General features: G+C 37.1%; 4 protein-coding genes and 1 long non-coding RNA gene across 5 annotated transcripts; 2 read left to right on the top strand and 3 right to left on the bottom strand.

The window, feature by feature from the left end:
- The first annotated feature begins 27,146 nt into the window (after positions 1-27,146).
- LOC140809148 (pathogenesis-related homeodomain protein-like) lies at positions 27,147-43,664 on the top strand. The gene is given in 11 exon segments (XM_073166641.1): positions 27,147-27,319; positions 27,698-28,618; positions 39,999-40,164; positions 40,352-40,475; positions 40,576-40,688; positions 40,771-40,802; positions 40,804-41,288; positions 41,342-41,349; positions 42,227-42,433; positions 42,773-42,862; positions 42,973-43,664. Coding segments are annotated over 10 exon segments (2,328 nt in total). The 5' UTR covers positions 27,147-27,319; positions 27,698-27,860; the 3' UTR covers positions 43,318-43,664.
- LOC140810857 (uncharacterized) lies at positions 34,173-35,679 on the bottom strand. Its single transcript, XM_073168757.1, has one exon. It carries the CDS (start codon positions 35,608-35,610, stop codon positions 34,297-34,299), a length of 1,314 nt encoding a protein of 437 aa, XP_073024858.1. The 5' UTR covers positions 35,611-35,679; the 3' UTR covers positions 34,173-34,296.
- A 1,246-nt stretch (positions 43,665-44,910) lies between the features above and the next one.
- Positions 44,911-46,936, top strand: LOC140808817 (uncharacterized). Its single transcript, XR_012113016.1, has 2 exons — positions 44,911-45,050; positions 46,559-46,936. It is a non-coding gene; the product is annotated as an uncharacterized lncRNA (long non-coding RNA).
- A 438-nt stretch (positions 46,937-47,374) lies between these two features.
- LOC140808815 (zinc finger protein 4-like) lies at positions 47,375-48,105 on the bottom strand. Its single transcript, XM_073166099.1, has one exon. The coding sequence runs from the start codon at positions 47,980-47,982 to the stop codon at positions 47,464-47,466; it is 519 nt and encodes a 172-aa protein (XP_073022200.1). The 5' UTR covers positions 47,983-48,105; the 3' UTR covers positions 47,375-47,463.
- Positions 48,106-62,219: 14,114 nt separating this feature from the next.
- LOC140808816 (uncharacterized) lies at positions 62,220-65,578 on the bottom strand. Its single transcript, XM_073166100.1, has 3 exons — positions 65,349-65,578; positions 64,949-65,109; positions 62,220-62,515 (listed from the first exon to the last, which is right to left on the bottom strand). Exons 1-2 carry the CDS (start codon positions 65,489-65,491, stop codon positions 64,959-64,961), a joined length of 294 nt encoding a protein of 97 aa, XP_073022201.1. The 5' UTR covers positions 65,492-65,578; the 3' UTR covers positions 62,220-62,515; positions 64,949-64,958.
- Positions 65,579-68,526: the final 2,948 nt, after the last annotated feature.

Genomic DNA, 68,526 nt, shown 5'->3' with positions numbered 1-68,526 from the left:
GTCGCTATAATTAGCGACTAATGATACAAAACCGTCGCAAATGTGAACGTAGCGACGGTTATATAAAACCGTCGCTATATTTAGCAACGATTTTTTGATAATCTGTCGCTAAATTTGGCAACGTTTTCCAAAACCATTGTTATTTGTCTAAAAACCACGCTAATCAACAACGGTTTCTTAAAATCGTTGTCGATTCTCCCAAAAAACGCGCTAATAGACAACGGTTCACAGAACCGTTGTCATTGACCCGAAAACCGTTGTCTTTGACCTTAAAAAGACAACGGTTTTTTAAAACCGTTGTCTTTGGCCCCCCAAAAAATCGTTGTCTTTGACTCCCAAAAGACAACGGTTGTTTATAAAACCGTTGTGAAAAACTCTACGACAACGGTTTTTCACAAAAACCGTTGTCGTATGTGTGTTGTTGTATGGCGTTTTTCTTGTAGTGCACTTATATTTGATGTTTGAAAATTTTAATTACAACTATAAAATCTCTCATCCCTTCTGAAATTTCAAAATACAAGTAATACATTACACTCGTACATTGTTATATCATAAATAAAAAAATCTTGTCCATTAACTTGTTTTTCGTTTCGATCCATTAAGTTTTTAAATTTTGATTTTGATACATTAACTTTTAAATCTTAGGTATTTTCGTTCAATTGTTTATGTGATATCTAAAAATACTGACGTGTTCAATGTCATTGATGTGATCCGGGTAAAATGGATGAGCAGGGTCGGGTGCTCTACCGGGTCAAATCAAGAATTTATGGTGTTGTTTAGGAAAATGAGCAAGGTAGATGGCTTCGATCGTGACCTGCAAACAATGAAAGGAACTCGTGAATGGGCGCCGGAAGGGTGTCCGGCGTGACCACTCCGATGCTTAAGTCAGCAGGGTTGTCGAGAGGGAACTTAAAGCAATATGTATGGATGCTTGAGAGTGAAGAAATTTTTTAGACCTGTAGAATGTCAACGATACCTGCTATTTGAAGAGAAGCTAGGGTTACCTTGATGCGCGTGCTCACCTACTACCTGTACCCTCGGACGTTGACGGCCTTTCGGGTCCCTTTCTATCCGATAGCTTCGTGGGTACTCCAAGAATAAGGGACGTTGACTGCATGTCCAGTCCCTTTCTTCTCCATATTTTCGGGGTTACGTTCAGGTGGAAGACGTTGACTTCCCGCCCAGTCGCTTTCTGCCTTACAATCTGTAAGATTCTCTAAGTAAGTTACTCGAGTATTGAGCCCTCGGCTTCAGCATGAAAGCCCGGTCCCTAGTTGCTCGGGAGGTAAGTAAATACCCGGTCATGCATGAAGCGCCCAGTCGCGTGGGTAACAATCGCCCTCCCGGTTTCTATAGGGGCTACTCAATGACATTTCCCGGGTCCTCCAGGACCCGAGCCCTTATAGGGGTATCACCACCCATCCCTAAAATAGTCGGGCTAGAGTCTCACTCGCTGTCCCGATTGGTGTGAAATAATTCACGGTGTATAATAGCATCGGAGCCTTTAAATATCCCGTAGAAGAGATGTCACGCCTGGATGATTTGTCTCCTAGACCCTAATGAATTGTTATCTAGCCCCTCTGGATGTTGCATTCGTTATAATGAGATGCACCCACAATTAATTCCTACTAGAAAACGCTCCACATCTCGAGAAATGGATAAGTCTGACACCTCGACAATTGTGCACGTCTTTCCCCCTCCCGGCACAATTTCCAAAACTTATCTCAACCGTTCAGGCATCTTGAAGATCCGCGGTCATCATTAATTTGTTCTTATTATAAATAGGGCCTTACCGATCCGTCATCATACCAGCAAAGTGTTGTTAGGAAGATACAATGGCAGGTGCTAGCAATCCCAGCGTCCCTGATCTGGCAGAAGAGTTCATGAATGCATCCTCAGAGAGGCATAAGACGGAAATAGAGGAGGAGGTCTTTCACAAAATTCTCGCCTTCTGGGAGGCACTGCAGGAGTTGCAGCTTCTCTACTACTGCGGTGAGGCTAATACTCCTCGGCTTCTAGCGAAATTGGAGAAGTATCGGGAGTATCTAAATATTTCCGAGTTGGGGGATCCTTTTGAAGAGGACCGCATGTACGAACTGATGCTTCGAAAAGAGAGGAACACTCTCAACGATATCACTGACGCCAAGGGCTATGAAGGAAGGGCTACACGAGAAGTGAGACGTTGGATGTTCCTGTGGAAAGCCTTCGTAGAGGAGGCATATTTCGATGTAATTCGAAGTAATTTCGTTAAATAAAATTATCATTCGAGTTTACTGTCTTTTACTATTTTATCTGATGCATATCTCACGGACTGTCTAACTCGACTGACAAGATTAACTACTAATAAGTAACGAACGGAGACGTGAGGATTTCGTACTAATAAAACAAAAAGGGCGCCCGAGCTCCGCATTTCTCGGGTTTACAACAATATGCTGGGACCTCGAATCTCCCGGTCTTAAGATAAAATGTCGAGGCCTTAAACCTCCCGGACTTAGAATAATATGCCGGGGCCTCAAACCTCCCGGACTTAGAATGATATGATATGCCGGGACCTCAAACCTCCCGGACTTAGAATGATATGCCGGGGCCTCAAACCTCCCGGACTTAGAATAATATGCCGGGGCCTCAAACCTCCCGGACTTAGAATAATATGCCGGGGCCTCAAACCTCCCGGACTTAGAATAATATATCGGGGCCTCAAACCTCCCGGACTTAGAATGATATGCCGGGGCCTCAAACCTCCCGGACTTAGAATAATATGTCGGGGCCTCGAACCTCCCGGACTTAGAATAATATGCCGGGGCCTCAAACCTCCCGGACTATTCACGTGGTATCCGGATGATATACAGCTCATCATTAAAACTCTCACCGAATGAGAACGTTCCGTATTCCCAGATGTATCAGTCGGGCGCCTTGGTAACCGTCAATGCCCCTTCACCTTCCTAGCACAATTTTCAAGGAATATCCTGACCGCCCACGTGTTTAGATTCGATGGCTTCGATTAACTTTTTCCTTTGACCCATAGAGGGGACGATTCCGCTGGCTGGGACCCTTGTATTTCCTCCACATTTAAAAACGTTCACCTATAAATAAGGGGGGATAGATGTAAAGTGACTCTCAATTCAAAATGTCGAATTCAAGCGGTTCCAGTGCCTGCAGCAGTACACATGTCCTAGTGACCCCGGAGATGCGTCCTCATGTGGAGGAACTGAAGAGGGAAATCGAGGAACATATATGGGCGAAGGTCATGGCCGTGCGGGACAAGGTTCATGACTTGGATTATACCTATCGCAATCGCTTGGCCACTACTCGAGCGCAAAGAGCCAGAGCGAGGAAGTATATCCGAGAATTTGTAGTAGACCGGGTGACCGATCTAGTTGACGATGAAGTTCTGCTGCACATGATGCTTTGGAAAGAGTGGCATGCCCTGGACAAGATAATGAAGAATGAATTCTTCATTGACCTCCGCATTCACGAATTAACTAATTGGATAACGGAGTGGCAGGATTCTGTATCTAACATAATGGATCCCATAACTTTTCGCCGCTATTTTATGTAATGGAAATTTTATCGACTTCTATCGCTTTACTCTTCTGCAAATAAATCTTGTGCGAATTTATGCGGACCGAATCAATAGACTTACAGTTATTTGCAATAACCTGATCCCTCCGAACTTAAAATATAATCCCGGGCTATCGAACCTTTTGACTATAACAAGATGCCGGGGTCTCGGATTATTCGGACTTAGAAATCTCCGTCCTGGGTCTCTAGGTTCCCGAGCTATGAAACGAACTTGCCGAGTTCTCCTAAACCTCCCGGCCTATCCACACGTTACTACAACGACACGTGTTCATCTATCCCGACGGCTAGTAATGTTTCGTATTCCGAGGAGATAAAACATCATGATATCTCGATCTGTGTAACTGTCTTTTCGTTCTGCCCGTCGCAACTTTCGAGGCGCATCGAAACCGCACACGCGTTCACTCAATCGACGGTTCCGATCATTCCCCATCTCCTATATATAGCGACCCTAGGTTTTCCCAAAAATCACTTTCAAATCAGCATTCTCGGCGAAGCCCTTGCAAATTCTCTTCTCGCAGTTCCGGCATTCAAAGTTTCCTTGCTCCGACGATCTTCCACCGCATTTGTAAGTTTTTTTTTCCCTTATGTCTAATTCTACTTCTTCTACTTCCGGGGCCAATGCTCGAGGTTCGTCAGGGTATGAATCCGCAGCCCTTCGTTCTGATTCGTCTCCTTCTCCTACTTCTCGTCGCCCTTCTACCCAGACTGTCCAAAAACCTATAATCTTAAAAGCCCAATCTTCCTCGAGACCTTCTAAACCTTCTTCTTCGGGCATATCCCGGATCCCAAAAAAGGATAAGGGTAAGGGTAAAGCCCGGGCTTCCGACCACCCTTTAACCGAGGCCCCCGAGATTCCATGGTTCTCTTCTCTGAAAAGCTCCCTGCGACCCGGAGCAGAAAAAGAACTTCGAACCCTAGGGGTCATTCCTTCTTCTTATCCTATTCTTATACCCGGACCTTCTGACCGGGCGGATCAACCCCCCTCGGGTTATATTACCTTTTTTCGAGACCAACTCCGCAACGGTCTTCGATTTCCCATTGCTCCGTTCTACGTCGAGGTTGCCAAATTTTTTGGTGTACCTATCAATCAATTTCATCCCAACTCTTTCTGGATCATGGCTTCGGTTTTTGTTCTCTTCCGTACGCATGATCTGGTAATAAATTCCAAAGTTCTGCATTATTTCTTTATTTGTAGATTAGGAGATAATGCCTTTTCCCTTTCTGCTCGGCTTAATGCCCGCTTTCTTGATGACATCCCTTCCTCTCAAAAGGGGTGGAAAGGAAGATATTTTTTCATTCGTCTCCCGGGTTCTCTTGATTGTTCAACCGAGTTCCTCCCTTCTCTTCCTCAACAGCCAGAACTTCCTCAGGCGTACAAATCTGAAGAATTTTACATCCGAAGCCTCGCCCTGGTAGAGGGTAGAAAGTTTTCTTCCTCCGTCCTTATTGCCCAAGAACAACTGGTTGCTTATCATTTAAGTGCCCGGGTTGAGGACCCGATTGACCAAGTGATTGATGAAGTTGCTGGCTCGGGCCATCAACCTGGTAACTTTCCTTTACATGTTGTGCGATTGCTCCCTGACTTTGTATTTGCATTTGGATTTTACCCTTGCCTGCTCCTTATGCAGATTTAAGGGAAGAGGCTTTTGCCAAAAGATGGGCAGCCGAGAAGGCGGCCAAGGAGAAGAAAAGGGCAGCCCGAAAGGCCGCTGCTGAAAAGAGAGCGGAGGATGTGGTTGCCCGGGCGAAGGAGACGGCCCGGGTGCAATTTGAACTTAAGAGAACGGCGCCTGAATCCAGGGAAGATGATGAGGACCTCCTCCCCCTTAGCCAAAGGCCAAGAAGAGTTACGACCATCCCGGTGGTGACTCTCAGCGAGGATGATCAAGCGGGAGGCCAGGCTTCCTTTCAAGCGATTCAGTCAGACACGCCTCCCCTTATGCGCGATGACCAAGCACCCCTCCAAAAACCTTCGCAGGAACCTCTCCAAGGGCCTCTCCCAGAATCCTTCCAGGGGCCTCTCCCAGAATTTTTCCAGGGGCCCTTCCTCCCTTCGCAGCCCAGCGGGTCTGTCTTCTCCACCGAGGGAGCCTCCCGGGTTGGGGCAGACTTCCTCAAGCGAATGCTCCTTCCTACTGACCAGGCCTTCCTGAAGAGCATGCCGCCAACCCCTCGATGCCTGGGTGGCTTGAACAAACTTCTGGCTGTAAGCTTCTTTCTTCCCCTATCTTCTCTCCCTTTTTTTTTTTTTTTTTTTTTTTTATATGACCTTGCCAACCCTGCCTTCTCTCTGAAAAATAGGGTGCACATATGTTAATGTCAGCCTATGAAGAGGTGTCCTCCTTAGCCAACCACCAGGCTCCCCAACTCCGGGTCTTCCAAGAGACGAACGAGCTTATTCAAGCGGAGCTTGCTCAATTGAAGGGATTCCATTCGGAGACAGTGGCAACCCTTCAAGGCTCTGTGGAGTCTGCTCAGGCGGAGCTGGCCAAAGCCAGGGAGGAATTAAATGAAAGTCACATCAGGGAGGAAACTCTTCAAAGGCATCAATCGATTCTTGATCGCAAGAACGCCTCCCTGATAGATGCCATAGAAGAACAAATGTCCCGGGCTGAAACAGCCGAGAAGGCTCTAGCCGAGTCTGAGCGCCAAAAAGAGCAACTGCGGACTTCCTTCCTGGAATCCTCAGAATTCAAGGCGGCCGTTGAGGATCGAGCTTATCCTTTCTTTAAGACTGGCTTCAAAAGATGCCTTCAACAATTCCAGGAAGCCGAGCTTATCCCCAAGGATAGAGCCAACTTTCCAGACTTCGGGCTAGCCATTGCATCTCTTGCAGGAGCCGGGGTGGGAGGCAACGAGGGTACATCCGAAGAGGAGGACGGAGAGGAACCGGTAGAGGAGGAGAAACAGGAGGAGTCCGTAGAGGGGGAGGAAGAAGAAAAACCTGGAGAGGGAGAAGCAGGGCAAATAGAGAAGCCGACAGAGGAGGCGAAAGAGCCAGAAAACAGCCCTCTGCTGATATAGAATAGGCTTGTCCTCTTTTCATCTTTAAGTTCACTCCCTGCCTTCGGGCTTTGTAGTAATGGAATATTTTCTTTCCTTTTATCCTTCTTCGCAATATTTACAAAAATTCAGTACTCGTTCCTTATATGATCAGGACATTCTCGTTCTAACAAATCTAACAATTTTCTAAGTGTTGAGAACTAACTAAGATACCAAATCGTGTGAACGGGTATTAGCCTTCCGCACTTTAAATGGATATCTGTGATGTGAATGCCTGGAACGAACGGACACTTAACAGGATGTAGTGCTCTGGGTTTATGAGGAGCCAAGGTGCGGAACTTTAAGCCGGGGAACAGGTCCCGGGGCTTTGGAATGGTCGAGGTACGGAGCCCCGAGCCAGGGAGTAGAACCCTGGGCTTATGTAGAACTAAGGTACGGAACCTTAGACCGGGGAACAGGTCCCGGGATTTTGGAATGGTCGAGGTACGGAGCCCCGAGCCAGGGAGTAGAACCCTGGGCTTATGTAGAACTAAGGTACGGAACCTTAGGCCGGGGAACAGGTCCCGGGACTTTGGAATGGTCGAGGTACGGAGCCCCGAGCCAGGGAGTAGAACCCTGGGCTTATGTAGAACTAAGGTACGGAACCTTAGGCCGGGGAACAGGTCCCGGGACTTTGGAATGGTCGAGGTACGGAGCCCCGAGCCAGGGAGTAGAACCCTGGGCTTATGTAGAACTAAGGTACGGAACCTTAGGCCGGGGAACAGGTCCCGGGACTTTGGAATGGTCGAGGTACGGAGCCCCGAGCCAGGGAGTAGAACCCTGGGCTTATGTAGAACTAAGGTACGGAACCTTAGGCCGGGAACAGGTCCCGGGACTTTGGAATGGTCGAGGTACGGAGCCCCGAGCCAGGGAGTAGAACCCTGGGCTTATGTCTCCTCAGTTTTACACAATATCACTTATAGTAGGCAAAAGAATGAGGAAAACGATCCTTTATTATTTCTTCAAAGTGAAAATTACAGCTGTACATTGGCTAAGCGTAATATTTCTTCAAATGAAGTACATTCCAAGGTCTCTTAAGAAGTTTACCCTGAGCATCTTCTAGGTAAAAGGATCCTGAACTGACTCTCTTAATGATTTTGTAAGGCCCCTCCCATCGAGCTTCGAGCTTGCCCACGTCCCCAGCTGGATTAACCTTCTTCATCACCAAGTCCCCTATCTGCAAGTCTCGAACTCGGACCTTTTTGTTGTAGGATTTCATGACCCGGTTTCGATATGCCTCCATCCGGATCATGGCTTGGTCCCTCTTTTCTTCTAATAGATCCAGTTCCAATGCACGGCTACCCTCATTGTTGCTCGGGTAAGATTCTACCCGGGCAGATGTTTGACCGATCTCAACAGGAAGGATGGCCTCAGATCCATATACCAAGCTGAATGGAGTTTCTTGGGTAGGTGCCCGAGGAGTAGTCCTGTATGCCCATAGTACGCTGGGTAATTCTTCTACCCAGTCCTTCCCTTTGCTTTGCAGTCTGGTCTTTAAAGCCTGCACAATGATTCTGTTTACAACTTCTGTCTGCCCATTGGCCTGAGGGTACGCAACGGAAGTGAAGGACTGGGTGATCTTCATTTCCTGGCACCAAGACGTTATTTCTTTTCCTTGAAACTGTCTCCCATTATCCGAGATCAATCGCCGGGGTATGCCGAAGCGACATACTATATTCTTCCATAAGAATTTCAAAACCTCTTGCTCGGTGATTTTAGCCAAGGGCTCGGCTTCCACCCATTTGGAGAAGTAATCCACAGCCACCAACAGGAATTTTTTCTGGGCCCGAGCAACTGGCAATGGGCCGACTATATCCATACCCCACTGATCAAAAGGACAAGACGCCCAAATAGGCTTCATAGGAGTGGCTGGGCTGTGCTGAAAGTTGGAATGATGTTGACAGCTTTCACAAGTCCGGACCACTCGAGCTGAATCATGGTGAAGAGTCGGCCACCAGAACCCGGCTAGCATCGCTTTCCGAGCTAAAGATGTCCCCCCCAAATGCTCACCACAGCATCCTTCATGAATCTCTTGAAGAACATAAATCTCTTCCTTCCCGCTCAAACACTTCAACAATGGTCCCTGGAATGATCTCCTGTATAAGATATTATTTAAGAGAACAAACCTGGGGGCTTGTCTTTTTATTTTCTGTGCTCGAGCTCTCTCCTCGGGCAATTCATTGTCCCGAATGAATTTGATCAGAGGGGTCATCCAAGAATCCTCGGGTATTGTCAACATTTCTTCTTCTTCAATAGTTAAAACTGCTCGGGAAACAAATAAAACCTCCCGGGTGCTGTCTTCCGACAAAGAAGCAGCCATTTTTGCTAGGGCATCAGCCTCTCCATTTTCTTCTCGGGGTATCTGTTCGATGCTCCAATCCACAAACACTACTGCCTGGGCTTTGATGAGATGCAAATATTTGAGCATTTTGTCGTCCTTGACCTCATACGTGCCCTTGATCTGCTGAGTAATCAACTGTGAATCGGAATACAATATAATCCTAGCCGCTCCAATTTCTCGGGCAGCCCGGACGCCGGCTAGAACAGCCTCATATTCTGCTTCATTATTTGTTACCCTGGAACCAATTTTGACTGCCAATTTAATATTCTCTCCCGATGGGGAGATTATCACGACTCCTACTCCACATCCAACCAGGCAAGAAGCCCCGTCTACAAACACCCTCCATCTTTCTTCCTCAGCAGGTTGAATCATCTCAGATAGGAAATCGGATAAAGCCTGCGCTTTTATGGCCAACCGGGGCTTATACTCAATATCGTATTCCCCCAATTCCACATTCCATTTGATCATCCGCCCGGATACTTCAGAATGTGTCATAATTCTTCCAAGCGGGCTGTTAGTAAGAACGATAATAGGATGCGATAGAAAATAAGGCCGCAATTTCCGGGCAGTCACAACTAAAGCCAAGGCCATCTTCTCCACTTCACTATACCGCAGCTCGGGACCTCTTAGGGCGTGACTGACATAATAGACAGGCTTTTGATCCGAGCCTTCTTCCTTTATTACGACAGAGCTGACAGCATATTCAGTAGTGGATAAATAGACAAACAATTTATCCCCGGGCTCAGGCTTTACCAGAACTGGAAGCTCAGCTAGATGCTTTTTAAGATCTTGGAAAGCCTGCTCGCACTTGTCATCCCATCCGAATTTTTGGGCTTTTCTGAGAACCTGAAAGAAAGGATAACTTCTGTGGGCTGAGCGAGATATAAACCGAGATAGGGAGGCAATCCTCCCGGTCAGCTTCTGCACTTCTTTGACAGATCGGGGAGAAGGCATACATAAGACGGACTTCACTTTTTCTTGGTTGACCTCGATCCCCCGCTCTGTCACTATAAAGCCCAAGAACTTACCACTCTTGACTCCGAAAATACATTTAGCGGGATTGAGCTTGATCCCATAAGATGTCAGAGTGGTAAAGGTTTCTTCCAAATCATCGATAAAATTCATCACCTCTTTTGACTTTCCCAAAATATCGTCCACATAAACCTCCAGATTCCTTCCCAGCTGCTTCTCAAAGACTTTATCCATTAAACGCTGATATGTGGCCCCTGCATTTTTCAACCCGAAAGGCATCACAACATAACAAAATGTACCTCCCGAGGTGATGAAACTGGCCTTATCTTGATCATTTTTTGCTAAGGGGATTTGATGATATCCCTGATAGGCGTCCATGAAACTGAGCAGCTCGAAGCCCGAGGTGGAATCCACCAACTGGTCAATCCGGGGCAATGGGTAATGATCCTTGGGACAAGCCTTATTGAGGTCCCGAAAATCAACACACATCCTCCATTTCCCGGCAGCTTTGGGTACCAGCACCACATTCGAGAGCCATGTAGGAAATTGTACCTCCCGGATGTGGCCGGCTTGCAGCAACTCTTTCACCTGCTCCTCAATAACTTTGTCTTTCTCGGGACCAAAGTGTCTCTTCTTCTGTTTGATCGGGTGAGCTCCTGGGAGAATGTTTAATTGATGCTCAGATATCAGGGGTGAAATCCCTGTTAGTTCCTGTTGGGACCAGGCAAACACATGAATATTAGTCTTTAAACAGTTAAGTAAACTGACCCGGGTGGATATATCGAGGTCTCGGGCCACCCGGATTTGTCGGCCTGGTCTTATCTCCACAGCTTCCTGTTCTTCCTCTGCCACAAAGTGGACTTCTCCTTTCTCCACTCCACCCTTCCAAACTTCCTCCACCCTGGGTTTCTTCCCCTCCTTTTTTGATTTGCCCTGATCTGCCCGGACACCTTCCACATAACATTTTCGGGAAGAGGGTTGATCTCCACGAACTTCTCCCACCTGGTTCCCCACTGGAAATTTGATCTTTTGATGATAAGTAGATGCTACTGCCCTCAACTCATTCATGGCCGGCCTCCCCAGAATGATATTGTAAGATGATGGGGAGTCCACCACTGTGAAGGTGGTCATGACCGTTTTCTTGATGTCCCGGGAGCCTAGAGTGAGTGGCAGAACAATTTCTCCCTCCGGATAAACTGCATGTCCCGCAAAACCAAAAAGGGCAGTCTCCACAGCTTCCAACTTAAACCCTTGCAAATCCATCTGCACTAAGGCATCTTTGAAAATCACATTGACTGAACTGCCGGAATCCACGAAGACTCTCAGGTTGTCGTAATTGGCCACCCGGGCTTGGATAACCAAAGCGTCATTGTGGGGCATGTTTATTCCCTTCATGTCCTCCGGGCCAAAACTGATCACGGCCTCGTTCCTCCTATATCCCTCCACCTCCAGACACTCCCGCCTACTTCTTGATTTCCTGGCCCGATTTGAATCTCCATCGGTGGATCCTCCCGATATCATCTTAATCACTCCAGCAACAGGGGACGAAGGGCTCCTCTTCTCAGGTTCCGGCTCCCTCCTCCTACCCATATGGTTTCCCGGGTTGTTTCTTGAGTCTACTCGAGCATGAGATACTGGCGGCCGGGGGGTCCAAGGTTTCGACCTTTTGGTGTACTGGTCATACCCCTGGTTGGTGGGTGGGACATAACTTCTTTTCAAAGCCTTACAATTCTCGGTGTTATGCTGACACACACCATGCCTGGTGCAAAATCCACTTTTTCCGGGTTGGGACAGCTGATGACTGGGAATCGGATCCCTACTGCATTCCTGCACTTCTCTTTCTCGGATAATTTTCAAAGGCACATGCGGGGAAAAGTGCCCTGGATTACCCCGCCGTGGTCCCCTCTCCTCGGGCTTAGGTGCCCGGTCCCCTCTTTCCTTCCTGATGGCTTCCCTCTTTTGTTTCTGGGCTTCTTCCATATTGATATACTTCTCTGCCCTAGACAGCAAATCCTCAAAATCTTCAGGCACTTTTTTCGTTAATGACTTGAAGAACTCACTCTCTTTTAGGCCTTGAGTGAAGGCAGTAGTTTTTGTCTCTGCAGCACAAGTTGGCACATCCAAGGCCACTTTGTTAAACCTCTTGATATACATCCTCAAACTTTCCTCCGGTCCCTGTCTCACTTCGAACAAACTGAAAGCAGTTTTCTTATACTTCTTACTGCTGCTGAAATGGTGTAAGAAGGCTTTCTGAAAATCCTCAAATGATTTAATACTCAATGGAGCCAATCCATCAAACCATCTCTGAGCTGAGTCCACCAGCGTGGTTAAAAACACTTTACACTTGATCCTATCAGTGTAACAGTGCAGCATAGCCATATTCTCGAACCTGGCCAGGTGTTCTTCCGGGTCCTCGTTTCCATCATACGCCCTTACTTTAGCAGATTTAAAGTTTCCAGGAAGAGGTTCCCGGATGATAGCCTCAGCAAACGGGCGTCCTTTGACAGACGTCCGAGAAGAACCACGATTTTCCAGCTGTCCTTCCAGGACTTTCATTTTCTGTTTTAACTCCAGCATTTCCTCGACCATCGTTGGTGACTTAGAACCAGCAGAGGATTCCTCCACTTCTCCCCTCTTCTCCTCCTCCCTCAATTCTTGCTGCTGCTCCTGCTCTTTTTCTGCTTCTTTCTCGAGTGGTATATCATGGTGGGAAGCTTCCCGCCTGGCCATAGCTCTCTCTATGGCTTCGTTAATGCGTCTATCAAACTCCGCTGGAGTCATAGTGATAAGATCGGGAGGGGCGTCCTCTTGTCTTGAATGATTCGCGTCAACTCCCTGGACCCGGGAAGTGTTCTGGTTAGTTTTCCTCGTGTGAGCCATATCAACGCCTTAGTTTCAATTTCCCACAGACGGCGCCAATGATGTGATCCGGGTAAAATGGATGAGCAGGGTCGGGTCAAATCAAGAATTTATGGTGTTGTTTAGGAAAATGAGCAAGGTAGATGGCTTCGATCGTGACCTGCAAACAATGAAAGGAACTCGTGAATGGGCGTCGGAAGGGTGTCCGGCGTGACCACTCCGATGCTTAAGTCAGCAGGGTTGTCGAGAGGGAACTTAAAGCAATATGTATGGATTCTTGAGAGTGAAGAAATTTTTTAGACCTGTAGAATGTCAACGATACCTGCTATTTGAAGAGAAGCTAGGGTTACCTTGATGCGCGTACTCACCTACTACCTGTACCCTCGGACGTTGACGGCCTGTCGGGTCCCTTTCTATCCGATAGCTTCGTGGGTACTCCAAGAATAAGGGACGTTGACTGCATGTCCAGTCCCTTTCTTCTCCATATTTTCGGGGATACGTTCAGGCGGAAGACGTTGACTTCCCGCCCAGTCGCTTTCTGCCTTACAATCTGTAAGATTCTCTAAGTAAGTTACTCGAGTATTGAGCCCTCGGCTTCAGCATGAAAGCCCGGTCCCTAGTTGCTCGGGAGGTAAGTAAATACCCGGTCATGCATGAAGCGCCCAGTCGCGTGGGTAACAATCGCCCTCCCAGTTTCTATAGGGGCTACTCAATGACATTTCCCGGGTCCTCCAGGACCCGAGCCCTTATAGGGGTATCAGTCATGTTAACAATTTGACCAAAATACTAACATATACAGATTGCATAGGTTATGAATTTTTTTTTTTTTTTTTGAGAATATACGTTAGGAATTGTGTACATCGTAAAGATATTTTCTCTATTTCATTCCTTGTAAAAAAAAAACGAATTGGTTTCTAGCCGAGGTTGAGCAGTAAATACATCCGTTGTCTCAATTTTTCGAGGTGGAATCAAACATGAAGACCACGTATTTAAGTTAATTTATGATAATTGGATTCTGCAGTACATGTCATACCCGCATTGTGATATCTCATTAACCAGTAATTGTTGTAGGACCATTTAAAAGATTATCATTAATAAATTTTATGGATCAGGTTAGAGTTTAGAAGAGGTGAATAAACTCTATAATTTTTTTTGAAAGCGAGAAGTTTTAATAGTTTTCAGGCTGTAAAAACAATTATTATTGAACAACTAGTTCACTGGACCATTGAAAAGTGAAGAATGTGAAAATGGTCCAGCATATTCATATATCGTGCTATACCTGACATAGTTTATTATTTTAGACTTGTCATTTGTTATACACGGTTGAGTTTTTACATAAGAAATACTACACTCATTATTGTCAATCCCTAGCCTAGATGATTTTTTCATTCACGCATCTTTTTTATGGAAGTAGAAGAGTTGCTCCAAGAGTTGACTAGGAGTTTCGACCGTTTGTTTTCATTTGACGTTTCTTGAAACACTCTCCGTATATCATCATTCTCAGCTGCTAATAGATTAAGTTTTATTTTCAAACCGTCAACCTTCTTTCGCAGCAAACAACTATAATTGGTTAACTTATCTTTCAAACTTTTGCTTCTTGACTTGGCTTTACGTAAAAAAAAATATCATGTTTTTTTGTAAATATAGATCGAGTCAACTCATATCATAAACATAAATCTATGAGATTGTCTCACATATATAAGACTGAAATATTATTAAGATGTATATAAATTCCGACAACACGAGTAAATTTAAATTTGAAACTTTAAAATATACAATTTTTATAAAAACATATATAGAATTAAAAAAAAAATGAATATCGAACCGACAAGTAGGTTCGATTATATAGTAAAAAAAAAAGATTTATTCTATATCGAACCGACAAGTAGGTTCAATGATATATAGTCATACAGACACATACACGAGTCTTTGCCTCTATATGACAGATGTATGGGACAAAAACGTGTTACCCATTCCAAAGGGGTCCTCCAGTTTGAAAAGAAAGCGCACTTTTATTCTTACCGATTTGTTCCATCAGAAATGGTCCCCCATTTAATTTGATTGCGAAACGATATTCGTACAGTACTGTAAACTTAGTCAAACGTGGAGGTACAATTACAATACTTTGCACGTGAAATATTTTTGCGCAGCCACAAAATTCTATCCAGTTAATTCCCTACAGTAGATAACTCGTTATTACAAGCAATCGACTACGTGTGATTTGTGTGTATTAAGAATCACACTTAGTAAGCAATAGTTGAGACCCTTTAAACGGATGTGTTTGGTCTGTAATACTCTTTGAAAATTTTGAGTTTTGATTTGCAGCATCACCGGCGATAATAATTTTTGATAAAATGATAAAAATTTGATTATATATAATTAGTAACAGAATCAAGATCGCGCGTTCAGTTATAATGAGTTGCAGATCAATGCAACTATTATAAGTAGGATTGTTGTGGATCGATACTTCCTGTTGGTAGAAAGATTATTGAAACGTGGACGTTTAAATTTTTGTATGCTTAAAAAGAATCGAGTTGCGGTTTTGGATGCTTTTAGTTTTGTAAAAATATAACGTCTTTCTGGGGTCTTAGCTGGTGATCCGGGTTGCTTCCCTATCGCGTTGAAGCTTATCCCTCATCGTCTCACTAGTGGCCTTGACCCTTACTATTTTGAGATCATATCTAGCATTCAGAGTTTGCCTCGATTTGATATCGCTCTCGTTGCCTGCACTGAAACATTGCTTTATCTCTAGATATTTAATTCAACTGATTTGCTGGTTTCCACACAAATTCACTCGATTGACCTTCAAAATATAGTTATTACAACTAATCACACACACTAGCCTTTTCTAATCAAGATTTGATTAGTGAATGGATATCACATTAGTCGTCCCATGCTTGAAATGTTTTGGATACGAGTCAAATTTCAAAAGTTGAACACCTCAAGTAAATAAGGTCTTAACGAGATTTATTCAAAACTAATATATGGAGTATTAGCATAAATATAAAGATAATAAATACATAATATTCAGAACATTTATAATGTAATCAAATAATTAAAATAAATAGTCTAAAAATCACTTAAATATAATACTTGTATTGCTATTTTGTCAATAAAAATATCAAGTAACTTTGCGTAAATCAACAAATAACATAACCAATTTATTTAATATTGATTTGAAACCAGTTGCATCTAATATCATATCTAGGTATTATATAATAATTTTTTTGACCCCCTTCAGAATTAGGCTAAAGGCAAGCGACTTTTGGGTCTCAAAACAATTGTCGTTATCCATTCATTGGATCCAAATTGATGTCCGATATTCTTTTGTTACATCACATGCATTGCATTGATTATTCTTTATTTCATTTATATATGACGAAATTTATTCGATCTTCATATTGGAGTTTAACCCATGTCCTTCGGACCTTCTGTTGCCTGTTATGCGATTTCATAACAGGTTATACAGGTGGTCCTAACGCAGCTGACAGAACATCTTTCAATGGAGTCTTGTGAGTTGAATTTGTAGTCCCCAAATATTTATACTATATATCGAGTTTTTAGTAAGGGAGAAGTCAGATACATGTATTTGTATGTTAGTATTTTGTTTGATATATTAGACTCTATTTTCGAGTCTAAACTGGTTATTGTGTTGTTTTGATTTTTCGGTATGTACTATTTACAGAGAAGTCGATGTTGAAATTTTCGTAGATACAAAATTAGATTTTTTTAATTAATTTTTGCTATTTACACTAATAAAAAATTTATATATTCTTCATAGAATAAATCGTCAAATTCATTTGTCATTTACCTAACGAGAAAATATTATTATTTAGAATTATACAAGGCAAGGCGCACGCATTATTTTTTCCACCCAATCTTTTTTGGTCAAAAAGACAAAAAAACATGGCTAGCGATGAGGAAACATTTTACACTCGAATGTCTCCTCTTTTTTCTTAATCTCCAAATGTGCTCTCTTTTCCTTTTGTGAACTTCACAATTATTATCATCTTTACTCGGTTATTTCTCTGCATTTTCTCTTTTCTTCGTCTTCGGTCCACTTTTTATGCGTCGGTCTAAAGACGACCAGCTTGCAACACTAATTACCTTCCCGGAAAAAAATATAGCAAAAATAATGTAACGTAGTTTGTTGAAATTAATTGTTCGAGTTTTTAACTGAAAATTGACAAAAGAGACGGTCCCATGGGTCGTATTTTGTGAGACAAATATCTTATTTGGGTCATCCATGAAAAAATATTACTTTTTATTATGAATATCGGTAAGGTTGACTCGTCTCACAGATAAAGATTCGTGAGACCGTACCACAAAAGATCTATATACGAAGGTCATATAAATTAGTGGTTTGTTGTGTCACCATTGTCATCAAAAGAGACAATTCCAAAATACTTTTATTCTAAACTAAGCATAATAAATTCAATCGATTACTTTCTTAACAAAAAAATATTTATCCAAAATGTTAAACGGAAAATGAAAAAATATATCTTTTATCTATTATAATTACATACATAACAAAAATCAACATATAATCCAAATCAGTATTAAATAATTATTATAATTTAAAATTCATTTCATTTTACTCCGACATTATTAGAATTGATTTTGTATCAAAATTTGAGTAATTTTATACCAAATATGTCATTAAAAGAATAACCTATTATGTAATATAAGTCGAATTGATTCAATAATGAATTACTAATCTTAGGGAGTGTTTGCAATCACTAAAAAATGATTATTTACTTTTTACTTAAAAAAAATTAATATTGTTTAATTCTTAAACCCAAATTTGGTGTAAGCTTCTGCATAGATTAATTTAAATTTAGAAGCCGAAATATAGTGAGATGTTTCTGTTACGCCCCGAGCCCGGGCCCGCGGCTGCGTGACTGCACAACAGACCTCTATAGCAACTACTTCGTCTTTGTCATCGTTTTACGAAAATGATTAACTCAATTTGCTATAGAAGTTCATTGTAGCTCATTATAAACTCATTTTAAATCTTTAATTTTTAAGATGTGTGACAATGGTATCACAATCACCCCTCATTCAGAACGCGACGTTCTCGTCGCGGCCTGATCACTCAATCCACCAACGTCGACGGCCTGACCACTTAATCCACCAGCGCTGAGAATCTAGATGTGGCTAATACAGGTTCAAGAGGTGGCTCCCAATCATGTAACATTTTGTCCCGCATAACACTTATTTCTCGGTATTCCATGTCGGTGACCGACTCTGATACCATTCTGTCACGCCCCGAGCCCGGGCCCGCGGCTGTGTGACTGCACAATGGGCCCTTATAGCAACTACTTCGTATTGATAATCGCTTTACGAAAATGATTAGCCCAAATTGTTATAGAAGTCTATTATAGCCTATTATAAACTCATTTTAAATTTTTAATTTTTAAGATGTGGGACAAAAATATCACAATTTCACCTTCTACAAAAGTAATTCTAATAACAAGTTACTATTTAAACCAATTATTTATCAAATGCTGATTCACTTCTATTTTTCACTTTTTCACTTTTGTAGATTTCAAAGGCGACACATTTCTTCACAATCTATAAATTAATTATTTCCTTAGAAGCATAGTTATTTTCTTACAAAGATTCGCTTAATCACCTTTTTAAAAGTAGAAGTTGTTGCAAAAGTTTGGTTGTAAAAATAAAAATGTTATTTTTAAGAACATGCGATCTTTCATTACAGATCGGGTCTTCTTTCAGGCAACTTAATGAGGAGATGCCCAGAAAAACAAGGCCCTGTAAATATTGTCAATCGGGACACTGTGGGCTGGTTTTGGAACCTTAATGAAAATATGAAAATGGCCCAAATCTATTCAATCCGATAATTTCAAACCACAATGGCGAGAATATATCTTAGAAAGAATAACAGTAGATTTCTACAGTTGATTAATCCATGTTATTCCAAACTTCAACATGTATATAAAAATACACCAGCTTTCTGATACATGGTTCAAATATACAAAAGTACGAAATCCACAAACTATCAAAAGCAACCTCAATATGGTAATAAACCCGATTAATCGAGAAGTTGTTCCACATTCGCTCAGTGTTGTCTACTATAATATGATAATATCAGTTGAACTCGTTGATGTGATGAACAACATTTCAAAGAGGATGAGTTCCGTAATCGAAAATCTGACTCACTTCGTTTTGACATTATTGAACTTCTGCGTAACATCAGATAGTATGCTATATGGACAAAAAAAACCTAAAGTGCAAAGTTTTTATGAAAGAACAAAGAGAATGCTCTACATGATATGAATGTAACACAGTCATGGCGGCGAATTACATGATAAATTGATATCTTATAATTGTGAGACAATAATAAATGAGTAAATGGAACAAACTGTGGTATTTGTGAAAAGTATGTTTCTAATAATTTACCCATGACACACACAATTAAGCTAAAAAATTAATTAATTCATGTATAAGAAATTGACTTTTAAAAATATTCATATATAATAAATCAATAAAATTTAAATTCACTCGTCCAAACTAAAATTTTACTCAGTTCGAAATTCGTAAAACAATCATGTATAAGAAATCAATAAAGCCTACAATAATCTTCATCAGTGTTATGTAAACCCATCTAAGCACCACACCCTTAAGCATACCTAAACTTGTCCGACACAGAAATGAAGAAACATATGCATAATACTCGACTTCTTTGATTAAAACTAGTTGAATGGAAAACAATAAGTAAAAAGAGATTTTTGAAACCAACACTGCGGTTTTTTTTGGTTGGCGGAAGCACATGACACGATGTCTTTGTTGTTGTATCATTTTCTCGAACCCAAAGCACAATGAAAGTTTGAAATTTTGTGTTCTGACCTATCAAAAACAGAAGTTCGTGATCTATGTGAGTGTTCTGAACTTGATGAAACGATATTGGATACAACATAAGACTACAAAGCACTGTTGGGAAATTATACTAAAGCGATGCCGATCACGATGATAATAGTACCCAAAAATTGGAATAAATAATCAACAATAACACAAAGATTTACGTGGTTAACCCAATATAGGCTACGTCCACGGAGCACTGCAACTTTTATAACCAGAAGAAATATTACAACAAGTGTATACACCAATACACTCAATATTCCTCACTCCCAAACCCGAGTATACCGAGAAAATAATTTCTCCAACTCACAAAAGAGAATTATCGCACTCAAGAAAAAATATTCTTTTTTTCTATGCACTCTCTTTTTATCAAAGAAGAAAATCTTTTGATTTTGGGATACAATAACTGAAGAAATTGAGCTCTATTTATAACTAATTCTTTCATTCAGTTTTGTAATGTTTTCGATGTGGGATACGTTTTAATTATTAAATTATTTAATGTGTGGGCCCCACCCCATTAAATAAACTCACCTAACAATTCTCCCACTTGAAGACTTAATTTCAATCATGTCTTCACACCATCAGTGCAACAGCTCATACCTCCTTTGTTAGTCCAAGAGACCAACTGAAGTCAAACACAACTTCAGTTTTTCAATGATAACAGCCTTCGTGAGCATATCAGCTGGATTCTTGCTTCCAGGAATCTTCTCAAGCTTCAAGACTCCATTCGCCCGATCTCTAAGGATCCTAATTCCAAGGATTTGTTTTGCAGCACCCAAATCCTTCAAAGCAAATTTCTTTGATAACTCTTTCTCGAGTTTATCAATCTCCTCCAGACAAGCTCATGCTATCAACATATCATCTACATATATCAGTAGTATGATATAATAACCATCAAGCTTCGCATAACAACAACGATCAGCCTGATACCTCAGAAAAACCATCATTATTCATTACACCATCAAACTTCTTGTACCACTGTCTTGAAGCTTGTTTGAGACCATACAAGCTCTTCTGAAGTTTGCACACCATTTTCTCTTTCCCTCGTACTTCAAATCCATGTGATTGATCTATTTCTTCATCTAGCTCACCATGAAGAAACGTCGTCTTTACATCTAACTCTTCTAGATGTAAAGCTTCTTTTACCATCAATCCAAGTACAGTCCTGATAGTAGTTAACTTTACCACCAGAGAGAAAATAGCAATGTAACCAATGACTTTCTTTTCACCTTTTACAACAAGTATTTCTTTGTACCGCTTCCTACCGTCATGTTTTAACCGGTACTCCCACTTGCTATGTAAAATTTTTTTACCTTCAGGAAGTCCTGACAACTCCCACATGTGATTGGATGACAGTGAATCCATCACATCTTCCATGGCTAACTCTCACTGTTTAAAGGTCTCATAAACATCCGATTTACTTTTCACAAAATAATCCCAAAATTTCCTGCTCGAATCGTCAACAGTAGTGCCATAATATCCTGGGTGATCTCCAAGGGATGTCACATGAGATAGTCTACATACATCAGTATGTACCAACTCCAAATCCACCGACTTCGGTTCTCTAATCTCTTTTGAAAAGCTCACATTTTCCTGCTTTCCCAAAAATACAGCTTAACACAGCTTGTGTTTAACGATATTTAATTCCGGTAGCTTTCCATTTGAAACAAGCATTTTCATTACCTTCTCACTCGTATCCACAATTCTACTATGCCATAGACTTGAATTAGCTCCAACATCCACAGCCGCTAATTTATTTCTCAAACTGGAAGTCATATAAAGTGTTCCAGTTTTCTTTCCTCGAGAAACAATCATGGCTCCCTTTTTCACTTTCCAGGAACCATCACCAAAGGTCACCTTATGACCTTCGTCGTCAAGCTGTCCCACTGAAATCAGATTGTGTGTCAACTTTGGTACATGTCTTACTTTGTTGATTTTCCAAACAAATCCATTTGTCATCTTCATCCGGATATCACCCATACCAATTATTTCCAAAGGTTTTCCATCAGCCAGGAAAACTTTTCCGTAATCTCCCGAAATGTAATTATCGAATACATTACGATTACTAGTGGTATGAAACGAAGCTCTCGAGTCCATAGCCCAAGAATCAACCGGGCTTTCCATGGATAATAATAGAGCATCATGTACCTCCTCAGTAACAACATTAGCGTTATTCTTTGTTGATTTGCAATTCTTTTTCAAGTGACCAATCTCACCACAGCTCCAGAACTTCACATTCTTTTCAAATGTGTTATTGACTTTTCTATTTCTTGACTTGGATCTACCATGCCATTGGTTAAAACTTTTTTCGCCACTCCTGCCTCTTCCTCTGTTCTCGAGATTTAGAGCAGATCTCAATGATGTTCCTTCACCCGAATCCATCCTGCGAACTTCTTCAGCAAGAATTTGATCTCTGACATCATTAAATTGTAGCTTTCTTTTTCCAACAGAGTTGCTAACCGCTGCCCGCATAGGTTCCCAATTGTCTGGTAAAGACGCCAAAAGAATAAGTGCCCGAATCTCATCATCAAATTTAATTTCAACTGATGTTAGCTGTGAAACAATCGTGTTGAATTCATTGATGTGTTTAGCCACCGATGCATCTTCTCTCATCTTCAAGTTAAATAACTTATTCATGAGATGTACTTTATTATTTGCCGATGGTTTTTCGTACATGTCCGACAAAATGGACATCATCTCCTCCATTGTTTTTGCCTTCGCAACGTTATGTGCCACGTTCTTCGTTAGGGTCAACCGTATTACATCTAACACTTGTCGGTCAAGAAGCTTCCAGTCATCATCCTCCATCTTTTCCGGCTTCTTTCCTGATAGAGGTTGATGCAACTTCTTGCTATACAGATAATCTCTAATCTGTAACCGCCAGAACGAAAAATCTGTTCCGTCGAACTTGCTGATTCCCGGTCCCGATCCATCAACTTCGGGCATCACTTCTCAAGCCTTAACAGAAAATCAAAAAAATCTTTTCTGATGTGGAAGATCAGACAAAGCTGTAACCACAGAGCATACTCAAAATTCTTAAGAATTTTCATAACAAGGCTCTGATACCAGTTGTTGGGGATATTATACTGAAGCGATGTCGATCACGATGATAATAGTACCCAAAAAATTGGAATAAATAATCAACAAGAACACAAAGATTTACGTGGTTCATCCAATATAGGCTACGTCCACGGAGCACTGCAACTTTTATAACCGGAAGAAATATTACAACAAGTGTATACACCAATACACTCAATATTCCTCACTCCCAAACCCGAGTATACCGAGAAAATAATTTCTCTAACTCACAAAAGAGAATTTCCGTACTCAAGAAAAAAATACTATTTTTTTCTATGCACTTTCTTTTTATCAAAGCTGAAAAACTTTTGATTTTGGGATACAATAACTGAAGGAATTGAGCTCTATTTATAACTAATTCTTTCATTCAGTTTTGTAATGTTTTCGATGTGGGATACGTTTTAATTATTAAATTATTTAATGTGTGGGTCCCACCCCATTAAATAAACTTATCTAACAAGCACAATGGCAAAAAAATCAATTATTAAATCATGTGATTCCGATCCAGATTCCAAATGACAAGGTTTAAATTTTGAATCAAAGAAATATATGAATAAAAGAGAATTTTTGAAGCCAACCGAGCAAGTAAAATTGATGAAATTCTCGACCAACACATCAAGGAACATAGAAAAATAGTATATCCTTATTGATTTGAAACGGTAAGACTAAATATGATCGAATTTCCAAATCACTTATTGCTGTGAAATTTTTCGAACGTGAATATGTGAAGCTGGAAATTTTCCGAAATTCTTTCTTGCTGTGAAATTCTGTAGGCGTGATGTGAAGCTGAAATTATAAACTCAGGAGAACAAAGTTGTTCCCACTTCCTCCGTTTATGGAGTATATTGGTTCTAGATTTTTAATGATTTTTATAGATTTTAAAAATTTAGAAATGTTCAAACTAGACTTTTATATGCTCTATAAAAAATTAGTGGTATTCAGTGTAAACTTTTGTAGAATTTTAAAACGTCATGTGTTATTTAAACTTGACTTTTAAAAACTCTATCGGTATTCAAAATGTCATTATACTTTTAATGACTCCATGAAATTCTATTAAGTACAATAATTATAGCCTAAGGTACAACAATAAAATGTCAAAAAAAAATTTTGATTCAGTTTAAAGGTTTAGATGTACATTTAATCGCGAAATCTCCCAAACTCACATACTCAATACAAACACTAATTTTCATTCTTTTCTCATCAATAAAAATCCATCAACTCCACAAAAGTTCATCATTTTAAAAAATTCATTAAAAGTCTTTAAAAATGTAGAATGAATACATCCCCTTTGTTTCTAGGAAGTTGTGTGAGAGGCGGAAAGAAAACGTTTAGTTTGTGGAGATGGAGAGAGAAAACTGTCTTATTTACCGATAAACAAATAAGAAGTAATTTTAGGAAATCTTGAGGTTTTATTTGGAATTTAATAAATGAAATATCAAGAAGTAATTCAGTTAGTATATGACTACTTCATATATACTAGAGCATCGACTTACACATTGCATCCTTGTGCAATATTTTTTTTATAATTCAGTTGGTTTATATTTAAACGAGGATCAAAATGTTTGTTGGAATATTATAAGTTTTAGAGTTTGACAAATTAATCCGTAAAAGAACTGAAGAATCTAACTGATTGAATAATTAAATAATCGTAACTGAAGATTTCGTTTGAGCTGAACTGGAAAAACCTTATCAAACTGAAGAATTCGCAACTGATAGGAGATCCGTTAGAACTGATATTGTCCAGCTGAACTGATCAGCTGATTAGTTAACTTCTAATCTGTTGGCCACATCATCAGTTGAAGTATCATCAGACAAACTGACAGGTCGTACCGAAGCTGAACAAATGAATCATAATAGAATAGTTTGTATACCTCGTACTACTATCAGATAAAGTAATTAGACGACGATCCAACGGATATTTGTCATTTAATGCATACAATATCGTTGAGGTCGAAGACTATATATAGCTTATTGAATCCGTTGAAGAAGGTTACTAGAAGTGAGTGAACACACACAAAACATTCAATCTACATTCTTCAATCAGTTGCGATATTTTTCATGAGTATTTCCTCAATTTACAGATCACACACTCAAGCTCTACATTCATTGTATTTATCTGTAGCATTTAGGCTACTAATTAAGAGCATTTCAGTTTGTTATTGTAAAAGAGTCGTTAGACTAAGAGTTTCAGTTTGACAGTGTGTAAGACCAGCTGAAGTGAATTATTACAATATGTTGTAATATATATATATGTCAAAGTATTTTAGTGAAATCATATCTTCGTGATATAAAGAGCGACGTAGGAGCATTTGAAGTCTCCGAATATCTATAAAAGTATGTGTGTTCGTTTCAGCTACCATTTCAATTTTACATGATATTAACCCTAAGTATTCAATCTATATTTCAGTCTCGTTCCGCACTATTATCAGTTGATCATTTATATCAACAAATAAGATTCTAAGATCAAATCCTCAAAAAATTGATTCACACATTTGAAAAGAGTACAAAAATCCTAAGTGTTTATTCGACCTCTATTCTAAACACTTCAACTACCTTAACCGATCCTATCAATGTAATTATAAGAAATAGTACTATACTACACAATAATTTTGATATATGAATTTAAAAAATAAATAGAAAATAGGAAAAAATTCAAAGTATGAATTGAACTTCCAACTCGATGGTTAGGAAACAAATAGTTCCTCTAAGGGTATTAAACTTAATAACATAATGTATACACACACACACACACACACATATATATATATTTGATATATTGTCCACCTACCGTATCAACTGGTTGTGTGGCTTGTTAAGAAGAAACGGTTCGAAAAGTAAGTGCACGCGAAAATTAAAGACGCGTAATTTTTATGGATGTTCGGAGACAAAAACTCTTACGTCACCTATTATTCCTCTTTAGGAAGGATTCCACTAAAAGACTTTGGCTTTAGAAACTTTTTGCAAAAGTTCACTCCAATTAGGACTTATCACACTACATGTTTTGAAACACTTAATGATCACTTTACAATTCTGGATTTTAAGAACCCTCGGTTCACCAGACAACACAATAAACCAAATAACCAAACATTTTATGTTTTGAATAGCACGAAATTAATCTTTGAATAATCAGATATCTTTATATTGAGTACATGTTTGATGATCGATGAAGTATATGAACTTTATGTTTGCTCAGATATTTGAGTATGCAAGCTTTTATAGTGTGTCAATCGCGTGGTTGAAAAGCTTAAATTGAGCGAATTTCATATCAGCATGATTCAGAGCTTCTTTTATAAGCTATCATCCGAACGGTAGGAAAATATACATAACGTAAACCTGTAGCATTGGAATGCTGTGTCATTATCAGCTGCAACTTCATTAAATGTTCTCCAGCAAAGCATTTAATGTTCTCTTTGCTTGCACAGATTTGAATCTCGTTCCTTGAAAGGTTGCAGATGAGCATCCTTTTACGACAACTGTTATTAATATCAGAACTTGTAAGATGTATAAGAAATCTTTTTATTATGGGATAGTGACATTAATGCAGATAAATATCGAGACTGGACATAGTTGACTTGTAGCGGTACAAAACAATTAAATGTCCTGAGCTGGTCAAAGAATGTCTTTCATTAAGTGAGCAATAAACGATTCTAATGAAGCGGTTTGAAGACTTTGATCAGCAGTTGAAAGTCTTCTAAAGGTTGATACTTCTTCAAGCTGTGCGAAAACCCGGTTGAAAGTTCAAGCGGTCGATGACCAAAAAGTTGAAATCTAGATGGTTGAAATGATTCTTGTTATACAAGAAAGATTGCAACTGTTTCTTGAAACAGTTATGTGCTATTTTCTTTTTGTCAATCCCCAAAACTCTAATGTAGCAATAATTTTTTAACAAAGACTACTTTAAACAAAATATTTATGAAATTATTATCAGATTCTTCACCCCTCCTTAAAATCGATGCTCTTGTTCATAACAAATGCTAAACAAGATTTAAACCAGTTTTCACCCAAAATTCTACAAATAAATTGAATTTATTTCTAGTATATTTCATGGAAAACATATGGACTGCAAGTTGAAAGACCGGATTAATTAGTTTCAGATTGTGGAATGATTAAATCGAACCAATCATATAGGATTTTGGATTGAGCCTGACTGGATTTATCGGATTAAGAACATAAACTAATCCTAAATATAACGGATTAAAGCATAATCCAATAACTATTTTCTTCTTTTATGAAATAAAGAATCCGTTTTCTAACAAGACAATTCGGTTCAACATTGACACCGAATTTAATTCAATACAAAATCGATTAAATTGGTTTTGAGATTAACCGATTAAATCCGAGCCGTTTCGGACCGGAAATAAGCATCCCCGGTTCCTTGTCCAGTCGCATTTTTTTGCTCGTGGCAGTCAGCAAATACAAAAGCGCCTCCTCTCCCTCTCTTCGTGAACCTGCGCCGTCTTCGCATGACATATAATGCTACGCTCACACGATACACACTAAATTTGGCGATGGTTTCACATTTCACTCGCGGTCTGAAGAATTTTCTGGAAAAGCAAATCTCCTCGGGTATTAATTTTAATTTCTTCTATGGAAAACCAACCCCTAGCTTTGTGCACGCATATTTTGTTGACATGACGCTGTAGATACATGTAATTTCAGCTTAATTTGTTCGCATATAGCTGTGCGTAGATATATCTTTTCACGTGCTTGGCTATATGATGTTGTTCTTGAAGATTTCTAATTGAAAATAGGAAATGTGGTTGCTTTTTAGTTTTGGTTTTGGTTTTAGTTTTAATTCTATTGTTTTTTAGCGTATAAATTGCCTTAGTTGATTGTGGATGTTTTAAAAAATCGGTTCTTTGGTTTTGCTGTTGTTTTCTTGATATTTCTTTTGGAGTTGGGAGGACTGACTATTGTTATCCGTGGGCTATGATTGAATTACAGTGTTAAATTACAGTTTTGGAGGATGTGAGCATCATTAAGTACGGTGCTGAAGGAATTTTAAGGCCTAGAGCAATTTGCTATAGAAGAAACGGAAAGTTTGGATCGTGGGTGGTGTTTTGAGGGTGAATTAGGTGGAAAAAGTTTGGAAGTTTCAAGGTAAAATATGGGTTCAACGGGAAATGGGGCTCAAGAACTCGAGTCTAACGAAATTGAAAAATCGAAAGCTTCTGAAATTCTGACTCAGAATTCAAGTCGCGAACCTCTGTCACCAGACAATTGTAAATTGTGTTCTGAGACACTGTTTGTTGAGCTAGCGGGTAAGATAAGGCTCTCCGGAGGAGAAAAAAATGAAACGAATAGAGTTTCAACTGAAGAAATCTCCATAAGTAAAGAAATGAGACCAAGTTGTGTTGTTACTCTCCAAAATTGTAGTGAAGAAAAAAGAGAACCATTATTGGAAAAAGTGAATACTTTGTCAATTCCTGAAAACATGGAATTGTCATCATATGATGGGCCAACAAATGTCATGAGTTTGGATATACCTGCTGCCTGCGCTTATGTAATTTCTGCTCATGATGAATTGGAGCCAAGAAGTAATGGTCTTGGTCGCCTGGAAAATGAAGATATCAGGATTGATGCACAACTGAGAAATGATAAAGCTAAATCAAAATCTGTTGTTACTAGTTCCTGGATTCTGCGTTCAAAATCTCAAGAGAAACTCAAGGTGCCAGAGGCTGATCTCACTGTGAAAGGTGTTGATGAAGAAAGGAAAAGAAGGGTAAGAAAAAAGAAGCAGATGAACAAAGGTTCTGTCAGTGAGTTCTCAAAAACAAAGACCCATCTAAGATATTTATTGCAACGGATAAAATATGATCAAAACTTAATTGATGCTTACTCTGCAGAAGGCTGGAAAAGACAAAGGTTCGTGTGATCTGTAAATTATAGTATATATTTAAAGTGGATTTGCTATTTGAATTTACTGTTTACATTGATGCTGTCTCGTTTATATTATGTGATGGGATATATGGTTCTTAATGTAGCCATCTTTTTTAACATTTTGACTTTGATTTTAACTAAACTAAGATAATTGGAAGTTTTATTCATGTTAATTGGGGGATAGATTTGTGGTTAGATATTGCCATGAGTATTTGCAACTTGTATATGATTGTGGGTATGTCTCTTAAATTTCTGTCTGCCTATGGTAAAACGAAGACATGTTAAATGTGGAAGATGTATATGATTAAATAATGGCGTAGAAAAACTTCCCTTTCTTTTTATTCATTCAACAAATTTTGGTCATGACCAATGGCCACTAGCTAAATACACGCAAGAAAGCTACCTGAAAAAGGGTAAGGCGCACCTTGGATTTAACTTGAAGGATTGCGTTTTGCGATAAATAACTACATCTTTCTCTTTTAAAATCATCAAAACCAAACAACCGTCTTCAGTTTACCTGGCTCTAGCTGCAAACCAATACCCCATATTCCAGAACTTGGAGAATAAGATCCTCTAGTCGTGTACACTGTAATTATGTCTCATGTTGTGCTTGTTCCATATTGGTTGAAAATAAAAGTTTAAAATACTTTATAATGAATTACAATGGACTCCTAAAGTAAATTAGATAAATAATTTTTATAAAGTGATGAAAAAAAACGAAATAGTTACCTTAGGGTCCATTGTGTAGTTGCGCTGGTGCGGGCTTGAGCTCGGGGTGCGACAAAATGTTATCAGAGATGGTCTCGAGCATCAACATCAAGAAATAAGTGATATGCAATACAAAGTGTTACGAGGGTGAGAGCCACCATTTGAACCCACGGGGCAAAGTGCTACATCATGGGAGCCACATCTTGAACCTGACGAGTTATCGCAAGATTTCTGGTTCCGGTGGAACGAGGGGAAGGGAGTGACGATGACGTCACGTTTTGAAGGAGGGGTAATTATGATACTCTTGACCCACATTGGTTGAAAATGAAAGTGTAAAATACTTTATAAGGATTTATAATGGACTTTTATAGTAACTTGAGGTATCATTTTCGTAAAACGGAGATGGATACAAAGTAATTATTATAGGGGGTCATTGTGCAGTCGAGTCGGGGCCTGAGCCTGGGGTATGACACAATGTTCTCTAGAAGTGTCTTAAAAAATTATTCATTTCCCTTCATAAATTGAATCTGAAGAGACTTCAGAATCACTCGATTTTTGTTTTCTATTGCACATTGCATCCATAGTTGTAAGACTTAACGAGATCAAATATCTTTTGATCCTTGTTAAAAGGTATAAATGACTAGAAACATATCATTGCCACAATTATTTACAAGTCTGATTGAGAAATATATATAAATATAAGTTAACGACCTAAATATGAGATCCTTATGTTTAAGCATTAGAAATCTCTCATATCATTTAAAGTAGATAAGATATCTCGTAATCTCATAGAATTAATGATCAAGATAAAAACATAAAAAACATAAAAATTAAAATAACAATCTTATTCTATCTCCAACACTCCCCCTCAAGCTAGTGAATATATATTTATCATTCCTATCTTGCATGTTAACCGTTCGAACACTACCTTAGACAAAATTTTTGTCAAAATATCTTTAACTTGTTGCCCTGAAGGAATATAAGTCATGCACGCACATTTATCTTTTGTTGTTACACTAGAGCTTCATAGGTTCTTTGTTAGACATTTTTAGTTCTTCCGGTACTCTCTTTAGCCATATGCCTTTAGATGGTCCATGACCAACAACCCTAAACTCAACTTCTGCGCTACTCCTGGTTGCTTCTTGCTACTCCATGTTATAAGGTTTAAACCCCACAGATAAGTACAATAACTTGTCGTAGATTTTCTTTCCACTATTGATCCAGCCCAATCTGCACCAGTATAGACTTCAAGTATTTTTAGTTAATTCTTTTCAGGTTTCCTTTGAGATACCTTAATATCCTACGTACAACTTCTAAGTGTTGGTTACGAGGAGATTGCATGAACCGGCTAACAACACTCACGACAAATGCAATTTCAGCCATAGTGTGAGATAAATAAATCAACTTGCCTACTAACCGTTGATAACTCTCTTGATCAACCTTAGGCTCATCATCCCCTTGTCCAAGTTTTGAATTCTGCTCCATAGGTGTCTCGGCTAGCTTGCAACCGAACATGGCCGTTTCCAACAAATATAAGGTATTTCCTCTTATATATGGTGATTTCGAGTTTGCTTTGAGCTACCTCCATCACCAAAAAATATATGAAACTTCCAAGATCTTTGGTTTCAAATTCATTGGCCAAAAAACTTTCAACTCCTCTGTCTCTTCAAGATTGTCTCATGGATTATAATATCGTCTACATAAACAATTAATATAGTAAGCTTTCCATCCGGAGTGTCTAAAAAATAGAGTATGATCAGGTTGTGCTTGGATATATCCTCGGCCTTTGATAGATTTAGTGAACCTTTTGAACCACGCTCTAGGAGATTGTTTGAGGCCATAAAGAGCTTTCTTCAATTTGCGTAGTTGATTAACCCCTTTTTCTTCAAAACCGTGTGGAAAATCCATGTACACTTCTTCATTTTGATTCCCATTTAAGAAAGCATTCTATACATAATCACATCTAGCTGTTGCAATGACCAATCAAGATTAGCAGCAAATGACAAGAAAACTCTTATTGGGTTTAACTTGGCTACATGGGCAAAGGTCTCTTGATAGTCTATGCCAAAGGTTTGGGTAAATACTTTAGCCACCGACCTTACTCTACACCTTTCTATGCTTCCATCTGCTTTGTACTTAATGGTGAATGCCCATTTGCATTCCACACTCTTTTATCCTTAGGCAGAGTTGTAACCTCCCAAGTGTCATTTTTTTAAAGCTTCTATTTCTTCAAACACAGTCTCTCTATTCTGGACTTGCAAGAGCATCATGCACATTCTTAGGAGTCTGACTGCTTGAAGATTACAAGTGAAAGCTCGGAAGCTAGGAGAAACATTTTTGTAAGAAATAACATGTGAGATGGGATGTGCAGTACGTTTTCTTATCCCTTTTCGAAGTGCAGTAGGAATATCAGAGTCAGGAGAAGTTACCTCTGGTTCAAGAACTTGCGGAGTTGAATCCTGTTCGACCTCTTGGTTTTGATGAGTTTCAGTTGGCTCTTGGAGCTTGCTTCCTCCTAGAACAAAAAATTAATTCAGGTTCTGCTTCATCTCCCTCTGTTTCCAAACTTTCAAATTCTCTTGTTGGCAAAGTAGATTCAGAAACTCTAGATATGGTATCATTTGGATCGCTAGACACAAGGATAATGTTTTGAAGTGATGTAGGTCTAGGAAGTAGGAATAGGTACAGAAGAGGGTTCCCATGACTAGTCTTCACCTTACGCTGTTCCCATGACTGATCTTCACCTATACGCTCCCCTTGAGGAGAAGTTGTGGGAAATAAAGGTTGAGACTCAAAAAATGTGACATTTATCGACACAAAAGTTCTTTTCAGCTCATAAGATATGGCCTTTTTGAGTCGGAGAATAACCAATGAATACATATTTTATGGTACGGGGATCAAGTTTGGATCTGGTTGGATGGTGATTGTGGACAAACACGGTGTATCCAATTATTTTTGAGGTAGATACTAGATACGATTGGGAAATGAGAATATTTTTGCAAGAAAGTTGATAATGCTAAGTGAAAGTTGAGAACTTGTGAAGGTATTCTATGAATTAGATAATCAAATGTAAGAACTGCTTTTCCCTAATGATACTTTGAAAAATGCATTGTAAACATCAAAGCCCTGGCCACCTACAAGAGAGGATGATTCTTTCTCTAAGCAATACCATTTTGTTGAGGGATATTTGGAGAAGAGCTATGGTGGATAATACCCTGACTTGTAAGACAATCCCCAAGTATAGATTGAAAGTATTCACGCCCATTATCAGTGCTGAAGGTTTGAATGGTGGTGTGGAATTGTGTCTTAATCACAACATTGAATTTTTGAAAGAGAAGACCGGTTTTTTTATTTTTCCTTCAACGAGTAAACCCAACACACTCTGGCATGATCATCAATGAACGTTAGAAACCATCGAGTCCATGTATAATTATTCACACGTGATGGCCCCCAAATGTCACTATGAACTAATGCAAATGGCTGACTTGATCTATAAGGTTTAGCAGGAAAAATACGGTGTGTGCGCGCAATGTTGTAAATGGAGAGAGGCTGTGCGGGCCAGTTAGTGACCGCCTAATCATGCAATGTAATTATAAATAATCATCATTTTTTATATATAACAAGGTTATAAAATTCGCTAGGCGTTAGTCGGGCGCCAGTCCAGCGCCTAGCGCCTAGGCGCCGCTAATCGGATTCTACGATATTAAAATATAATAAATCACAAACTAAAACTTCAATACAATAACATCAAATTTAAAATACGTTCAAAATATTCCCAACATAGTCTAATGTGTCATATCAATAAAATAAGAAATAATTCAGATTTCTTCCAAAATTCACAATAAAATAGTCTAATGTGTCATCACAAATTTACTCCACTTCTTCTTCTCCAAAATTTTCAACAACTTGTTCATCATCGGACACAAAATCAATATCATCATTGTGATCATCATCATCTTCTTCAGATTCAAAATCATCCTCATGAAGTTCTCTAACTCTAGAGCTTCTTCGGGGTTGTAGATTTTCATTTGCCCCAGTTGCTTCATCAACTAATTGCCAAGTAAGCCCCGAACCTGGTTCAACTTCATTTTCTTCCCCACAATCCACAATCCAACCTTGTGCATTTGAAGCATCTTTTTCAAGAAGGACGTCGACGTTCCTTTCTTTCTCTCTTTTTTGCTTGTTAAACAATCTAGCATTAAATTGGACAAATACTAGATTGTTCAACCTATTGACATCCAACCTATTTCTTTTCTTTGTATGAATCTGTAAAAAAAAACAGAGAAAATAATTAGTATAGTTAGGAATATGAACATACACTTTAAAAATTATTAATAATTTATTTCAATTAAAGTTTAAACTTACTCCTTCAAATGCACTCCAATTTCTTTCTCACCCAGATGAACTTGTAGTTAATGAAAGAATCCTCAATGCCACTCTTAGCAAGTTGGGTGTGTGAGCACCGTAGGTACTCCACCATGTACATGGATCAAATGTATCGTCATTTTTTTCACATGCTTTTGCAGCCAATGCTTTCCCAAATAACCCAGTCTTATCTCTATATTTTGCAAATTCATTGTTAATAATTGTATCTTGCAGTTCAAACTCATCGGCATGCAAAACTTCCATGCATTCAAAAATCCCTGCCGCGACCTCTCCATAAAGAGCAATGGAACTATCTTTGTAGTAGAAGTAGGGATTCAACAAAAAAGCCGTGGTATGCAATGATGTATCCAGTCTATCCTTCATTTTTGACTCAATAATCACTATGATAGGTTGATAATTTGATTCGACATTGTTCAAGGCCACCTTGATATCTTCTTTAGCTCGAAGAAGCTCCCCATATAGAAACCCCATGGATGGCTTTCTATCTCCGTCAACCAATCGCAGAACTCTTACCAAAGGAGCAAATATTTTCAAACAAAGTGACACACCATTCCAAAAACTCATGCTCATCACAGTGGAGTAAGCCAATTTCCTTTGTTTGTCTTTGACCATTTACAGTTCTCCCACATATCACTTGTAAACATGGCCCTTAAACTAGATTTTTTCTCAATCAAACTTTGCAATGTGAGGAAGTTTGATGCAAACCTGGTAACTCCTGGCCGGACTATGTCTCTTTTCTTTGTAAAACTTCTCATCAATGACAAAGTTTTATGGTGAGCATAAATGAAAATCGTAAAAGACTTGGCTTGGTCGATAATCTTTTTAAATCTTGGAAGCTTGCCAATACTTTCAAGCATGAGATTAACAATATGAGTTGCACATGAACTCCAAAATATCCCTGGCCGCTTTTCTTTCATCAATTTAGCCGCAGCCATATTGTTGGTGGCATTGTCTGTTACAATCTGAACAACATTATGAGCTCCTACTTGTTCAACACACTTGTCAACATACTCAAAAATAAGTCCAACTGTATGTGCCTCTTCTGAAGAGTCCTTAGACTCTAAAAATACTGTACCCTCCTTGCAATTAACACACAAATTTAATATGCTTCTTCTTTTTCTATCACTCCATGCATCTGTCATAATCGAGCACCCATTCTTTGCCCATTCTTCTTCGTGCTTCTTCAACAATTGCTTTGCTCTTTCAACTTCAGCTTTCAAAATTGGCTCTCTAAGTTGATATTGAGTTGGAGGCTTGAACCCTGGCCCAAATTGACCAACTGCCTCCATTAGTTGTTTGAAGCTATCATTATCAAGAGCATTGAATGGGATTCCATTTTCATAAGCCCATCTCCCAACATATTGTTGAACTTGTTGAGTTCTCTCTTTGAAAAGAGCCTCATTTATATTTTTTTGGCGAAGCACTTTACTCCCACTTGAACTTACATTTTCTGGAGCAATCATCGATGCATATCTATCCATGGGACCAAGTAGATGAGGCTTTTTAATTCCATATATCCCTTCAATTTCAGCATCTTCTTCTTCGTCTAGAGAAATATTCACCTCCGCTCTACAACTTTTTTCTTCCAGTATTTTGTTTTTCTTTTTGTTCTTCCCTTCTAAAATAGCCTGTTTGCACTTATTACGATCTTCTTGAGATGCGATTCGACACCCAGATACATTTCCAGGTATATTTCCTATGTGCTCCTTGATTCTATACACTCCACCAGACATAATTTTTCCACACAACTTACATTTAACTTTGTCGAGGTTCTTAGGATCAATCAACATACCAAACTCCCATCCAATGTCATTCGACTTTCTCTTCAAAATCCCAGATTCAGGCTGAGTGATGGATGCAGTTGACGATGGATTGCTTGCCATTGAGCAAGTAATGATATAGTCACAATAGACCTGAAAATTTAATGTGATAACAACAAACAAATATTTTGGAAAAATTTAATGTGATAACAACAAACAAATTTAGTCACAGTAGGTTATAAACAAATATTTTGAAATTTAGTCACAGTAGGTTATAAACAGTAGGTTATAAACAAATTTAGTCACATAGGTTATAAACAAATATTTTAATGTGATAACAACAAACAAATATTTTGAAATTTTGTCTTCATTTGCATACACCAACTCTAATTGCCACACTCAAGGTTATAAACCTACTGCCTCTACCATAGACCACCACACAATACGAGTGAACACCTACTGCTTCTACCACGAACCTCTTGCAAGTTGCGCCAATAGCCATCCCAAACATCCACGTTCACAAAAGTTATACTTTCATGAACCATATTATTATGCACACAAATCACAAGGGTCATAAAAAAATACACAAACTGAAAATCATAAAAAAATACACAAACTAAAATTCGGCGGGCGCCTAGGCCGAATTTTAGAACACTGATATATAATCATGCAATGTAATTATATATAATCATGTAATATAATTACAAATAATAATTATTTTTTATATATAATCATTCAATGTAATTACAAATAATCATTATTTTTATTTAATATATATAATTAAATAATGTTTATCTATAAAAAAAACTTCATACAATATAATACAATATAGAGAAATTACAAATAAATATATAAATGCAAACTAACAAGATTTAAGGTGGTGGTTGATAGCGGTGGCTGCTGGAGGCGGTTTGAGGTAGGTGATGGCTGATGGTGAAAGACACTTATAACCAAAAGTAAATACAAAAACAAAAGCGAGATGTGTTTTTATTATATTTAGGGTTTTTTAAATTAATTGACTTTGATTGGTTTCTAAAATTATTTGACTTTGACAGTTAACTAGGGTTTTAAAGTCATTGACCGCCTAGGCCGCCTCTTCGACCGCCGGATAGCCTTGGACCGCCTTAGACAAAGGCGGGGCGGTCGAGGGTGCCTGGGCTAGCGCTATTTAGAACACTGTGTGTGTGGCTAGTTGACAAACTTCACAAGAAAACAAGCTGTGATATTATTCTTTAACAAAGATGGAACATATGTGTCAAATATTGAAAATTTGTGTCCTAATCTACCATGGTCGATGCCATAACATAATTGCATCTTTATTAGAAACATAAAAAAAGTTGACTTCAGCTGTTCAGCTTGGAAATTTGTTTATTCATAGAGGTGACAGCTTCGAGATATAGAGACTTTCGTCTACTCTAGCATTGTCAATCGTCTTCCCCGAATCCTACTGCTGAAATACTACACAAGACTCGGAGAATTTACCAATGCAATTTTGATCCTTGGTTAATTTACTGATGGAAAGCAGATTTCAGGTTAGATTTGGCACATGTAAGACAGTGGATGGTTAAGGAGTCTGAGATTTGAATTGAACCCTCACCAGCTACAGTGGACAGTGTTCCATCCGCGATCTTAACTTTAAATTACCATGACAAGGAGTATAGGATGAGAACAACTAGGAACTACCTGTCATATGATCAGAAGCGCCCGAATCAATGATTCAAGGACGTTTTGCTTCTGTTACAGGACTATATGCAGTGGAGAAAGTACCTGTTTATGCTAGGGTACAAGAGGCTGATGAAGTTGTCATAGACTGATTTATCAACTTCTGGAGCAGCTGTAACTAATCTCTATTCAATGTAATGCTGACTGGTTTAGGATTAGAAGTCGCACTATTTTCAGTTGTGGCTTGATACCCCTTGACTCCATTGCTTTTACCATGTGGCTTCCAATATGCAGCTTTCCCATGCAGCTTCCAACATGATTCCTGAGTGTGATATGGGCGATGACGATACTCACACCGAATTGGATCACCTTGTGATTAGATTTGAACTTGCCCTTAAATGTCGAGTTACTTGTTCCTCTTGAAACCAAGGCTGATGATTCTGTAAGTGTTGGATTGGTAGATTCTTTATGTTCTCTCAACATTACTCGACGTTTGTTTTTCTCTCGACGAACTTCTGAAAATACTCTCGAATGGTTGGAAGAGTACCTCATCCAAGAATGCTTCCCCGAACTTCGTCCAACTCCTTGTTTAGTCCAGTCAAAAACTCGTAAATTCTCTCTTGTTGAACAAATTTCCAGAATTCAATATTTGTTTTTGGATCTCCCCAATGAGCTTCATAAAATTGGTTCAATTCTTGCCATAAATTGTTGACAAGAGTAAAATATTCAGTGACAAGGTTTTCTTGTCTGATTTATCGTAGCTTTGACTTCAATTCGAAAACTTGAGAACAATTCCCAAGATCTGAATATGTTTCTGTAAAAGCATCCCAGATTGCTTGTGCTGCTTTTAAGAATAAATAATTTTGGCTGATTCTAGGCTCCATAGAATTTATCAACCATGCCTTCACGATCGTGTTTTTGAGTTCCATGTTGCCTGACCAGTTTCACCATCCTCCTTTTTTGTTTCTCCAGTCAGATACCCCGTCTTACCTCTGCCACGAATCACCAATAGAATGGATTGAGTCCATAATAGAAATTTTCTGGAGTTCGATTAGTGATTAATGATCTGAAGCAAATTATTATCAGAGGGAAGCATAGTCCAGGGTTGATTTGGATTTGGTTGTGACGGGACTTCAGAGGTGGAATCCTTAGAGTCTCTTGAATACCCAATCATGACTGTTTTTACCATAATCACTGTGAAACCAGGGTTGTCTTTGATACCATATTAAAATGTATAAACTTATTGCCACAATTATTTACAAGTCTGATTGAGAAATGTAAATAGAAGAGAAGATAACGACCTAAATCTGAGTCCCTATGTCTAAGCATTAGGAATTTCTCACATCACTTAAACTAGATAAAATATCTCTCAATCTTATAGAATTAATGATAAAGATAAAAACATAAAAAATAAAATAACTATCCTATCCTATTTCCACAATCCCATTTTGATGTTCCATTCTTTTTAGATTCCTTAAGTGTGAGTGAAATCAATAAATATGTACGAAAAGGCGAGCTTAAACATTACAAAACATTGGCATCGGTCTTCGGACATGGGACAAAAAGAGTCTATTTACCTTTATAATGTTCTAGAATTTATCATGGCTCTATCTGGGTGGCACAAACAACAAAAGATAAAACCGATGGTATGAAATGCCAATATCTAAAAAGTTTTGATTTCCTAAGCGATGAATTTTATGGCTTTGTAGTTGTTGGAACTTGGAAGTAATGACTTGGATTGCACTTTGTATAGTGGAGTTGAGTTCCATAATTTGGATCACTTGGTTTTAACCCGTTTCTGTGGCTGATAAATTGACGTGCTTGGTTATTAAAAGCCCACAAGGTATGCGCCTAGGCTCAAAACTAGTCTAGGTTCTGCTTTTGCTCCTTGACACAAGGTAAGGCACAATCCTTCAATGACATGTGCCTTAACCACGAAGCCCAAGTCTTGGTGTGTTTTGAAGGTTCAAGGGCAGGTTTAAGCGCACCTTCAATATATAAATGGGGTAAATCAGCGATGAATTGCAAGATCATGAACATATATTTTGCTTATTACTAATGAATTTTGTTTTAGGTCGTGCTTAGATGGATGAACTTGATTATTTCAAATTCACTTGTTAGGATGCACAAAATTAAAGTTAGTTTCAAATACACTCTATGGCAAGTCAAACAATTTTAATAAAAACTTTGGTGTATCTTAAATACATTGATGAGTGTCATTTACATTCATTTCTCAAATCAAATTTCTTCCTTCAAATTCAAGCGCAATTTTAGTGTTTCCTGAATAATTTTTAAATCCCAAATTGACTTATATGCAATGAACTTTTTTTTAGATTTTTAGACTTGAGCATATCATTATTTAGGGTTTTACTTTAATAAAGTGGGTGCCTCGCATTATGTGTAGGCTCTACGATACTTATGAGCCTTCGTGCGCCACGTGCTTCTAATAACCATTGGCTTTAACTACTTTTAACTATCGTGGTTTACTAAACCTTGTTTCAGATTAAAGTATGTGTTCCACTATCTACATATGTATGCAGCAACTAACTCTTTCCACCATCATTTATTCAAATCTTTTTTCAATGTGATATCCTTCAACCGATGCATTTGGAGTTGTAGTGGTTGAAGGACTATTTTAGTGCACTCCTTCAATTTGTGTACGAGCTGCCTCACCCAGGTTAATGTGGCTTAGAAGCCTCCATCCTTGGTTTGGTGAATGAATGGATGCCATGTTTAGGGTTGGTGGTCTTTTCTTATTTTCTTGTGGTTGTCATTCCATCATTCGTTCATCTTTAAACTGTTTCTGATAATTCAATTGACAACATGTGATTTTCTTTACGTTTTTGCAGTGTGGAAAAATTAAAGCCAGAGAAGGAACTCCAACACGCAAAATCTCATATTATGCGTTACAAATTGAGAATCAGGGAATTATTTCAGCATCTTGATCTGTCACTTGCTGTGGGAAAACTTCCAGAATCTCTCTTTGACTCTGTTGGAGAGATAGACAGCGAAGATGTAGGGAATTGTGTATTCGTTGCTTTACTATTTTTTGCCTTTTATGTGCTTAATTGCTGAAATTTTTAATTGTAGATAACACTTCTTCCTAATGATGATGACATTTATTTCAATAAGATTGGATGTTCACCTTAATGTCACAAAATTGGCATTCAGGAATGCTTGAGGATCCTTATTCTTTTTGCAGATTTTCTGCGCAAAGTGCGGCTCAAGAGATGTATCACTTGATAATGATATAATCCTGTGTGATGGTTCCTGTGAACGTGGATTTCACCAGTTTTGCTTGGAACCGCCTCTGTTGAAAGCGGAGAGTAAGTTCTGTAGTGGATTTTCCATTTTTCTTTAGCATATCCCGGTTATACCCTGTTATCAGCCCTTAGTTTATCCACTTTTTTGTGGTGTTATTTGCAGTTCCTCCGGATGATGTAGGCTGGCTTTGCCCTGGATGTGATTGTAAAGTTGATTGCATTGATATGTTGAAGGATTTTCAGGGAGCAAATCTTGACATAGATGATGGTTGGGAGGTCTGTCTGTTCATTGTTATGCATCATTCTTACCATATCTTAATCTTAGCCACTATTTATACTCTGCCATATCTTTGTGCAGAAGATCTTTCCCGAGGCTGTTGCAGCTGGAACTGAAACTGGATGTCGGTTATGGGTCTTCAGATGATTCCCAGGATGATGATTTTGACCCTGATAAGCTGCAGACAGTAAAGATTCAAGAAGATGAATCCAGTTCTGATGAATCTTCTTATTTCTCAGCATCAGATGGCTTGGCGGCTACTCCGGATAAGGACAATTATCTGGAGCTTCCTTCCGATGATTCAGCTGACAATGATTTTGATCCGACGGCTCCAGATCAAAATGAGCAGGTGAAGCAGAGTAGCTCAAGTTCTGATTTTACCTCCGACTCGGAGGATCTTGATGCTCTACTTGATGATGCCACCATGACTGATAAAGATCCAGAACACATCTCGCCATCATCAGGCTGCAAATTGCCCTCCGAAGCTTCTGAAGAAGAAACTGCTGCAGTGGGTAAATTGAAGGGACTAAAAGCCGAGCTTGCTTACCTTCTGCAGACTAGTGACCAGTCTGTGTGTGACAAAAGACACTGTAGAACAGGTTAGACTACAAAAAATTGCTCGAAGTGAGTTTCTCTATGTGCACTCTTGTAGGATGCATAGTACACAATAACACAACATTCATGCACGCACTCACAATTTTCAATCTGCAAATTTTGAAATAATGTGGGTTAATTACATAGTCAAGGCTTATGGCATGGTTCTCCATGTGTTTACCTGCCTTTCATGGAAATCTTATACTCCATTTTTAGTTGCTGAATAAGTTTTTCTTAAACAAAAAATTCTGTTAATTTCTGGAGAGTCGCCCAGCAACTCATGCTACTTTGGATTAAACGTTATAAGTTAACTTAGCTGTCATTCAATTCGTATTTGAGCTGCTGTGTACCCTAATCAAACTGGGAAAAGTTTGCCAACAGAATTTTTTCAATGCAACAGAAAGACCTTATTTCTTGAGCTGAATGTTTAGACTACGTATAAAATATGGGATCACACATTTTTTTTCTAGTTAGAGTAACCATAAGAAGCATAAGAAGCTATGTTTAATTTATGGTAATATTTCTATTATCACTGATTTTGAGTTTCTATGCCAATGATCCATGTAATTTATCGATTTTTGTTATTTGAATTGAAGAGAATAAACATTTGAGTAAACCACAAGAAGTTACTTCATGCAAACCAAACATTTTATTCAAAGTGCATTTTTATTGATGAAAAATCTGGATTGTTCTTCGATTATCTTGATGCTATCATTTGCGAGAATATACTGTCTAGAATAAAGGTTCTTGTTTCTTGATTTGTGTCCAGTTCTTGTTTTTGCATTGACTATCGGTGTAATGACTATGTGCTGAAGGAAACATATGGAAGCTCATCTTCTGATTCAAGTGATGAGGAATTTGGTACAAGTTCTGATTCAAGTGATGAAGATTTCAATGATACTGCTCCTTGCAAGCGAAGGAGGATTAGTTGTGACAAAACCAGTGGTTTTGTCCCCTAATAGAACTCCAGTTAAAAACAGCACTGTACACACCAAGGAGGAGAATCCATGAAAAAATTCATCGATTGCCAAAAAGAACTCGAGAAAACCTTGTCGATGGTGGCACAAATAAGTCATCAGCTGAAAATGTTTCTTCTGGTACTGGTACCAAGAGATCAGCTAATAAGCGGCTCGGAGAAGCTGTAACACAGGTTCTTTCGCTCAACTGGCAGGCTTTCCCCTTTTGCTGTAATGAACAAAAATATTCAATTATTGTGAAATTGCTTAAAAAAATTTATTATTTAGGAGAGGCATAACGTGAGCATGCTTGCTTTACCCGCATAGAAGTTTTCATATCGATAATTTCCATACGTATGGCATGTGCATACTTAGCCCAGAAAGTAGCTACTTTCAGTTATTCTTCTGCTGTCTGCTCTTCTACCAGAATGATATTATCTCAGTTTTGGGGATTTGGCTGTTGATTTATTATATTGATACTGCATCGAGGGATTTGGCTGTTGATTTATTATATTGATACTGCATCGATGCAGAGACTCTATCAATCCTTCAAGGAAAATCAATACCCCAAAAGAGATGTAAAAGAAAACTTGGCTAAAGAACTAGGCCTCACACTTCAGCAGGTCTGCACATGTATCCCTTGATTCATTTCCTTTTTTTCCAATCCACAGTTCTATGTTGACATTTGGCAAGTATTTTATCTTGTCACATTGTACGAACATTTGTTATGCAGGTTAGTAAATGGTTTGATAATGCTCGATGGAGCCATAACCATCGACCGCAGATGGAATCAAATACACCTGAGAAGCTGCACGAGTCTCAAGCTCCTATTATCACAGAAAATACACCATCCAATCAGGTGACCCCCCAGACACTTGATCTTGGAGCAGGTGTGGAAAATCTCGTAACCAACACAAATGGAGAGAATTCTGGAACTGGGAAATCCAAAAAGGGGAAAGTCAAGAAAGATCCGGCGACAGCCAGCACTTGTGCTATCAAGCAGAACGTGCAAGTTGATGCTCCGTCTTCACTTGTCACTAGTAAAAGACAGACAAGAAACAGCAAGCCTATTACTTGATTCCTGGTAAATCTTTTGAGATTCATTTTAAACTTGTCACCTGGCATTAAAGATTTGTTCGTTTGATAAACCATCTTCTCAGCTAGATGCCTTTGGCCAAGGGATTTGAAATTTGGGTACGCTAGTAGTAATTTGTTCAACAATCTTCGTCAGGGCTTAAAACTTGAGGTGAATTGTTTTAATTGATCCACACTCACGGATCACTAAATCTTTTTATGGGATTTATGTCCTGATTTGTCGTTGTGTTACTCATAGAGTTAACTCTTTCGATGTTTTGTTGGTGAAGTGAAATCATTCTGGTCACTTCTAGCAAATTATACGGTGTCAATTTTTATGAACCACAAAAATCAGAATCCATCAAGAAGAATCAAATCGAATTTATATTCATATGATTTATTGATCATAACTATGTAACATCACAAATATGATCTAAAACATGAAAAAAAATGTAAAAACTTAGTACCATGAGTTAGAACAGCTACCAAATTTGAACGAAACCTACAAACTCCGATTCTCAAAATCAAAATCAAGATTAATGCAAAAGGTTTTGAAGTAAAGACCAACTGGAAATGGTTGTTTGTGACTACAAAGAAAAGCCTGAAGCATTCGAATAACGAAGAAAAATATATTTGAGAAGATTAGAGAGGAAAAATGAAGGCCTTCCTACAATCATTTCTTCGTACCAGAACTCGGCAACCTGAAGGAGTGATTTTCCAAATATCGTGGAGAATTAACGACTTACAGTTTTTGTTTTAATTATTATTTAATAATTATAATGTAAATATCTGAAAATTTTGAAAAATAAACTTCTCTCCACTTATATTTAAAAAAATATGTGTGTTGAAATATCATAATCAAAATGCGTGTTTTAATCACTATTATTTTATGACGTGAGAACTGACCAACGATATTTTTCGTGCGTACTTAAACCTCATACTATTGTAATATAGTTTACAACTCACGTTAATCAGGTAAATCATATAAGACAAATCATGTGTGACAAGATAATCCGAGAAGGTGTTAATCACGTTATCTAGGAAAACAACATTATGCAAGTTTGTACAACAAGATCGTACGAGAAAGTGTTGATGAGGAGAATCGAACTTTTCATTATTGATCAAACGTTCACCTACTCTATCAACTTGAACATGTCGATTCATTTTTTTAATCACTATACTTCATATCATGAGTGATGGATATATCCTAATTTAGTACCTTGTCTAAATATAACAACAAACGATTTATGTTGGTAACACGTTTTTAACTCGAACAACGGGTATTAAAGTTCAACCGAATTTGTTGCCCTCAAAAGATCAAGCATAGCAAGATGGAACGGCAAAGTGATTAGACAAGCTGAAGGCCCACGCTGCGCAGCCGCTGTTTAATTCCTCCTCCCACCTCTGTTCGTGTGTGCGTTGGATATTGAGTATTTGCCAGTATACGTGAGTAATTGCAGCTTTACATGTCTTGAAACCAGGTGCTTTAATAATGTTGTTCAAGAATACTTCATTGTATGAGGTAATTTATCCCGACTCTTTTACCTGCCTGTGTGAAGTATTGTTTTTTCATTGGCTTGACACTTCTTTGAAACGAATTGGGCAATTCTTTTACGCTAGTGTTGCACTTGCAGCGGTTATGAATGATCAGTATGAGAAGAATAATTGCCACCCTCTCATTTTTATGTTGGTGTAGGTTCTTGCAAGACAGATGTGGGCTATTTTGTTAAATATTATGTACGTATCGCAGTTCTCTATAACCATGTTTACACACGGATAAAAGATCTTACTTAATATCTATGTGCGCGAGAACTGTAGTTGAACAATTATCGGCGATCACGAAATATATTTCTTGGTGATTGTAGACACTAAATTTTTTTATGGTCGATGTGATGTCGATGTCTAGCTAGAGATCCTTATTCATGTTATCAAGTTTCTGGATGAAATGTGATTGAGCATTTGTTGGGAATCATTAAATATATTTTTCATTGACGGCAATATTTAAACCTGTTCTTGGTTGATGAACCATCCAATAAAGATATCAGTTTGCTTGCTAGAGGTCGGTGTCTATGTTGTCTCATTGCTACACACATAAATAGATGCTTATAGGATGTGTTCACCGAATGACCCTCAACCTAAATTTTCCAAGTGGTGTCTGCTGGTTAATTAGAGAATCTATAGCTGCAGTTAAGTAAATATTCCTCACAACCTCTTATAAAAAAATATATATATTCCTCACAACCCGATACATACCAATGTATCTCTATTCGACAAGCACTACATCGTGGCTTGTTTTTCAACTTCGAGATGTTCATAAGGTGACAATTTCGATGTTAATCTAAATACATAGGAGATTGTGCATTGAAGTTGACGATTCACCAATCCCATACATGGATGACTTAAGTGTTCTATCAAAAGAGACTCTAAGGGTCTTTGCTCAGAGCATAATATATGTTTTAGAGAAAAAAGAGTTCCTCTAGTTATATACGAACAAGTTATGACACTGGAACGTATGCACAATCATTTGATTCATATTGTTGTCTAAACATGCCAATGTTCAAGATTTGATTGAGCCATATGAGATGAAATGATCGTAATGCACGCTAATTATTAAAGTTATTGGAAACATTGCCAGTTTGTGTTTAGGATGTCATGACTGCCGACGCAAAATTTCCTGGCGTCGCATCTAGGCGGTAACATGATTTAGTAGGTTAAGTTGAAATTGACTTTGCAATCTATAGTTAAAGGTGTTTAATTAATGAGTGGCTATGGTTATGTTTGCGAAAAATCATAGGAGTTTGTCTGTAAAATCAGTAGTAGTTGTGATCTTATGACTATCGCACGCCTAAACAATTGAGGATCTCACAAATACTGATTACATAATTTGAAACTTAGTAGGATTAAGTTAAATTCAAATAGTTGAATTTAATGCTTTGAAACTTAATAGAATTAAGTTTCCAAACATTCACAACTCAAACTCGAAAATTTGCGAAATTACTTTAAAAACCTTAAAGTAGCTTAAGAGCATAATTTGCTTTCCCTCTTGGTCTTTACAGAACTCTTTAAATTTAGCAGTTTTTTCTGATATCCACGGGCCATCTTTCTTTTCATTTATGTCATTGTAAGGTGCTATGTTTTGGTTTCTTTATCAACAAATCACTTTATTGCTCAATTGCTCCACATTTACTAGTCTTTGAACTGTCTTCCTTTGGATCATTTCGTCGGTCTCTAATTAACTGTTGCAGAAAGGATATCCTTGTGATTGTGCTGTATATATAATTATCCTGGAAACATAAGTTAAAGACTCACAATTGTCAAGCGCAAGACCCAAAGGCTCGTGTAAGCTGATAGTCGCGTGATTATTTAATCACTGAAGAAATCATGATGAATCTTCTTGAAGACTTGGAAGCAATCTGTAATGTGAATGTAATACTAAACTCGGGAATTCGATAGCTCCATTTATTGAAAAAAATATTTATGATTTGAAATTATATCTGTGTGTATTCAGATTAGATCTTTTAAGTAATTGCATTACATTTAAAATTTTGGATTGTCCATGAAGGGTATTGGTGTTGCTCTGCTTATTTTGCTTCTGAGAAATATTGATAAAGATTTCATTTTTTTACAATTTTCGTGGTCTTGATGATCCTGCAATGAGTTAATGCGGGGTAGAGCAGTCTGAAACGACTCATTCTTCTAAGAAGATTAATGAAAAAATTCTCGAAGAATGTTGTGGAGATTCTTCTAAGCTTATGGTTCCAAATTAAGCGTTACGACTCGTAAAAATGCATGATTTTCTGTTATTGGTGAATATAGTTATCTCGTGCTTCAAAACAGCGATGTCAATTCAATTTGTAAAGGTGATGAGCGAAACTGATTGAAGAAAATAACTGCTGTGGAGATCAGTGGAATTAATGCGGAAGGTCCTTCAATTGCTCGAGAATCAGAACATTTCAGCTTTAAGGTCATTCAAGAGCTGGAAATTCTTCTCATAAGCTGAGAAATAAAAATATTCATGTTCTTGTTCCTAACTAATAAGTGGAATTCAAAATAATGCTGAGCCTGCCTTTTAAAGGGATTTTGATTGGCAAATCACACGAAGGCACGACGGTATGTTACAATGAAAAAGATAACTACTTTAATAAACTGATTACAGTTTAAGACTCAAGTCAAGGATATTAAGATTTGATGATTGCTGCTCCGGTTGCTGGGGATCCAGCCGGAAACTTCCGGGCCACATCAAATCTGCTGCTTCCTCCGCTGCGCCGGGTTGCCAGGCTGTTCCAAATCTTACGTTAGCCTCATTAGATTTTGCCAGAAATGAAGTTGCATCTCGGCCTGGTTTGTGGACTTGTGAGTGGGGTTGCACACCAAGTGATCTGAACATTGAAGTATGGATAGGCAGAGCCATCAACGTCATCATCTTCTGTGATTGGTAATGCCTTGCTGCTCCTCTTTCCCTTTTGTGAGCATTTTGGTGACCCCCCAGTGCTTGTGAGCTGTAAAATTTCCTCATGCAGAAGTTGCATGAGAAGACCTTGGTCGAGACTGGTCTTGATTGGAACTCGGGCTCTTTGGCTGCGGATGGATTTCGTCCGAGGCTCAAATTCAACCACTCTCCTGGGTTTTGCAGGGACATATCTTGATCATTACTTTCTTGACTATGCATCTCTTTGTTCCAGCTGCCAATTCTCTGTGCAGAAGAGAGTGCTCTTGTTGATTCTTGGTTCTCTGGTGAAGGTACTCGTTTGATTCCTTTTCTTGACTCATTAAACAATGCTATATAGAGGAGTGGAATAAATTGAGCCAGACAAATGAAGCAGTATGATATAAGACATCATAGATTTATCATGTGTCTCTGTTCACCGACCCCACCCAGTGATGCTTGGGTTTCCCAAAGGAGAATAATTACGTAATCTTTCAATATTTGCCTCTTTCAAGCTTGTGATTCCCCACTCACCATATTTCTCCTTATCAGTTGAGACCACATCAACTTTAATTGGTTTTCATTGGAGCAGTGAAAAGTAAACAAAGGTTGACAATCCAACGACGATTCCATTCGCATTCGAATCAAGGTATCGTGGTTTATTTTCATTGCATGCCATGATTTCTGTCTTCTTAAAGTTTATCATCAGCCATCTACTTTTAGCACGTGACTTTAGGTCAATGTTTTTGGATAAATTTTCACTGTTATTCTTGATCTGATGTGAGAATCTAAGGTAACTTTTCTTCACTTTTTTTCCTTGAACTAACTTAGCAGTGAGTTGTGAAAGGTTTCAAGTAAGGTAGGTTTGGACTTTATTGAAGATGGAACCCACCAAAAAATGAGTGTTTCCTCTATATTTTAAATCTGTGAACGATAAGCTTCTATAAAGAATATAAATGTTCAAGCTAGTGGTTGCAGAATTATATCAGATAGGCTGTGTTTAGATTTTGATACCTACAAAAGTCCAGAGGAAAGTGGTGGGGTCTAGATCTATAGCAATAATGGTGATGAAAATAGGAAAAGATTTAGAGGGTATCTTAACCAGTTTTCTTTAGATTTTTTGTGAGAACATGAGTATCTAAGTGGGTGTCTTCATGTTGGGCTTCGTTGGATTTTACAACCTTGCCGGCATGTGTTGGTTATTGTGCATCTGGTTTAGAAGTGCATTAAAAATCTCTTTGTACTTTGATCTGAATTTCCACACAATGGGCAAAGGTCAGAAGTGATAAACTCTAATTCCCACTTTAGGTCAGAAGTGATAAACTCTAATTCCCACTTTAGATTTTCGCCGTAACTTTTTATATTTATTATTTATAAGGTATACGTTTTACGTGTGCTATAATGAATATATGCATGGAAAGAGCAGCTAATCAGGTAGCGCATTCCTTAGCTCATGAAACCATCAAGCAAGATGCTAGTTTCGAGTGGGTTAATTGTTTGTTATCCTGTTGGTTATCAAACCATGACTTGTTGTTATGATTTAATGAAGTGTTTCATTCTTAAAAAAAAAAGACTACACATGAAATGTTGAAAGTTTTTATTATTGGTGGATTTTAAAAATTTACATTTCTTATCCACTTTACCAAAAGTTACTCCAGAGAACTGATAGTTGTCATAGGAAGAAACACTAATTATTGTTAATTTACTTGATGAGATAGTGTAGATTATACTAGAGAGGTTTTGTATGACTATCTGTACAATGATATCGGTGTATTTTTTATATTTTATTTAACTATTTTTGCACACTTGCTTTGTCGAAACGAAATATAGACGAGATACGTGTTGAACACTATGTGTGATTTTGCAATTGAATTGGATAAATAATGGATGAATATGTTTGTTTTTTTTAAGTTGCAAGCAAGTTCAGTTGATAATTGAAAAGTTTTTGGTTGGCTGGTGAACTAACTTCTTGTCTATGTCATGTTTTGGGTTGATAGCAAAGTTTTGTAATGTAAACTTCTTATCTTAGTACTTTCTAGTTTCCTAGGAATTTTAATTTTAAAAGGATCTTTAAATTTGTGAGGATGTCTCAATATATATTATCTAGTGTGAAGTGTCCATCGGCACACAATGTATATATATATAAAATAAAACTTTTTAGTATTAAATAATATTTGTGTGAAATATCTAAAAATAATATTAAAATAAAATATTATAATTTTTAAGTAAATGAAGATGGATCTTTTTTTTTTAATCTGACAATGACCAAAGAAATAGTTATTATAGCCCTTCAGGCTTTATAATGTAATATTTAGTATATGTTAAGATCAAGCGGTTATTAATAAGTCAAAAACTATAGTTGTTAGTTAAGAGATATTTTTTTATATTTGTGGCACTGCAGAGTGCTCATAATTGGTAAGGCTGTAAGACACGTGAGTCTGGAAGGTATTTGTCTATTTGTTGACGTTGTCGCATATTTTTTAGAGACCAGTCTTACCATTTCTATATTGTTGATCAATCAGATCAAGCGGCGCAATGACAACAACTTGACACACGAGAACTTCTAAGATGTCAAATACTCTCATTCATGTATGCTTAACTCAATATTCTCCCCAAAAAGTATAAAAATATGTTTTTTGAGAGACTTGAGCTCATAATCTCGTTCAGATACCAATTATTATGATCAAACGCTTATCACTAGGCCAAAATTTATAGCTATTAGCCAAGACACAACTTTATTTCTTTATACGTACATTTGCTTGGCTGCTAATAGTTCGGACTGTTAGGCTCATGAGTTCGGGGAGATGTGTGTCTATCTGTTAGTACTCTCTCGTATCACATAGAAATCAGTCTTACAATTTTCCTATTACCGGCCTTATCCCCAAAAGAAACTGTATTATCTGTTAAGATCTGGTGTCATACTTTTTATGACAAACCTCATCAACCACGATTAACCCAACAATAGATGTAACGAAACATAGAAAAATTGCTCATCTAGTAGGAGAGTGTCACATCATCAATGTTCACCTAAATATACACGGTAGGTGTGTATAATATCAAATATATATATATATTTGATATTATGCACAATATATATATATATATATATATATATATATATATATATATATATATATATATATATATATATATATCATTTTATGTACCAAATACCATTTTATGTGGACATTTAAAAGATTACATACTATTTAAAGTTAATTTAGCCAAATACCATTTTTATCATAATTTTATATTAAATCTTGAAAATTTGAGTTGGAGTAGTTAATTATTTGGAAAATAACTCTTGATAAAACTAATTTTTCTAATATTGAGTTTCGATCCATTAAGTTTTGGTTTTGGTATATTGATTGACGAGTTCGGTTGTGAATAAATCTAGCAAACGGACTATGTAAAGTTATAGTAAATGGATGATGAATCCAAGTATCGATCCCACAGAGACTAATATTTAATTACTAGAATTTTTAGCACTTAACTTAAGCTAGACAAAATAAATAAAAAGACGATATGTGAATTATTAATCTAAATTATTAAATAAAATAAATGTAACTAAAAAACGATGGATTCAACGATCAAGGAGAGATTTAAATTCAAATAAAGAATTAAGACACACAACGTTACCAAACTCTACTATGTTGACACGTGTTAAAATTCAATTAATTATTCAATTTTTGACAGTAACGGTGAAATCTCCATTTTATTTATTAAAAGATTGCTCGAGTTAATAAATCTAACAGTTTAATTATTTCTAATTGAATTTAATTATATCTAAAATATTATTTCTAGTCAGTTTAACCACGTTTTGATGACGTCTTTGTTGCTATATTTAATCAATCATCTTCGTTCGTGATTAATCAATAAACATGCAAATAGTTGATCAGGATATTAACAAGAAATATTAAACTAAATCAATCAATGATTAAAATCAAGAAAAACAATATATTGAACAGAAATCAAATATCAAATAAAGTATTGTTTGGCCCTATCGTGGTCTTAGCCTAAATAAATTTACTCCATAAATTCAAAACAAAAGTGCAAACCTAATTTTAAATTCAATGAAGAAAACATAATTAAGAAGGAATTAAAGGAATTCTTAGTGATTTATGGCGTGTGTTGAGGAATTCCTCCTGCTTCTGCCTTCTATCTTCCTATTTGTTGTTGTCTTCTCTTCTCATCCCTTAACTTCTGCTCCCTTCGATTCACTTATGTTCTCTCTCCTTTGCTTCTCTGCCTTTCTCTCTCCTCACGCCTCTTCTGTACTGTTTTTTTTTCTCTTTTTTTACGCTTTCCCTCTTGTTGCTCACAAACGCTGCCTTTTATATTTCTTAATGGGCCTAATCCTCCAATTCCTTGAAGCCCATATCATGTTTAAACATTGTAGAGATTTTATTTTTCAATTTTGAGGCTTCTTCTTTATCAATATCTGAACAAATTTTCTTCCAAAACTTCAATATTTTCAAGATAATAAAATATAAGAATATTTTCTTTACTTTTTTTTTTTTATTTTGTTTCTTTTGAAATTTTATAAAATCATCTTTATCTCTCAAATTATGCATTTTTCATCTTTTATTCAAATATATAAATATTATAAAATTAATTCAGATAAACAGATAATTAGGGATAAAATTCTAGATAAGCACGAATGTTATAAAATTAAATCCCTAAAATCCCTATAAAATTTGGGCTTATCATTCACCAATTTTCAATTTTTTTAGTTTTCAGTCCTATTCCGTCGTAGTGGTGACATGACATCATAAAAACCTGCCATGACAAGAAAAAACGCTCACGTGACACCAGAACATGCTGACTTATCTGATGTCATGTCAGTAATTAGATTAAATATACCCAAAATTAAAAACTAATGTACGAAAATCAAAATTTGAAAACTCAGTGGACCAAAAACCAAAAATTGAACAATGTAATAGGCAAAATTTTATTTCCCTTAACTATTTAATCACCTTATTTTGACATCCTCTTAGTTCGTTTAATTTTTTTTACCAAATACAATTTTTTTCTTTTTTGAGAATGACCAAATACATTTTCAGATCTTATAAGTTGTTTTGAAAGAGAAATAAGCCTTTTGTTTTAATATTTGGAGACATGGTTATCACACAGGTCTCTCCACTTGATTCCTTGTCCAAATTTTCGTCGTGGTGATCTAATGGGTGATGATTTATTAAGAAAAGGAAAAAGAAAATCCCAATAGAGACGATCTCACAGGTCGTATTTTGTGAGACGTATATCTTATTTGAGTCATCCATGAAAAAATATTACTTTTTATGCTAAGAGTATTACTTTTATTGTAAATATCGATAGAGTTGACTCGTATCAAAGATAAAGATTCGTGAGACCATCTCATAAGAGACTTACTCTATGACAAAATACAAGGGATTTAGAATCACAAATTATGATGTTATGGTATGCCAAAATTTTCAACCAATTAAAATCATTTGACAGCCTAATATAATTATATAATGGTGGATATTGGAGGACAAGAAGAATCTTAATTGGCCCTCACCAAAGAAGATTTATGAAATAATTAAGGCATCTGAAAGGGCCAATTCAAAGAAGATGCCAAGTACTTCTGTTCGGCCGACTTAAACAATTATCATGGGATCAGTTCCTCGAGTAATTGTTTCGTATAATAGGACATATCGCAATTGGCTTGTGGCCCCTAAATTATTGAAAGAGAGCCAATTATTTTTTAGCACAATTGAAGTTTTATATTATTTTCGTTCCTAGATATTATAACTTTACATATATCTATATAAAGAGTGTAAAGAAAATATGTCTCGATATGAAAGATATAATTTATTTTATTATTTTTTTCTTTTATTTCACATTATTGCGATCAAAATATAGAATTTTGACTTTTTAGACTAATATTATTTATGATAAGATTTATACTAACTTTAGATATGTTTTTCTTATTTAAAAGAGTTTATTTCTTAGTAAAATTTTAGTTTCGATGTTTTGTAGATATCTATCTATTGAAGAAATCATCTCTAAGTCAAATAAACATTATATATAATGAAGAATAAATGACGCGAGAAGAAGAGAGAACGACGAAAGGAAACAAGTAAGAACAAAAAACGTATGGACTGTTATGAAGTCATCAAGAGATCGATGTTCGTCGTTGTGTTGTTGTGAATTGTTTAAGACTCTCAACACTCAAACACATCTAATCAAAGTCTTGTTTGAGAATTGTTAATTCAAAGAGATTTCAGTTTCATAGAGTTTGTATACATAGTTATTTGATTATTCTTGGTGATTTTGGATGCAATTTGCTCCTTTAATGTGTTAATAGAGTTACCTTTTTGTTATTCACTAGTATTCCTTTTATGTGTAAACTGACTATCTTTTCTAGTGAATCTTTATCCCTGAGGCACTGCATACCTAACACAATATGCAGCATAATAAATAATTTAGTAGCATAATTATTTGTTTCTTGATTTATTCATATAAAGTAATTGTGTACTAAATTGTTTATTTTACTGCTTATTGTGTTAGGTGTTACAACAACACACATAACAGTTCTGTCTGAAGCACACAGTTCACCAGATATTTTGTACTTTTATGTTAACAAATTTTTTTTCAATTGATATCAGAGCGACACTTGACGCTACTAAGTAAGATTCTGGTTATTTTTGCATAACATAAAAAAATACTATCAATGTGCCATTTGTCAAAACTGCGCTTTGAACACCAGTTTTGGACGGATCCAGCTATATTATTTGAAAAGTCAAAATAAGGGTCTACATCAAATCCATGAAAGAAAGGGCATGACAATGTGTTGTCGATGGTTGGACTCCACCAAAAACGGTTGATGAAGACGGTGACAATTTGATCAAACCAGTAAGCATATGGACGAGTGATGAAGTCCAAATTTTGAATTTCAATTCAAATTCGTTGGATGTTTTCTTCTGTTGACACAAATATGTTCAGTTTAATCACCAATTATGTCTCTGCCAAGGATGCATGGAAAAATCCTTCAAAAACACTATAAAGGATCTGAAAGTGTGCGAAGGACCCAGTTGAAAATGCTTACCACGAAATTTGAAAATAGAAAAGACCAATGCAATTACTGCTTATGATCGTTGGCTGGATGATATTTCCAATGAAGCTTTCAGTCTTGGTGATCCGATCTTAAATGAGAGATTGGCAGCAAAGTTTTAATATCGCTTTCAGAACACTTCAACATCATGATATGTACAATTGATGAAGCACACGATATGACTGATTTTGGATTGGATGAATTGATAAGTTATCTTCAAATCTTTGAGATGAACCTGGACTTACATAATAATAACAAAGGAAAAATTATTGCATTTCAAGTCTCTGGGGACTCTTACAATGACTTATTTCAATTATCTCTAGAATTCAATGACTATAACATGTGTGCAAACTCTATCTCATTGATAACAAAAAAATTTGGAGACAAATTCATGATAAGAGACAAGAAGAAACATGCTAGCCACCAAAGTTTCCAAGTATAGCTGCTCCTGAAAGAACTCAGATGTTGTTACCCACTGAAGGAAAATTTTGACTGAGGAATGAAGAAAAGAATCAATTAGATACCAAGATATTCGACTTTGTGCAATGTAGAGAATGCACAGATTATGGACATTATGCAAATGAGTGTCAAAATAGACTTCCCAAAAACAAAGAAATTAATGTCTCCTTATGGAGAATTTAACAAAGAACATAAGTCCATTGAAGGGGAAAATCATACCTCTATGTTTGCGCTATTGGAGGAGAAACATTGGATCCAAATTAATCAACTGAGTGTTGCGCCGAGTGTTACAACACCTGGTAGTAACACCTCTCCAAACTCATCAAGCTCGTTTTATCTCCATAGATGACTCAACAGCTCAACAGATCAATAATGATAGTAATCAACGGAGTCAATGCTCGAAATGCTATGCACTAATAGTATCAACTCAATAAATGCATGAATGCAATCACGTTATTCACAGAAACACAAAGACACGCCACAACTCATTACAAAATACTTAACGTCATGCCAAATCATATATACTCATAATAAAACAGTTCATGCGTACCTCAACTGAACACCTAATTTAGCAATGAAATATCTCAAGGATTTCTCGAAAAATCTGATCATGTGGCAAATAATTCATATCAAGTTCAATTTATGTTTTTCCAATATTTACTAAGTTAGCCTAAAATTCCAAAAATCCTTAATTTAGGCTTCACAATTTCTAAAATTAATATACAACAATTCTATAGCATTTAAACACCTAATTATTGAACACTAAAATTCGAAAACCCAATTATAAAATTCTGAATTTTCGAAATTATGTCCAAATAAATTCTGAAATTTTTTTAATACCTCCACTTAGCTCCAATATAGCACCTACAATTAATAATACAATGTATATTAGTTGTTGGAACTCAAATGAATTAAAATACCCAAAATTTGAAACCCTAAAATCTTAATTATGCCTCTGAAATTTCGAAAATTGCTCAAAGCTTTGGATTCAAGCTTCGAATAACATAACCCAAGGTTTATTCCCAATTTTCCCGCGAAAACATGCAGCGGTCTCTGATGGGCTCTTCAGGAGTCGCGAATTTTCTTAGCAAAATGGTATCAATGGGTTGCCCTCGTCACATGCTTTCCGAATATGTATTTAATTTAATTTTTGAGCAATCGGAGCAGCAATAATCGACGGAAGAAGTTCGAAATTTGTTGAAGAGAAATAAAAGTTTCGGCAGATGCATATGGGAAATAGAAAAGAAAAATTCATGTTTTTTTCCTTTTATTATTATTATTATTTAACTTAATTACTATATGGGTTGGGCTTGGGGTGTGACGGGTGGGCTTTCACAGTTTGTGCGCGTTGGCGGTAGGTCCAGTGCATGCAGCCGTGATTGTGGCAAGGTATGTCCTTAAGTGAGTCTAGTACACTGAACTACCATGTGTCGACAAATGTGCATTAAATGAGTAAACAAAGTGGTAGGTGGAAAAACGAAGGTTGGAAGCAGAAGGTTGGTTGAGGAAATTTCATACTCAATTCAATAAATGCACTTGATTTCACACATCAAAATTCGATTATAAATAGAGACACAATTCGATCATTTCATTTATTTTTTCTTCGAGTTTTTCTCATCTTATAGCACTTGAGTACTTAGTTCTATGATATTTGTGATGTGTTTTATTCTCCTTATTAAGACAGTGTACCTTCTCTTTGGAAATACAATGAGTGGTTTTACACCATAAAAATATTATAGTAGAATTCTTTTAATCTTACCCGTGGTTTTTATCCTAATAATTTTATGGGTTTTCCACATAAATCTTGGTGTTCAAATTATTTTTTATTTTCATATTTATTATCTCAAATTTTCGCACGTGGGACCAACAAGTGGTATATAGTTTTAAAATTTCTTAAAATTCTGAGTGTGCTCTGTGGTTGCAGTCTAGACTGATTTTCCACACAAGAAAATATATTTTTATATTTTTTATTAAGGAATGATTGTTTTGTCCGGTCTACAAAATTTTTGTAGACATAAGGGCCCGCATGTATGAGATAACAAAGTTCAATTGTAGTGATTTTATGCTGTTAAAAATAAAGATACAAGCAGTTTTAAGGAAGAAGAATTGTTTGGTGGCTATTGGAGATAAACTAGTGGAAATTACGGACGATGGAAAGCAGAATGAGATGAATGATAATATTGTTGCCAACACTTGGCTATAGCAGACGAAGTACTGTCGAGTATCTCTGAGATAAAAATAGAAAAATTTATCTGGGATACTCTAACAAAGATGTACGAGGTCAAGTCACTACACAACAAGATTTTCCTAAAAGAGAAGGCTTTATACTCTTCAGATGGCGGAATCTTCATCGATGACCGATCATATCAACATAATAAATACTCTATTTATCCAACTCACTTCTATGGGGCATAAAATAGAGAAAAATGAACGAGCGGAGCATCTACTTCAAAGTCTACCTTATTCATATGATCAACTTATTATCAACATAACCAACAATATTCTTATGGGCTCTTTAAAATTCGACGATGTCTTAACTGCGGCTCTCGGAGAAGAAAGTCAGCGCAAGAATAAGAAAGATAGGTTGGTAACATCGAAGCAGGCAGAAGCTTTACAAATGATAAGAGGAAGATTTATGCACCGTGACTTCAGTGAGAATCAAAGACGAGGTAGATCAAAGTCGAGAAGTAAGAAGAAAAATATTTACTGCTTTAAATGTGGAGGTAAAAGGCACTTCACGAAAGAGTGTACGAGTATCGAGAAGAATTCTCAAAGAAATGTGGCCAATACTTCAGGAAATAATGAAATATTATTCAGCGAAGTGGCAACAGTTGCAGAAAGCAGACACAAATTTTGTGACACATGGATTATGAATTCAGGAGCGACATGGCACATGAAGTCTCAGAGAGAATGATTTGATCATTATGAACCAATTTCGGGAGGATCTATATTAATGGGAAATGATCACGCATTGGAAATCGATGGGGTCAGTATTATCAAAATAAAAATGTTTGATGATACTATTCGCACCATACATTAGGTACGACATGTGAAGGGACTGACGAAAAATCTTTTGTCATTGGGGCAATTGGACGATATCAGGTGCAAAACACGTATCGAGAATATGATCATGAAAATTGCGAAAGGTGCGTTTGTGGTTATGACGACGGAAAAAGTTGCTGCAAATATGTATGTACTTTGGGGAGAAACACACAAAGAGACGGAACTAGCTGTTTCATCAATTGATTCAGGAGAGTAATTAACAGTGTTATGACATTGAAAACTTGGACATATAACAATAGTTGAAAATTCTCTCAAAACGGAAGCTGCTGTCGGGACTTACAAAAGTGTCACTACCCTTTTGTGAGCATTGTGTTGTCAGTAAACAATAAAGATTAAAGATTAGAACTTCTACTGTCAGAAGCAAAAGCATAATGGAGCTGATTCATTCGGATGTTTGGCAAGCACTGGTTGTATCCCTAGGAGGAGTGAGATACTTTGTCTCGTTCATTGATGATTTCTCTAAGAGATGCTGGTGTATCTAATCAAGAAGAAATCAGTTGTTTACCAGATCTTCAAAGAATTCATAGCATGGGTTGAACTTGATTTTGAAAAAAAATAAATCAAGTGTCTTAGGACTGAAAATGGAGGCGAATATATCAGTGACGAATTTGATGCATTTTGTCAACATAAGGACATCAAAAGATAGTTCATGATGGCTTACACACCTCAACAGAATGGAGTGGTTGAGCGGATGAACATTACCTTGTTGGACAGACCGAGAGCTATATTGAGTACTGCGGGTCTAGACAAGTCATTTTGGACGGAAGGATTCAAAACCGCTTGTTATATTATCAATCGTTCTCCTTCAGTGGTGATTGATCTGAAGACTCCGATGGAGGTGTGGACTGGGAAGCCACCTGATTATTCTCATTTGCATACATTTAGAAGTTCTGTGTACGTTCTGTACAATGAGCAAGAAAGATCGAAGTTGGATTCGAAATCCAGAAAATGTATCTTCTTGGGTTATGCTAATGGAGTAAAGATGTTTCGCTTGTGGGATCCTATTGTCTACAATCTTGTCATCAGCAGGAATGTTTCCTTCGGGGAAGATAAATTAGAGGGAGACAAAGGCACAATGAATTCAGAAACTACTATATTTTTGATGGAAAATAAGACGGACGAATGTCAAATTTCTTGTGAAGCAGTACCAAAGAATGAAGAACAAGAATATGTTGAGTCTGAGATTTCCAATGTGAGGCAGTCAACTAGAGACAGAAGACTACCAGGTTGGCTTTCAGATTATGCCACTGAAAGCAATATTGCTTATTGTCTATTATCAGATGATGGTGAGCCATCGAGTTTTCATGAGGCTACTCAAATCTCAAATGTATCCTTGTGGATGATAGTAATGCAAGAAGAGTTGGAGGCATTAGACAAGGATAGCACTTGAGATCTTGTTGCACTACCACGAGTGAGGAAAGTCATTGGAAACAGACGGGTCTATAAGATCAAGCATGATGGCAATAACCAAGTGGTGCGGTATCGTCCTAGATTGGTGGTAAAAGTGTATGCTCAAAAAGAAGGCATTGAATTCAATGAGATATTTTCTCCTTTGTTTCGGCTTACAACAGTCAGCTTAGTGTTCACATTGTATACGATGTTTGAACACCTAGAACAGTTAGATGTGAAAACGTCATTTCTTCATGGAGATCTTGAAGAAGAAATATATATGCTCCATCCAGAAGGTTTTGCGGAAAAATGCAAAGAACTTGGTTCGAAGGTTGAACAAATATCTGTACGGTCTCAAACAGACGCCGATGTGTGGATACAAAAGATTTGATTCCTATATCATGAGCCTTGGATACAACAGACTGAGTGCAGACCCTTGTACATATTTAAAGAGGTCTGATGATGATTATATTATTTTGTTGTTGTATGTGGACAACATGTTGGTAGCTGGTCCTAACAAAGAACATGTCCAAGGATTGAAGGTACAGTTGGCTAGAAAATTTGATATGAATGACTTGGGACCAGCAAACAAGATTCTAGGATGCAAGTTCACCGAGACAGAAGTAACAGAAAGATTTGGCTTTCCTAGAAAAATTATTTGAAGAAAGTCTTGCAACGCTTCAACATGCAAGATAGTAAGCTAATATCGACCCCTCTTTCCTGTTAACTTCAAGATATCCTTGGAGATATGTCATAGCAGTAAAGCTGAGAGGATGAAGATGTCTCGAGTACCATATGCATCAGCAGTGGGAAGTTTGATGTTCTCCGTGATCTGTACAAGACCGGACATTTCTTAAGGAGAGAAAGCAGTTAGCTGGTATATGGCGAATTTTGGAAGAGAGCATTGGAGTACTATTAAGATGAACCTTAGATACATTAAGGGTACCTCAAATGATGCATTATGTTATGGAGGATCGGATTTTATGCTCAGGGGCTGTGTCAATTCAGATTATGCAGGTGATCCTGATAAGAGAAAATCTACTACTGAGCAGTAAGCTGGGTTTCAAAATTGCAAACAGCTGTGGCGTTATCTACAACGGAGGAAGAATATATGGCAGCTACTCAAGCTTACAAGGAGGCAATATGGATTAAAAAGTTATTGAAGGAGATCGGGCACAAACAAGAGAAGGTTTCTTTGTTTTGTGACAGTCATAGTGTCTTACACATCGCAAGGAATCCAGCCTTTCATTCAAAGACGAAACACATTGTGGTACAATTTCACTTTGTGCGGTAAGTAGTAGAAGAAGAAGAAAGTGTGGATATGCAGAATATCCATACAAAAGACAATATAACTGATATTCTGACCAAGCTAGTGAACATTGAAAAGTTTGAGTAGTGTAGATCATTAAGTTTCCTAGCAGAAACGTAAGGAGCAGGTATGACAAGATTGAAAAGATATGTGGAGATATGTTTGATTCTCAATCAAACCTCCAAGCAAGAGAAATGTCGACAAATGTGCATTAAATGATTAGAAAAAAATGGTATGTGGCAAAACGAGGGTCGGAAGCAGACGGTTGGTTGCGGAAATTTCATATGCAATTAAATAAATGCACAGGGTTTCACACCTCAAAATTCTATTATAAATAGAGACACAATTCGATCATTTCATTTATCTTTTCTTCGAGTTTTATATCATTTTATAGCATTTAAGTGCTTAGTTCTATAATATTTGTGAGGTATTTTGTTTTCCTGTATTAATAGAATATGTGTTTTCTTTGAAAACACAGTGAGTAGTTGTACAACATAAAAATATTATTTTGAAATTCTTTTCATCTTGCTCGTGGTTTTTACCCTAATAATTTTAGGGTTTTTTCATGTAAATCTCGTTGTCCAATTTATTATATCTTTTCATATTTATTATCTCAAATTGTCGCATGTGAGATCAACACCTAGAAGGTGTCACATGTCCTTGTAGTTAGTATTTTAGTAATGTGTTGTATCCAGCAACCTACCCGAAGCACAGACAGGAAATGTTTGTTTCCGTCTTCACTTTCCTCTCGATCTGAACATAGTTCTTGGACCGACCCAAACATTGACAGAGGGAAAAACATCAGGTCACTAGGTTATTGGTTCAACTGGTTAACCGATGGTTAAACCAACAGATCAATAATTTTCAAAATATGTGCTGAAATTGAAATAATAATGGAACATTAATGTTAAACCAGCGATCCCCATGCAATGTTTTCCACGTTGCTATTATTTTACGGGCAACTCTATATTACACCTAAATTAACACGCACTCTATGCTTTGACACAACGTGTTCAACTATCATTTAATCTAATACAAAATAAAAATACACGAGATCGGCATATTGAATATATTGTATTAAAACATAAAAGTGGTAAACATATTTTGATTATTTTTAGCTTTTTATGATAAATACAATGGTGACCCACGAGAATGAGAGTATATGCAATTGTTTCAATGCGCAACAGAGAGTCCCAACCCTTCAAAATACATTAAATAGGATGAGTGACAATTAATCCAAATAGGAAGAACGATACACATCAAAGCACTACAAATTTAGGTTGATTGTGACAACCACAAGTATTGCAGCTAGCAAATATCCGTATTAACAGTTTCAAAAAAGTGATCTACTAAAACATGAAAACAAGTGCTCAATTCTTTATAAACATTTTCTTTATTTCTCAAGATTTCCTGCAGGAGACACCTTTCGCCAAGATCCAATCTTTTAGTACCCACTGTGTTGATCCAACAATATGTTCAAGTGCCTGCCACAGTGTAAGAATTACATGGTTATGTGAAATGTGTAAAAACTATCAGTATCTCTGAATAGTTGACAAACTAGTACTCGGTCCATTTTATACTGTCATATTATAGCGGTGAACTAGTCGATTTTTATATTGTTCAGATTGTAGCATACAACTGACACAGTAGTCTCTTCAAAATGTTATACCATTTGGGCGTATTTGTAGCTAATAGAACATTGATTTGGGTAGGAGCAGAGAATTTAAGAATACTTAATCTACTACATGTATGCTTGGTGAGTTGTCATTCACTTCATAGACCACGATCTGGAGAGCCACTTGTTTCTTCAGCACTAACTTAATGTTGACAATAGAACTCCCACCTAATCCAAGTAAATTTCATGGTCCTAACACATGACAGTGACTCCATATCGTACAATACAACTGATGTAGCAAAGAATGCATTACACATTTTGTTATGTAAAAGAATCATTTAGAAAAAAACCCAACACGCATCGGTTTTCCATATACCAAATTCATATGAAAGGGGTCTATTTTCAATTTTTGTTATCTCGAACAAGTAGTTTTATGGATATGTTGGGAGGAGGGGAAACTCGAACTTAGAAAACAAGTTTACTTCCGGTTCTAAGACAGCAATATTTGGATATCAAACCTATATCAGCTACACCAAACTTGATTGACCTAGGGTCATGTCAACATGGCTCAATCTGTTGATAGTCTGAATTCTATTGAATAGGTAGCTGTTTAGCCAAGGCTCTTTCTATGTTTATATCCATGTCCCTAAGAAAACAACTTAACATTATGATAGCACTTAGCCAACTAAAACAACAATACATATACGCTCTGTTACTATGTCAAGATAAAGACTATGCCACTCACCCTTATGACAGAGGTGATCCTTCAATTGACAAATGTAACCAACAGGTAACAGTGGCCCTCTCAATCACATATCAATATGAAATAGCTGGATTCACACTCAAACCAGCTGAACTGACACTCTCAGAATTAATAGTTCAATGTACAGATCTATGACCATGAGATAAAACAAGAGAATTACTTAGATTTACCCAAGATTAATGATGGTCTTCTCATTCCAGTAACGTAAAAGATAAATCTATAGTTTTTTTGGTTGAACGCTTGAAAAGGAGGCACGCTGGAATTTAAATTAAAGTAGCATAAACATGCAACTTTAGTATCATCATTTGACTCGAGAATAGTAGATAACCTATGAAGAAGTGCACTGTTGCAGAGATATTGAAATTTGATGGCAACGTAAACAACTAATAGTGAATACGACAAAGTTGAAAGTCAACATAGTTTTCTGCCCGTGAAGATGTGCACAAATGACAAATTTAGTAAGCAGAAATAAAGTATAGAAGAGAGCAAGAATTATTAGAAACAAGAAGAAAAATAATATACATTCCAATGCTCTCTCAAATGTCAAACCTAAATCAAAACTATAGAAGACAAAACAGTAAGTACAAACAATAATAGGTTCATGAACACAAAAAATGGCCAAAAAGAGCCAGTCAACTAACAGAAGCACGAGTCAGCTTAAATAAAACTTAACCAACTGCTTTGGTTCCTAAAAGCCCTCAGTCTCCTACATCCTTTCAATATTATATAAAAAAAGAGACTGCATTCTTTCAAATATTTTATACCATTATATATTATATATTATATGAAAGAAAGAGACAATGCAAGCACACCCAACTTCTTCTCATGTTAGCAAAATTATTGCATTTTCTACTATTTGATGAGTTCCAAATGGAAAGCAAGCAAGGAAAACACAATGGGAGCACACCTCAGAAGTCAGAACAATTGTTTGATTGGCTTAAGAACAAAACGAACAATTTATCACACACTTGCAAAAGGATGATATTAGGATAATCTACCAGTTTACAGTTTTCTCATTAATAGAGGAAGTTGTACCCTTCAACACAACCTCAAGCATAATTTCTCTCTATGCACGTAACATCAATGTCAATACTTATAAAAAAAACCCACAATGGACCAAACTACAAATCGAAGGGAAAAATTGACCTACAATTCAGAGTCAGAATCCTGCCATTGCTTGTCGGGAAGCGCAGCTGACATCACCCATCTTTTCCATTCCTCCCTATCAATCTCGATAATCCCAATTTTTTTTTATCAACCAATTTTCACAAAGCTAACACATAATTTAACTACCACTCCCCTTATCGGAACAAATATCAAAGTAAACCACATTTGGCGAAATCGATTATAAAATCATACTAGAAAAATAAACAAGCTTACAATTCCTATAGAGCATTTATCACCAGGACCATATCCTAGGTAAACGGCATTTCGCAAAATCGATTATAAAATTATACTAGAAAAATAAACAAGATTCAAATTTCTTACAGAGCGTTTATCACCAGGACTATATCCTAATAATAAACGCATCAGACTCACAAAGAAACTACTAGCGATCCTGACAAGTACGGCAGAAGGTACCATTGTACAGCTCACAGCACGCCCGCGCATTGGCTGCCAAGTGAGATGTCAGCCGTGCTCCGGCCATTACATTATGCAGTGGCATCAGCGATTGAATACATCCCAGTTCCCCCAATGTCCTGCACCACATAAGTTGGTGAATCTCTACAAAGAATCCAACTTACCGCGAGCTGATATACACACATGGCAATTGGATTCAAGTAGCAGGATAAGAAATGGATCCCAATGAGGAAAAAAAGAACAAGAAATTGGACTAAAATCAAGGAAAATGCACGAACGCGATAATATTAGATAATTCAATTGAATTGGACTAAAAGTAATGACAATCTATCAAATTAATGAGTATCGATTTTAGGACCTAGGATGAGAAAACGAGAGGCGGCGGGGTTGGAGGTAAGGCGGGCGAACGCGCCGACCTGATGAGAGCGGTGGCGACGAGCGGAAGGCGGAAGCCCTGGCCGTGGACATGAAAGATCTGGAAAACGAACCACGCCAAGCCATACTGCTGCTTCGTTTGGAATCCGGAGTGGCTCGTGTAGGGTTTTGACCAGGGTTCTGGAGAAGTGATACGCTGCTACGCAGGAGATTGTGCAGTTCATATTTGGGCCGTATCCACGTGTAGCAGTTCAAGCCCAATTTTAAGCTCGTATTATCATGTCTCTTAGGCCCAAATAAGTCCACTAAAAACTAAGCCACCGTTTGAAGTTGCATATTATTAATTCATGAATAATTTATTTTATCTCATCTATTTTTTTTGTCATATTATTTATTTATATACAAATTAATTATTTTACATCAATCAAATCATTGAATTTAAATTACAATATTATCTTTAATAAATAATATTATTAATATTTTATTAATTATTAAAATAATAAAATGATAATTTATCATCTTATATCAAATTTAATCAAACAAAGTATATCAATCAAACAAAAGAAAAAACTTGTGTGAGATGGTTTCACGTATCGTATTTTGTGAAACATATCTCTTATTTGTATCATCCATGAAAAATTATTACTTTTTATGCTAGAGCATTATTTTTTGTTGTGACTATCGGTAGGGTTAACATGTCTCACAGATAAATATTTGTTAGATTATCTCATAAGAGACCTACTCACAAACAAAATAATATATTTACTATCGTTTTTTATTCTTTTATTATCGTATTATATTATTTATCTTCGCATTATATTTTATTTTTAACTTCAAACAATGTCTCAAGATACTAGGAAATTATATTACATAGATGGGTATTTCTGTAATGTGATATATTTCGTATCAAATATAACAAAAAATATAAATAATTATTCAGTTCTTACGATTTTCTTAATTTACAACCGTGTATGCCAAGAAATGTATTTGTAATGCCCGAAAATCAGCACATGTAAACCGCATACATGAAAATTATTAAATTGTTAAAATATTTTAATTAAATATTTTGGATGCATGAATGATATATTTCGAGTGACTAAATGATTAATTGTGTAATTTTGTTCGATTGCATAATTTAAAGATTCTCAGGCGAATATCGGTGGTTGGCCATGGACGGAGGATCGGAGACGATTAAGATGTTAAATATTTTAAAGCTAAATTTTTATTTTTAGTTAAGAAAATATTTATTTTAAATATTTTAAGAATTTTAGCATTTTTAAGGTAAAAAGGAATTTTATGTAATTTACAAGATATTTTTGGAAATATGTATTTTTAATCTTTTAATTTGAGACCTAATGATTTTATTATTCTTAATAGACTTAATTTATTAATTAAAAACTAAGGTTAGTTAATCCCATGAATTAAGTATTTAGAAAACCTTTTTGTTTTTGCTTTTTTAATATAATTTAGCCTAAACCACTATAACAAAAACAGCTTTCCGCAGCGCGCATATGGCTTTCCGCAGCGCGCATTGCACGTTGCAAAGTTCCAAGCCGTTAAAAGTTCAGGATTATCCGCGTTGCACATTGTTTATACTATTATCAACAGCATGCATGTGTACGCTGTTAATACAACTTTCCTGCGGAAAAAATAAAATATTAGCGACGGTTTTCTACAAACCGTTGCTCATTGGCGACAAATCAAATCCGACAAACCGTCGCTAATTTAGCGCCGATCTTTAAACTTAGCGACCGTTTTATAATTTCGCAACGGTTACTAAACCGTCGCTAAATTTTGCGTAAAAATTAAAAAAAAATTACTTTTGCAATTTAATAATTTTTTATAAAAAGTACCATACAACTATAATAATAATACTAATAATACTCACGATTATAATTAACAATTAAAAAATTAACAAAAAATTGAAACAAAAACAAGTATCTAAATCGTATAAGTAGAGAAAATTTTAAGTGTTTGAAGTGGTGTGGAGGAAAATGGAATAGTAAATTTGCGATTTTTTTAGCGACGGTTTGTGAATAAATCGTCGCCGATGTATGTTTATTAGCGACGGGTACTAAAATTCGTCGCCGATTTAACATCGGCGACGAATTTCTGTAAACCGTCGCTAAATGTTGCGTAAAATCGGTTTTCTCAAATACCGTCGCTAATTTAAAAAATTCGACCTCTTTTTCCACAGCGTGCTAATAATATGCATGCCGTGAATAATATTATTCACGGCGTGCGATTAATATACGCCGTTAATATCTGAACACGACTTTTTTTTAAAAAATGATTAATTAACAGCGTTCGATTAAAAGCACGCCGTTAATAGTATCAAGTTAGTATCCGCAGCATGCTTTGAATGCACGCCGTCCATAGTAATATCCGCAGCGTGCTTTTAATGCACGCTGCGGATAGTAATATCCGCAGCGTACTTTTAATGCATGCCGTTAATAGTATCAAGTTAGTATCCGCAGCGTGCTTTTAATGCACGCCGTCGATAGTAATATCCGCAGCGTGCTTTTAATGCACGCCGTTAATAGTATCAAGTGCAACACTATTACCAGCGCACATATGGGTGCACGCCGTGAAAAGTAGTATTCGCAGCGTGCTTTTAATGCACGCTGTTGATGACGTGCTGCAGAAAATCATTTTTCTTGTAGTGACCCTAAACACACATACACTTACACACCCCAAAACACACCACACAAAATTTACGTGACTTCAAGGAGGAAAACGGCCGAACTAAAGGGAATGCTTGCAACGGAGATTTCGATTTTTTCTCTCGTCCGTTCTTTGATTTTCTTCTTCGTTCTTCCTCTCAACAGCGATCACCTATCTCCCTTGCATCTCAAGGTGGCTTTTCGGTGGGGTTTTGACAAGGAAAAGTGGTAGAAAAAAAATAGAGATCGTCCTCCATTCTTCACCGACGTTCCACCGCTTCAATATTCGTATTTCGAGCGTTTAAACGCAAATGTACGTTTCCAAACCTTCTTTTTACACATTTCAAATCATATTATGTGTGTTTAACCATGTTTGCATGAAAAATATAAAACTCTCCTTTTATTTTCGTTTTTATTGCATAATATGAACAAAATTTGAGTTTTTGTGTTTCTAAATTCATGGTTATGATGCACAAAGATTCTACCATGGTAGGGTTC

Source organism: Primulina eburnea, chromosome 13, assembly GCF_022965805.1.
Source record: "Primulina eburnea isolate SZY01 chromosome 13, ASM2296580v1, whole genome shotgun sequence".
In the NCBI taxonomy this organism is placed as follows: domain Eukaryota; kingdom Viridiplantae; phylum Streptophyta; class Magnoliopsida; order Lamiales; family Gesneriaceae; genus Primulina; species Primulina eburnea.
This window is presented reverse-complemented; position numbering and strand designations above follow the sequence as displayed.

Excerpts from the sequence above, each read along its gene's own strand:
- LOC140808816 (XM_073166100.1), bottom strand. The coding sequence starts at position 65,491 with ATGGCTTGGCGTGGTTCGTTTTCCAGATCTTTCATGTCCACGGCCAGG. Across the intron at positions 65,110-65,348 it reads CTCTCGTTTTCTCATCCTAG|GACATTGGGGGAACTGGGAT; the intron begins GTCCTAAAATCG and ends TATGTGGTGCAG.
- LOC140810857 (XM_073168757.1), bottom strand. The coding sequence starts at position 35,610 with ATGGCAAGCAATCCATCGTCAACTGCATCCATCACTCAGCCTGAATCT.
- LOC140808815 (XM_073166099.1), bottom strand. The coding sequence starts at position 47,982 with ATGCATAGTCAAGAAAGTAATGATCAAGATATGTCCCTGCAAAACCCA.